Below are 72,089 nucleotides of genomic sequence, written 5' to 3' on the forward strand. Positions count from 1 at the left end.
CACACTAACACAATTCTCACATGAAAACAGTGCGCTTGTAACATGAATGGTATTCTTTTGAAACATACATGCGGTTCTTCAACAAAGCTGGCTAGGCATTTTTGGAACAAGGTGAGCCTCTTCTACTTTGAAAATTGAGATTGGCAGGGTGTATTCCTTTCACAAACAAACTGAATTCTCACAGGGACACACTGTGCATGATGTGGCAGCTTCAGTAATTGATGGATTTTGTTGGAGAGATACATGTGAAATTTCAACTCAGCTGAATAGGCCTATTTCGAGTAAGCACAGGCTGTCTACAGCTTGAAACATCTAAGTTGCAGGAAATGTTCCTTTCAAAAAATAACTCAAGACTCACAAGGAAACAATGTGCTAAATGCACCTGCTTTCAAAGCAGATCGATTCCTTTTGAGAGATACATGTGTTACATCAACTTAGGGGAATAGTCCTATATGAAATCAATTGATCCCTTCTCCACCTTGAAAACTATGATATGCCAGAAGTATTCCTTTCAAAAAGTGAATCAAGTCTCACAGGGAAACAAAGTGCTTGAACCCCTGCTTCTCACACGATGGTTTTCTTTCAAGCAATGCATGTGTTTCTTCAATTTAGGTGAATAGGCCTATTTTTAACAAAAGGAGCCTATCTCCAGCTTGAAAACTATGCTAGGCAGGAAGTATTCCTTCCAAAAACCAGCTGAGGTCTCAAAGCGAAACAATGGGCTAGAAGGTGCAACTTGCAACACACATGATTTCTTTGCAGTGGTACATGGATTTTTTCAACTCGCCTGAATAGGCCTATGTTGTGCAAACGGAGTCTATCTGCACCTTGAGACACCTAAGGTGCAGGAAAAAATCCTTTCAAAAATTCACTCAACTGTCACAAGAAGCAAGGTGCTAAATGCTGCAGCTTGTAGCACACATGGTTTTTTTTTGGGAGGAACATGTGGTAACTCAACGGAGCTGAATGGGTGTATTTGGAGCAAACACAGCCTACCTCCACCTTGAAACACCAAGGTTGCAGGAAGCATACTTTTCCAACATGGATAGAATTCAACCTGGAATAAAGTGTGCTAGATGGCAGTGCTTCTAACACCGATGGTTTAGTTTCAACACATGCATGTGTTTCTTCAACTTAGCTGAGTAGGCCGATTGGGAACAAAATGAGCCTTTTTCTGTCTTGAAATTGTGACTGGCAAGAAGTATTCCTTTCAAAAACTAACTCATTTGTCACAGGGCCAAAGGTTATAGATGCTGAAGCATCTCACATAGATTCTTTAGTTTGCAGAGATCCATATGTTCTCCAACTTAGCTCAATAGCCCTATTTAGAGAAAAGACCACCTATCTCCACCTTGGAAAGCCTCAGTTGCAGGAAGTACTTCTTTCCAAAACTAACGAAATTCTCACAGGGAAACAATGTGCAAGATTCTGCAGCTTTTAACATAGATTGTTTACTTTGGAGAGACACATGTGTTTTTCAACACTGCTGCAAAGGCGTATTTGGAGCAAAGAGAGACAAAGTCCATCTTGAAAGACCTTAGTTGCAGGAAGCATTGCATTCAGAAACTAACTCAATACTCACAGGGAATGAATATTCTAGATGCTCCTGCATATAATATCGGTGGATTTCTTTGAGAGACACACGTGTTTCTTCCACTTGGATGAATGGGCCTATTTGGAACAAAATGAGCCTTTCTCCACTGTGAAAACAATGGTTTTCAGGAAGCATTCCTTTCAAAAACTAACTCAATTCTCACAGGAAAGAAGATGCTAAATGCTGCAGCTTCTAACATGGACGGTTTTCTTTGGAGCGATAGATGGGTTTCTTCTACTCAGCTGAAGGTACATGAAGGGAGCAAGCAGAGTCTATGCCCACTTTGAACCACCTAAGTCGCAGAAAGTAATGTCTTTCAAAACTAAGGCAATTGTACAGGGAAACAATGTTTTGGAAGCTCTTGGTTCTAAGCAGATGCTTTTCTTTTGAGGGATACATGCTTTTCTTCAACTTAGCTGAAGAGACCTTTGGAACAAAATCAGACTTTCTCCACCTAGAAAATTCTGATTCGCAGGAAGGATTCCCTTCAAACACAAACTCAATTCTCACAGGGAAAAATTGTGCTAGATGCTGCATGTTGCGACATCAATGGTTTCTGGTGGAGAGATACATGTGTTTCTTTATGTGAGCCGAAAATGCCTAGTAGGAGCCAACAGGGTTTTATACAGCTCGGAACACCTGAGTTGCAGTCAGTATTCCTTTCAAAACTACCTCAATTCTCACAGTAAAAGAATGTGCAAGATGCTCCTGCATGTAACAATGAAGGATTTCCTTGGCAGATACATGTGTTTCATCACCTCCCCTGAATAGTCCGATTTGGAGCACAATGAGCCTTTCTCCACTTTGAAACCATTGGTTTGCAGGATATATTCCTTTCAAAACATAACGCAAGTCTCACATGGAAAAAAAGTGTTAGATGCTCCTCCTTCTAACAGAATAGTTTTCTTTTGAAGGCTATATGTGTTCCCTCAAGTTACCTGAGTAGGCCTAATTGCAAACAAATGAACTTTTCTCCACCTGGAAAACTGTGGTTTGCAGGAAGTATTCCTTTCAAAACTAAGTCAACTCTCTGAGGGAGAAAAAGCACTAGATGCTGCACCTTCTATCATAGCCGGTTTTCTTTGGAATGATACATGTGTTCCCTCCCCTCAGTAGAATAGCCATATTTGGATCTAAAAGTGCCCATCTCTACCTTCATTCACCTAATTATCAGGAAGCATTTCTTTCAAAAACTACCTCAATTCTCCCAGAGAAACAATGTGTTAATTGCTTCTGCTTCGGCCACAGATGTATTTACGTCGAGAGATACAAGTGTTTCTTCAACTTAGCTGAATAGGCCTATTTGGAGCAAACAGAGCCTATTTCCACCTTGAAAATCCGTGGTTGCAGGAAGTATTCCTTTCTAAAACTCATACAATTCTGCCAGGAAAACCATCTGCTAGATGCTCCTGGTTCAAACACGGATGGTTTTCTTTTGAGAAACAGCTGTGTATCATGATCTGAGCCTCGTAGGGTTATTTGGAATAAAAGGAGCCTGTCCAACCTTGAAAACTGTCATTGGCAGGAAGTACTCATTTCAAAAATTATTTCAACTGTTAGAGAAGAACAATGTCCTCGATGCTACACCTTTTAACATACATGCTTTTCTTTGTAGAGGTACATGTATTTCTTCAACTCATCTGAACAGCCCTAATGGAGCAAACGCAGCCTACCTACCCCTTGAAACAGCTGAGACTCAGGAGGTAGTCCTTTCCACACTAACACAATTCTCACATGAAAACAGTGCGCTTGTAACATGAATGGTATTCTTTTGAAACATACATGCGGTTCTTCAACAAAGCTGGCTAGGCATTTTTGGAACAAGGTGAGCCTCTTCTACTTTGAAAATTGAGATTGGCAGGGTGTATTCCTTTCACAAACAAACTGAATTCTCACAGGGACACACTGTGCATGATGTGGCAGCTTCAGTAATTGATGGATTTTGTTGGAGAGATACATGTGAAATTTCAACTCAGCTGAATAGGCCTATTTCGAGTAAGCACAGGCTGTCTACAGCTTGAAACATCTAAGTTGCAGGAAATGTTCCTTTCAAAAAATAACTCAAGACTCACAAGGAAACAATGTGCTAAATGCACCTGCTTTCAAAGCAGATCGATTCCTTTTGAGAGATACATGTGTTACATCAACTTAGGGGAATAGTCCTATATGAAATCAATTGATCCCTTCTCCACCTTGAAAACTATGATATGCCAGAAGTATTCCTTTCAAAAAGTGAATCAAGTCTCACAGGGAAACAAAGTGCTTGAACCCCTGCTTCTCACACGATGGTTTTCTTTCAAGCAATGCATGTGTTTCTTCAATTTAGGTGAATAGGCCTATTTTTAACAAAAGGAGCCTATCTCCAGCTTGAAAACTATGCTAGGCAGGAAGTATTCCTTCCAAAAACCAGCTGAGGTCTCAAAGCGAAACAATGGGCTAGAAGGTGCAACTTGCAACACACATGATTTCTTTGCAGTGGTACATGGATTTTTTCAACTCGCCTGAATAGGCCTATGTTGTGCAAACGGAGTCTATCTGCACCTTGAGACACCTAAGGTGCAGGAAAAAATCCTTTCAAAAATTCACTCAACTGTCACAAGAAGCAAGGTGCTAAATGCTGCAGCTTGTAGCACACATGGTTTTTTTTGGGAGGAACATGTGGTAACTCAACGGAGCTGAATGGGTGTATTTGGAGCAAACACAGCCTACCTCCACCTTGAAACACCAAGGTTGCAGGAAGCATACTTTTCCAACATGGATAGAATTCAACCTGGAATAAAGTGTGCTAGATGGCAGTGCTTCTAACACCGATGGTTTAGTTTCAACACATGCATGTGTTTCTTCAACTTAGCTGAGTAGGCCGATTGGGAACAAAATGAGCCTTTTTCTGTCTTGAAATTGTGACTGGCAAGAAGTATTCCTTTCAAAAACTAACTCATTTGTCACAGGGCCAAAGGTTATAGATGCTGAAGCATCTCACATAGATTCTTTAGTTTGCAGAGATCCATATGTTCTCCAACTTAGCTCAATAGCCCTATTTAGAGAAAAGACCACCTATCTCCACCTTGGAAAGCCTCAGTTGCAGGAAGTACTTCTTTCCAAAACTAACGAAATTCTCACAGGGAAACAATGTGCAAGATTCTGCAGCTTTTAACATAGATTGTTTACTTTGGAGAGACACATGTGTTTTTCAACACTGCTGCAAAGGCGTATTTGGAGCAAAGAGAGACAAAGTCCATCTTGAAAGACCTTAGTTGCAGGAAGCATTGCATTCAGAAACTAACTCAATACTCACAGGGAATGAATATTCTAGATGCTCCTGCATATAATATCGGTGGATTTCTTTGAGAGACACACGTGTTTCTTCCACTTGGATGAATGGGCCTATTTGGAACAAAATGAGCCTTTCTCCACTGTGAAAACAATGGTTTTCAGGAAGCATTCCTTTCAAAAACTAACTCAATTCTCACAGGAAAGAAGATGCTAAATGCTGCAGCTTCTAACATGGACGGTTTTCTTTGGAGCGATAGATGGGTTTCTTCTACTCAGCTGAAGGTACATGAAGGGAGCAAGCAGAGTCTATGCCCACTTTGAACCACCTAAGTCGCAGAAAGTAATGTCTTTCAAAACTAAGCCAATTGTACAGGGAAACAATGTTTTGGAAGCTCTTGGTTCTAAGCAGATGCTTTTCTTTTGAGGGATACATGCTTTTCTTCAACTTAGCTGAAGAGACCTTTGGAACAAAATCAGACTTTCTCCACCTAGAAAATTCTGATTCGCAGGAAGGATTCCCTTCAAACACAAACTCAATTCTCACAGGGAAAAATTGTGCTAGATGCTGCATGTTGCGACATCAATGGTTTCTGGTGGAGAGATACATGTGTTTCTTTATGTGAGCCGAAAATGCCTAGTAGGAGCCAACAGGGTTTTATACAGCTCGGAACACCTGAGTTGCAGTCAGTATTCCTTTCAAAACTACCTCAATTCTCACAGTAAAAGAATGTGCAAGATGCTCCTGCATGTAACAATGAAGGATTTCCTTGGCAGATACATGTGTTTCATCACCTCCCCTGAATAGTCCGATTTGGAGCACAATGAGCCTTTCTCCACTTTGAAACCATTGGTTTGCAGGATATATTCCTTTCAAAACATAACGCAAGTCTCACATGGAAAAAAAGTGTTAGATGCTCCTCCTTCTAACAGAATAGTTTTCTTTTGAAGGCTATATGTGTTCCCTCAAGTTACCTGAGTAGGCCTAATTGCAAACAAATGAACTTTTCTCCACCTGGAAAACTGTGGTTTGCAGGAAGTATTCCTTTCAAAACTAAGTCAACTCTCTGAGGGAGAAAAAGCACTAGATGCTGCACCTTCTATCATAGCCGGTTTTCTTTGGAATGATACATGTGTTCCCTCCCCTCAGTAGAATAGCCATATTTGGATCTAAAAGTGCCCATCTCTACCTTCATTCACCTAATTATCAGGAAGCATTTCTTTCAAAAACTACCTCAATTCTCCCAGAGAAACAATGTGTTAATTGCTTCTGCTTCGGCCACAGATGTATTTACGTCGAGAGATACAAGTGTTTCTTCAACTTAGCTGAATAGGCCTATTTGGAGCAAACAGAGCCTATTTCCACCTTGAAAATCCGTGGTTGCAGGAAGTATTCCTTTCTAAAACTCATACAATTCTGCCAGGAAAACCATCTGCTAGATGCTCCTGGTTCAAACACGGATGGTTTTCTTTTGAGAAACAGCTGTGTATCATGATCTGAGCCTCGTAGGGTTATTTGGAATAAAAGGAGCCTGTCCAACCTTGAAAACTGTCATTGGCAGGAAGTACTCATTTCAAAAATTATTTCAACTGTTAGAGAAGAACAATGTCCTCGATGCTACACCTTTTAACATACATGCTTTTCTTTGTAGAGGTACATGTATTTCTTCAACTCATCTGAACAGCCCTAATGGAGCAAACGCAGCCTACCTACCCCTTGAAACAGCTGAGACTCAGGAGGTAGTCCTTTCCACACTAACACAATTCTCACATGAAAACAGTGCGCTTGTAACATGAATGGTATTCTTTTGAAACATACATGCGGTTCTTCAACAAAGCTGGCTAGGCATTTTTGGAACAAGGTGAGCCTCTTCTACTTTGAAAATTGAGATTGGCAGGGTGTATTCCTTTCACAAACAAACTGAATTCTCACAGGGACACACTGTGCATGATGTGGCAGCTTCAGTAATTGATGGATTTTGTTGGAGAGATACATGTGAAATTTCAACTCAGCTGAATAGGCCTATTTCGAGTAAGCACAGGCTGTCTACAGCTTGAAACATCTAAGTTGCAGGAAATGTTCCTTTCAAAAAATAACTCAAGACTCACAAGGAAACAATGTGCTAAATGCACCTGCTTTCAAAGCAGATCGATTCCTTTTGAGAGATACATGTGTTACATCAACTTAGGGGAATAGTCCTATATGAAATCAATTGATCCCTTCTCCACCTTGAAAACTATGATATGCCAGAAGTATTCCTTTCAAAAAGTGAATCAAGTCTCACAGGGAAACAAAGTGCTTGAACCCCTGCTTCTCACACGATGGTTTTCTTTCAAGCAATGCATGTGTTTCTTCAATTTAGGTGAATAGGCCTATTTTTAACAAAAGGAGCCTATCTCCAGCTTGAAAACTATGCTAGGCAGGAAGTATTCCTTCCAAAAACCAGCTGAGGTCTCAAAGCGAAACAATGGGCTAGAAGGTGCAACTTGCAACACACATGATTTCTTTGCAGTGGTACATGGATTTTTTCAACTCGCCTGAATAGGCCTATGTTGTGCAAACGGAGTCTATCTGCACCTTGAGACACCTAAGGTGCAGGAAAAAATCCTTTCAAAAATTCACTCAACTGTCACAAGAAGCAAGGTGCTAAATGCTGCAGCTTGTAGCACACATGGTTTTTTTTTGGGAGGAACATGTGGTAACTCAACGGAGCTGAATGGGTGTATTTGGAGCAAACACAGCCTACCTCCACCTTGAAACACCAAGGTTGCAGGAAGCATACTTTTCCAAAATGGATAGAATTCAACCTGGAATAAAGTGTGCTAGATGGCAGTGCTTCTAACACCGATGGTTTAGTTTCAACACATGCATGTGTTTCTTCAACTTAGCTGAGTAGGCCGATTGGGAACAAAATGAGCCTTTTTCTGTCTTGAAATTGTGACTGGCAAGAAGTATTCCTTTCAAAAACTAACTCATTTGTCACAGGGCCAAAGGTTATAGATGCTGAAGCATGTCACATAGATTCTTTAGTTTGCAGAGATCCATATGTTCTCCAACTTAGCTCAATAGCCCTATTTAGAGAAAAGACCACCTATCTCCACCTTGGAAAGCCTCAGTTGCAGGAAGTACTTCTTTCCAAAACTAACGAAATTCTCACAGGGAAACAATGTGCAAGATTCTGCAGCTTTTAACATAGATTGTTTACTTTGGAGAGACACATGTGTTTTTCAACACTGCTGCAAAGGCGTATTTGGAGCAAAGAGAGACAAAGTCCATCTTGAAAGACCTTAGTTGCAGGAAGCATTGCATTCAGAAACTAACTCAATACTCACAGGGAATGAATATTCTAGATGCTCCTGCATATAATATCGGTGGATTTCTTTGAGAGACACACGTGTTTCTTCCACTTGGATGAATGGGCCTATTTGGAACAAAATGAGCCTTTCTCCACTGTGAAAACAATGGTTTTCAGGAAGCATTCCTTTCAAAAACTAACTCAATTCTCACAGGAAAGAAGATGCTAAATGCTGCAGCTTCTAACATGGACGGTTTTCTTTGGAGCGATAGATCGGTTTCTTCTACTCAGCTGAAGGTACATGAAGGGAGCAAGCAGAGTCTATGCCCACTTTGAACCACCTAAGTCGCAGAAAGTAATGTCTTTCAAAACTAAGCCAATTGTACAGGGAAACAATGTTTTGGAAGCTCTTGGTTCTAAGCAGATGCTTTTCTTTTGAGGGATACATGCTTTTCTTCAACTTAGCTGAAGAGACCTTTGGAACAAAATCAGACTTTCTCCACCTAGAAAATTCTGATTCGCAGGAAGGATTCCCTTCAAACACAAACTCAATTCTCACAGGGAAAAATTGTGCTAGATGCTGCATGTTGCGACATCAATGGTTTCTGGTGGAGAGATACATGTGTTTCTTTATGTGAGCCGAAAATGCCTAGTAGGAGCCAACAGGGTTTTATACAGCTCGGAACACCTGAGTTGCAGTCAGTATTCCTTTCAAAACTACCTCAATTCTCACAGTAAAAGAATGTGCAAGATGCTCCTGCATGTAACAATGAAGGATTTCCTTGGCAGATACATGTGTTTCATCACCTCCCCTGAATAGTCCGATTTGGAGCACAATGAGCCTTTCTCCACTTTGAAACCATTGGTTTGCAGGATATACTCCTTTCAAAACATAACGCAAGTCTCACATGGAAAAAAAGTGTTAGATGCTCCTCCTTCTAACACAATAGTTTTCTTACGAAGGCTATATGTGTTCCCTCAAGTTACCTGAGTAGGCCTAATTGCAAACAAATGAACTTTTCTCCACCTGGAAAACTGTGGTTTGCAGGAAGTATTCCTTTCAAAACTAAGTCAACTCTCTGAGGGAGAAAAAGCACTAGATGCTGCACCTTCTATCATAGCCGGTTTTCTTTGGAATGATACATGTGTTCCCTCCCCTCAGTAGAATAGCCATATTTGGATCTAAAAGTGCCCATCTCTACCTTCATTCACCTAATTATCAGGAAGCATTTCTTTCAAAAACTACCTCAATTCTCCCAGAGAAACAATGTGTTAATTGCTTCTGCTTCGGCCACAGATGTATTTACGTCGAGAGATACAAGTGTTTCTTCAACTTAGCTGAATAGGCCTATTTGGAGCAAACAGAGCCTATTTCCACCTTGAAAATCCGTGGTTGCAGGAAGTATTCCTTTCTAAAACTCATACAATTCTGCCAGGAAAACCATCTGCTAGATGCTCCTGGTTCAAACACGGATGGTTTTCTTTTGAGAAACAGCTGTGTATCATGATCTGAGCCTCGTAGGGTTATTTGGAATAAAAGGAGCCTGTCCAACCTTGAAAACTGTCATTGGCAGGAAGTACTCATTTCAAAAATTATTTCAACTGTTAGAGAAGAACAATGTCCTTGATGCTACACCTTTTAACATACATGCTTTTCTTTGTAGAGGTACATGTATTTCTTCAACTCATCTGAACAGCCCTAATGGAGCAAACGCAGCCTACCTGCCCCTTGAAACAGCTGAGACTCAGGAGGTAGTCCTTTCCACACTAACACAATTCTCACATGAAAACAGTGCGCTTGTAACATGAATGGTATTCTTTTGAAACATACATGCGGTTCTTCAACAAAGCTGGCTAGGCATTTTTGGAACAAGGTGAGCCTCTTCTACTTTGAAAATTGAGATTGGCAGGGTGTATTCCTTTCACAAACAAACTGAATTCTCACAGGGACACACTGTGCATGATGTGGCAGCTTCAGTAATTGATGGATTTTGTTGGAGAGATACATGTGAAATTTCAACTCAGCTGAATAGGCCTATTTCGAGTAAGCACAGGCTGTCTACAGCTTGAAACATCTAAGTTGCAGGAAATGTTCCTTTCAAAAAATAACTCAAGACTCACAAGGAAACAATGTGCTAAATGCACCTGCTTTCAAAGCAGATCGATTCCTTTTGAGAGATACATGTGTTACATCAACTTAGGGGAATAGTCCTATATGAAATCAATTGATCCCTTCTCCACCTTGAAAACTATGATATGCCAGAAGTATTCCTTTCAAAAAGTGAATCAAGTCTCACAGGGAAACAAAGTGCTTGAACCCCTGCTTCTCACACGATGGTTTTCTTTCAAGCAATGCATGTGTTTCTTCAATTTAGGTGAATAGGCCTATTTTTAACAAAAGGAGCCTATCTCCAGCTTGAAAACTATGCTAGGCAGGAAGTATTCCTTCCAAAAACCAGCTGAGGTCTCAAAGCGAAACAATGGGCTAGAAGGTGCAACTTGCAACACACATGATTTCTTTGCAGTGGTACATGGATTTTTTCAACTCGCCTGAATAGGCCTATGTTGTGCAAACGGAGTCTATCTGCACCTTGAGACACCTAAGGTGCAGGAAAAAATCCTTTCAAAAATTCACTCAACTGTCACAAGAAGCAAGGTGCTAAATGCTGCAGCTTGTAGCACACATGGTTTTTTTTTTGGGAGGAACATGTGGTAACTCAACGGAGCTGAATGGGTGTATTTGGAGCAAACACAGCCTACCTCCACCTTGAAACACCAAGGTTGCAGGAAGCATACTTTTCCAAAATGGATAGAATTCAACCTGGAATAAAGTGTGCTAGATGGCAGTGCTTCTAACACCGATGGTTTAGTTTCAACACATGCATGTGTTTCTTCAACTTAGCTGAGTAGGCCGATTGGGAACAAAATGAGCCTTTTTCTGTCTTGAAATTGTGACTGGCAAGAAGTATTCCTTTCAAAAACTAACTCATTTGTCACAGGGCCAAAGGTTATAGATGCTGAAGCATCTCACATAGATTCTTTAGTTTGCAGAGATCCATATGTTCTCCAACTTAGCTCAATAGCCCTATTTAGAGAAAAGACCACCTATCTCCACCTTGGAAAGCCTCAGTTGCAGGAAGTACTTCTTTCCAAAACTAACGAAATTCTCACAGGGAAACAATGTGCAAGATTCTGCAGCTTTTAACATAGATTGTTTACTTTGGAGAGACACATGTGTTTTTCAACACTGCTGCAAAGGCGTATTTGGAGCAAAGAGAGACAAAGTCCATCTTGAAAGACCTTAGTTGCAGGAAGCATTGCATTCAGAAACTAACTCAATACTCACAGGGAATGAATATTCTAGATGCTCCTGCATATAATATCGGTGGATTTCTTTGAGAGACACACGTGTTTCTTCCACTTGGATGAATGGGCCTATTTGGAACAAAATGAGCCTTTCTCCACTGTGAAAACAATGGTTTTCAGGAAGCATTCCTTTCAAAAACTAACTCAATTCTCACAGGAAAGAAGATGCTAAATGCTGCAGCTTCTAACATGGACGGTTTTCTTTGGAGCGATAGATGGGTTTCTTCTACTCAGCTGAAGGTACATGAAGGGAGCAAGCAGAGTCTATGCCCACTTTGAACCACCTAAGTCGCAGAAAGTAATGTCTTTCAAAACTAAGCCAATTGTACAGGGAAACAATGTTTTGGAAGCTCTTGGTTCTAAGCAGATGCTTTTCTTTTGAGGGATACATGCTTTTCTTCAACTTAGCTGAAGAGACCTTTGGAACAAAATCAGACTTTCTCCACCTAGAAAATTCTGATTCGCAGGAAGGATTCCCTTCAAACACAAACTCAATTCTCACAGGGAAAAATTGTGCTAGATGCTGCATGTTGCGACATCAATGGTTTCTGGTGGAGAGATACATGTGTTTCTTTATGTGAGCCGAAAATGCCTAGTAGGAGCCAACAGGGTTTTATACAGCTCGGAACACCTGAGTTGCAGTCAGTATTCCTTTCAAAACTACCTCAATTCTCACAGTAAAAGAATGTGCAAGATGCTCCTGCATGTAACAATGAAGGATTTCCTTGGCAGATACATGTGTTTCATCACCTCCCCTGAATAGTCCGATTTGGAGCACAATGAGCCTTTCTCCACTTTGAAACCATTGGTTTGCAGGATATATTCCTTTCAAAACATAACGCAAGTCTCACATGGAAAAAAAGTGTTAGATGCTCCTCCTTCTAACACAATAGTTTTCTTACGAAGGCTATATGTGTTCCCTCAAGTTACCTGAGTAGGCCTAATTGCAAACAAATGAACTTTTCTCCACCTGGAAAACTGTGGTTTGCAGGAAGTATTCCTTTCAAAACTAAGTCAACTCTCTGAGGGAGAAAAAGCACTAGATGCTGCACCTTCTATCATAGCCGGTTTTCTTTGGAATGATACATGTGTTCCCTCCCCTCAGTAGAATAGCCATATTTGGATCTAAAAGTGCCCATCTCTACCTTCATTCACCTAATTATCAGGAAGCATTTCTTTCAAAAACTACCTCAATTCTCCCAGAGAAACAATGTGTTAATTGCTTCTGCTTCGGCCACAGATGTATTTACGTCGAGAGATACAAGTGTTTCTTCAACTTAGCTGAATAGGCCTATTTGGAGCAAACAGAGCCTATTTCCACCTTGAAAATCCGTGGTTGCAGGAAGTATTCCTTTCTAAAACTCATACAATTCTGCCAGGAAAACCATCTGCTAGATGCTCCTGGTTCAAACACGGATGGTTTTCTTTTGAGAAACAGCTGTGTATCATGATCTGAGCCTCGTAGGGTTATTTGGAATAAAAGGAGCCTGTCCAACCTTGAAAACTGTCATTGGCAGGAAGTACTCATTTCAAAAATTATTTCAACTGTTAGAGAAGAACAATGTCCTTGATGCTACACCTTTTAACATACATGCTTTTCTTTGTAGAGGTACATGTATTTCTTCAACTCATCTGAACAGCCCTAATGGAGCAAACGCAGCCTACCTGCCCCTTGAAACAGCTGAGACTCAGGAGGTAGTCCTTTCCACACTAACACAATTCTCACATGAAAACAGTGCGCTTGTAACATGAATGGTATTCTTTTGAAACATACATGCGGTTCTTCAACAAAGCTGGCTAGGCATTTTTGGAACAAGGTGAGCCTCTTCTACTTTGAAAATTGAGATTGGCAGGGTGTATTCCTTTCACAAACAAACTGAATTCTCACAGGGACACACTGTGCATGATGTGGCAGCTTCAGTAATTGATGGATTTTGTTGGAGAGATACATGTGAAATTTCAACTCAGCTGAATAGGCCTATTTCGAGTAAGCACAGGCTGTCTACAGCTTGAAACATCTAAGTTGCAGGAAATGTTCCTTTCAAAAAATAACTCAAGACTCACAAGGAAACAATGTGCTAAATGCACCTGCTTTCAAAGCAGATCGATTCCTTTTGAGAGATACATGTGTTACATCAACTTAGGGGAATAGTCCTATATGAAATCAATTGATCCCTTCTCCACCTTGAAAACTATGATATGCCAGAAGTATTCCTTTCAAAAAGTGAATCAAGTCTCACAGGGAAACAAAGTGCTTGAACCCCTGCTTCTCACACGATGGTTTTCTTTCAAGCAATGCATGTGTTTCTTCAATTTAGGTGAATAGGCCTATTTTTAACAAAAGGAGCCTATCTCCAGCTTGAAAACTATGCTAGGCAGGAAGTATTCCTTCCAAAAACCAGCTGAGGTCTCAAAGCGAAACAATGGGCTAGAAGGTGCAACTTGCAACACACATGATTTCTTTGCAGTGGTACATGGATTTTTTCAACTCGCCTGAATAGGCCTATGTTGTGCAAACGGAGTCTATCTGCACCTTGAGACACCTAAGGTGCAGGAAAAAATCCTTTCAAAAATTCACTCAACTGTCACAAGAAGCAAGGTGCTAAATGCTGCAGCTTGTAGCACACATGGTTTTTTTTTTGGGAGGAACATGTGGTAACTCAACGGAGCTGAATGGGTGTATTTGGAGCAAACACAGCCTACCTCCACCTTGAAACACCAAGGTTGTAGGAAGCATACTTTTCCAAAATGGATAGAATTCAACCTGGAATAAAGTGTGCTAGATGGCAGTGCTTCTAACACCGATGGTTTAGTTTCAACACATGCATGTGTTTCTTCAACTTAGCTGAGTAGGCCGATTGGGAACAAAATGAGCCTTTTTCTGTCTTGAAATTGTGACTGGCAAGAAGTATTCCTTTCAAAAACTAACTCATTTGTCACAGGGCCAAAGGTTATAGATGCTGAAGCATCTCACATAGATTCTTTAGTTTGCAGAGATCCATATGTTCTCCAACTTAGCTCAATAGCCCTATTTAGAGAAAAGACCACCTATCTCCACCTTGGAAAGCCTCAGTTGCAGGAAGTACTTCTTTCCAAAACTAACGAAATTCTCACAGGGAAACAATGTGCAAGATTCTGCAGCTTTTAACATAGATTGTTTACTTTGGAGAGACACATGTGTTTTTCAACACTGCTGCAAAGGCGTATTTGGAGCAAAGAGAGACAAAGTCCATCTTGAAAGACCTTAGTTGCAGGAAGCATTGCATTCAGAAACTAACTCAATACTCACAGGGAATGAATATTCTAGATGCTCCTGCATATAATATCGGTGGATTTCTTTGAGAGACACACGTGTTTCTTCCACTTGGATGAATGGGCCTATTTGGAACAAAATGAGCCTTTCTCCACTGTGAAAACAATGGTTTTCAGGAAGCATTCCTTTCAAAAACTAACTCAATTCTCACAGGAAAGAAGATGCTAAATGCTGCAGCTTCTAACATGGACGGTTTTCTTTGGAGCGATAGATGGGTTTCTTCTACTCAGCTGAAGGTACATGAAGGGAGCAAGCAGAGTCTATGCCCACTTTGAACCACCTAAGTCGCAGAAAGTAATGTCTTTCAAAACTAAGCCAATTGTACAGGGAAACAATGTTTTGGAAGCTCTTGGTTCTAAGCAGATGCTTTTCTTTTGAGGGATACATGCTTTTCTTCAACTTAGCTGAAGAGACCTTTGGAACAAAATCAGACTTTCTCCACCTAGAAAATTCTGATTCGCAGGAAGGATTCCCTTCAAACACAAACTCAATTCTCACAGGGAAAAATTGTGCTAGATGCTGCATGTTGCGACATCAATGGTTTCTGGTGGAGAGATACATGTGTTTCTTTATGTGAGCCGAAAATGCCTAGTAGGAGCCAACAGGGTTTTATACAGCTCGGAACACCTGAGTTGCAGTCAGTATTCCTTTCAAAACTACCTCAATTCTCACAGTAAAAGAATGTGCAAGATGCTCCTGCATGTAACAATGAAGGATTTCCTTGGCAGATACATGTGTTTCATCACCTCCCCTGAATAGTCCGATTTGGAGCACAATGAGCCTTTCTCCACTTTGAAACCATTGGTTTGCAGGATATATTCCTTTCAAAACATAACGCAAGTCTCACATGGAAAAAAAGTGTTAGATGCTCCTCCTTCTAACACAATAGTTTTCTTACGAAGGCTATATGTGTTCCCTCAAGTTACCTGAGTAGGCCTAATTGCAAACAAATGAACTTTTCTCCACCTGGAAAACTGTGGTTTGCAGGAAGTATTCCTTTCAAAACTAAGTCAACTCTCTGAGGGAGAAAAAGCACTAGATGCTGCACCTTCTATCATAGCCGGTTTTCTTTGGAATGATACATGTGTTCCCTCCCCTCAGTAGAATAGCCATATTTGGATCTAAAAGTGCCCATCTCTACCTTCATTCACCTAATTATCAGGAAGCATTTCTTTCAAAAACTACCTCAATTCTCCCAGAGAAACAATGTGTTAATTGCTTCTGCTTCGGCCACAGATGTATTTACGTCGAGAGATACAAGTGTTTCTTCAACTTAGCTGAATAGGCCTATTTGGAGCAAACAGAGCCTATTTCCACCTTGAAAATCCGTGGTTGCAGGAAGTATTCCTTTCTAAAACTCATACAATTCTGCCAGGAAAACCATCTGCTAGATGCTCCTGGTTCAAACACGGATGGTTTTCTTTTGAGAAACAGCTGTGTATCATGATCTGAGCCTCGTAGGTTTATTTGGAATAAAAGGAGCCTGTCCAACCTTGAAAACTGTCATTGGCAGGAAGTACTCATTTCAAAAATTATTTCAACTGTTAGAGAAGAACAATGTCCTCGATGCTACACCTTTTAACATACATGCTTTTCTTTGTAGAGGTACATGTATTTCTTCAACTCATCTGAACAGCCCTAATGGAGCAAACGCAGCCTACCTACCCCTTGAAACAGCTGAGACTCAGGAGGTAGTCCTTTCCACACTAACACAATTCTCACATGAAAACAGTGCGCTTGTAACATGAATGGTATTCTTTTGAAACATACATGCGGTTCTTCAACAAAGCTGGCTAGGCATTTTTGGAACAAGGTGAGCCTCTTCTACTTTGAAAATTGAGATTGGCAGGGTGTATTCCTTTCACAAACAAACTGAATTCTCACAGGGACACACTGTGCATGATGTGGCAGCTTCAGTAATTGATGGATTTTGTTGGAGAGATACATGTGAAATTTCAACTCAGCTGAATAGGCCTATTTCGAGTAAGCACAGGCTGTCTACAGCTTGAAACATCTAAGTTGCAGGAAATGTTCCTTTCAAAAAATAACTCAAGACTCACAAGGAAACAATGTGCTAAATGCACCTGCTTTCAAAGCAGATCGATTCCTTTTGAGAGATACATGTGTTACATCAACTTAGGGGAATAGTCCTATATGAAATCAATTGATCCCTTCTCCACCTTGAAAACTATGATATGCCAGAAGTATTCCTTTCAAAAAGTGAATCAAGTCTCACAGGGAAACAAAGTGCTTGAACCCCTGCTTCTCACACGATGGTTTTCTTTCAAGCAATGCATGTGTTTCTTCAATTTAGGTGAATAGGCCTATTTTTAACAAAAGGAGCCTATCTCCAGCTTGAAAACTATGCTAGGCAGGAAGTATTCCTTCCAAAAACCAGCTGAGGTCTCAAAGCGAAACAATGGGCTAGAAGGTGCAACTTGCAACACACATGATTTCTTTGCAGTGGTACATGGATTTTTTCAACTCGCCTGAATAGGCCTATGTTGTGCAAACGGAGTCTATCTGCACCTTGAGACACCTAAGGTGCAGGAAAAAATCCTTTCAAAAATTCACTCAACTGTCACAAGAAGCAAGGTGCTAAATGCTGCAGCTTGTAGCACACATGGTTTTTTTTTGGGAGGAACATGTGGTAACTCAACGGAGCTGAATGGGTGTATTTGGAGCAAACACAGCCTACCTCCACCTTGAAACACCAAGGTTGCAGGAAGCATACTTTTCCAACATGGATAGAATTCAACCTGGAATAAAGTGTGCTAGATGGCAGTGCTTCTAACACCGATGGTTTAGTTTCAACACATGCATGTGTTTCTTCAACTTAGCTGAGTAGGCCGATTGGGAACAAAATGAGCCTTTTTCTGTCTTGAAATTGTGACTGGCAAGAAGTATTCCTTTCAAAAACTAACTCATTTGTCACAGGGCCAAAGGTTATAGATGCTGAAGCATCTCACATAGATTCTTTAGTTTGCAGAGATCCATATGTTCTCCAACTTAGCTCAATAGCCCTATTTAGAGAAAAGACCACCTATCTCCACCTTGGAAAGCCTCAGTTGCAGGAAGTACTTCTTTCCAAAACTAACGAAATTCTCACAGGGAAACAATGTGCAAGATTCTGCAGCTTTTAACATAGATTGTTTACTTTGGAGAGACACATGTGTTTTTCAACACTGCTGCAAAGGCGTATTTGGAGCAAAGAGAGACAAAGTCCATCTTGAAAGACCTTAGTTGCAGGAAGCATTGCATTCAGAAACTAACTCAATACTCACAGGGAATGAATATTCTAGATGCTCCTGCATATAATATCGGTGGATTTCTTTGAGAGACACACGTGTTTCTTCCACTTGGATGAATGGGCCTATTTGGAACAAAATGAGCCTTTCTCCACTGTGAAAACAATGGTTTTCAGGAAGCATTCCTTTCAAAAACTAACTCAATTCTCACAGGAAAGAAGATGCTAAATGCTGCAGCTTCTAACATGGACGGTTTTCTTTGGAGCGATAGATGGGTTTCTTCTACTCAGCTGAAGGTACATGAAGGGAGCAAGCAGAGTCTATGCCCACTTTGAACCACCTAAGTCGCAGAAAGTAATGTCTTTCAAAACTAAGCCAATTGTACAGGGAAACAATGTTTTGGAAGCTCTTGGTTCTAAGCAGATGCTTTTCTTTTGAGGGATACATGCTTTTCTTCAACTTAGCTGAAGAGACCTTTGGAACAAAATCAGACTTTCTCCACCTAGAAAATTCTGATTCGCAGGAAGGATTCCCTTCAAACACAAACTCAATTTTCACAGGGAAAAATTGTGCTAGATGCTGCATGTTGCGACATCAATGGTTTCTGGTGGAGAGATACATGTGTTTCTTTATGTGAGCCGAAAATGCCTAGTAGGAGCCAACAGGGTTTTATACAGCTCGGAACACCTGAGTTGCAGTCAGTATTCCTTTCAAAACTACCTCAATTCTCACAGTAAAAGAATGTGCAAGATGCTCCTGCATGTAACAATGAAGGATTTCCTTGGCAGATACATGTGTTTCATCACCTCCCCTGAATAGTCCGATTTGGAGCACAATGAGCCTTTCTCCACTTTGAAACCATTGGTTTGCAGGATATATTCCTTTCAAAACATAACGCAAGTCTCACATGGAAAAAAAGTGTTAGATGCTCCTCCTTCTAACACAATAGTTTTCTTACGAAGGCTATATGTGTTCCCTCAAGTTACCTGAGTAGGCCTAATTGCAAACAAATGAACTTTTCTCCACCTGGAAAACTGTGGTTTGCAGGAAGTATTCCTTTCAAAACTAAGTCAACTCTCTGAGGGAGAAAAAGCACTAGATGCTGCACCTTCTATCATAGCCGGTTTTCTTTGGAATGATACATGTGTTCCCTCCCCTCAGTAGAATAGCCATATTTGGATCTAAAAGTGCCCATCTCTACCTTCATTCACCTAATTATCAGGAAGCATTTCTTTCAAAAACTACCTCAATTCTCCCAGAGAAACAATGTGTTAATTGCTTCTGCTTCGGCCACAGATGTATTTACGTCGAGAGATACAAGTGTTTCTTCAACTTAGCTGAATAGGCCTATTTGGAGCAAACAGAGCCTATTTCCACCTTGAAAATCCGTGGTTGCAGGAAGTATTCCTTTCTAAAACTCATACAATTCTGCCAGGAAAACCATCTGCTAGATGCTCCTGGTTCAAACACGGATGGTTTTCTTTTGAGAAACAGCTGTGTATCATGATCTGAGCCTCGTAGGGTTATTTGGAATAAAAGGAGCCTGTCCAACCTTGAAAACTGTCACTGGCAGGAAGTACTCATTTCAAAAATTATTTCAACTGTTAGAGAAGAACAATGTCCTTGATGCTACACCTTTTAACATACATGCTTTTCTTTGTAGAGGTACATGTATTTCTTCAACTCATCTGAACAGCCCTAATGGAGCAAACGCAGCCTACCTGCCCCTTGAAACAGCTGAGACTCAGGAGGTAGTCCTTTCCACACTAACACAATTCTCACATGAAAACAGTGCGCTTGTAACATGAATGGTATTCTTTTGAAACATACATGCGGTTCTTCAACAAAGCTGGCTAGGCATTTTTGGAACAAGGTGAGCCTCTTCTACTTTGAAAATTGAGATTGGCAGGGTGTATTCCTTTCACAAACAAACTGAATTCTCACAGGGACACACTGTGCATGATGTGGCAGCTTCAGTAATTGATGGATTTTGTTGGAGAGATACATGTGAAATTTCAACTCAGCTGAATAGGCCTATTTCGAGTAAGCACAGGCTGTCTACAGCTTGAAACATCTAAGTTGCAGGAAATGTTCCTTTCAAAAAATAACTCAAGACTCACAAGGAAACAATGTGCTAAATGCACCTGCTTTCAAAGCAGATCGATTCCTTTTGAGAGATACATGTGTTACATCAACTTAGGGGAATAGTCCTATATGAAATCAATTGATCCCTTCTCCACCTTGAAAACTATGATATGCCAGAAGTATTCCTTTCAAAAAGTGAATCAAGTCTCACAGGGAAACAAAGTGCTTGAACCCCTGCTTCTCACACGATGGTTTTCTTTCAAGCAATGCATGTGTTTCTTCAATTTAGGTGAATAGGCCTATTTTTAACAAAAGGAGCCTATCTCCAGCTTGAAAACTATGCTAGGCAGGAAGTATTCCTTCCAAAAACCAGCTGAGGTCTCAAAGCGAAACAATGGGCTAGAAGGTGCAACTTGCAACACACATGATTTCTTTGCAGTGGTACATGGATTTTTTCAACTCGCCTGAATAGGCCTATGTTGTGCAAACGGAGTCTATCTGCACCTTGAGACACCTAAGGTGCAGGAAAAAATCCTTTCAAAAATTCACTCAACTGTCACAAGAAGCAAGGTGCTAAATGCTGCAGCTTGTAGCACACATGGTTTTTTTTTGGGAGGAACATGTGGTAACTCAACGGAGCTGAATGGGTGTATTTGGAGCAAACACAGCCTACCTCCACCTTGAAACACCAAGGTTGCAGGAAGCATACTTTTCCAAAATGGATAGAATTCAACCTGGAATAAAGTGTGCTAGATGGCAGTGCTTCTAACACCGATGGTTTAGTTTCAACACATGCATGTGTTTCTTCAACTTAGCTGAGTAGGCCGATTGGGAACAAAATGAGCCTTTTTCTGTCTTGAAATTGTGACTGGCAAGAAGTATTCCTTTCAAAAACTAACTCATTTGTCACAGGGCCAAAGGTTATAGATGCTGAAGCATCTCACATAGATTCTTTAGTTTGCAGAGATCCATATGTTCTCCAACTTAGCTCAATAGCCCTATTTAGAGAAAAGACCACCTATCTCCACCTTGGAAAGCCTCAGTTGCAGGAAGTACTTCTTTACAAAACTAACGAAATTCTCACAGGGAAACAATGTGCAAGATTCTGCAGCTTTTAACATAGATTGTTTACTTTGGAGAGACACATGTGTTTTTCAACACTGCTGCAAAGGCGTATTTGGAGCAAAGAGAGACAAAGTCCATCTTGAAAGACCTTAGTTGCAGGAAGCATTGCATTCAGAAACTAACTCAATACTCACAGGGAATGAATATTCTAGATGCTCCTGCATATAATATCGGTGGATTTCTTTGAGAGACACACGTGTTTCTTCCACTTGGATGAATGGGCCTATTTGGAACAAAATGAGCCTTTCTCCACTGTGAAAACAATGGTTTTCAGGAAGCATTCCTTTCAAAAACTAACTCAATTCTCACAGGAAAGAAGATGCTAAATGCTGCAGCTTCTAACATGGACGGTTTTCTTTGGAGCGATAGATGGGTTTCTTCTACTCAGCTGAAGGTACATGAAGGGAGCAAGCAGAGTCTATGCCCACTTTGAACCACCTAAGTCGCAGAAAGTAATGTCTTTCAAAACTAAGCCAATTGTACAGGGAAACAATGTTTTGGAAGCTCTTGGTTCTAAGCAGATGCTTTTCTTTTGAGGGATACATGCTTTTCTTCAACTTAGCTGAAGAGACCTTTGGAACAAAATCAGACTTTCTCCACCTAGAAAATTCTGATTCGCAGGAAGGATTCCCTTCAAACACAAACTCAATTCTCACAGGGAAAAATTGTGCTAGATGCTGCATGTTGCGACATCAATGGTTTCTGGTGGAGAGATACATGTGTTTCTTTATGTGAGCCGAAAATGCCTAGTAGGAGCCAACAGGGTTTTATACAGCTCGGAACACCTGAGTTGCAGTCAGTATTCCTTTCAAAACTACCTCAATTCTCACAGTAAAAGAATGTGCAAGATGCTCCTGCATGTAACAATGAAGGATTTCCTTGGGAGATACATGTGTTTCATCACCTCCCCTGAATAGTCCGATTTGGAGCACAATGAGCCTTTCTCCACTTTGAAACCATTGGTTTGCAGGATATATTCCTTTCAAAACATAACGCAAGTCTCACATGGAAAAAAAGTGTTAGATGCTCCTCCTTCTAACAGAATAGTTTTCTTTTGAAGGCTATATGTGTTCCCTCAAGTTACCTGAGTAGGCCTAATTGCAAACAAATGAACTTTTCTCCACCTGGAAAACTGTGGTTTGCAGGAAGTATTCCTTTCAAAACTAAGTCAACTCTCTGAGGGAGAAAAAGCACTAGATGCTGCACCTTCTATCATAGCCGGTTTTCTTTGGAATGATACATGTGTTCCCTCCCCTCAGTAGAATAGCCATATTTGGATCTAAAAGTGCCCATCTCTACCTTCATTCACCTAATTATCAGGAAGCATTTCTTTCAAAAACTACCTCAATTCTCCCAGAGAAACAATGTGTTAATTGCTTCTGCTTCGGCCACAGATGTATTTACGTCGAGAGATACAAGTGTTTCTTCAACTTAGCTGAATAGGCCTATTTGGAGCAAACAGAGCCTATTTCCACCTTGAAAATCCGTGGTTGCAGGAAGTATTCCTTTCTAAAACTCATACAATTCTGCCAGGAAAACCATCTGCTAGATGCTCCTGGTTCAAACACGGATGGTTTTCTTTTGAGAAACAGCTGTGTATCATGATCTGAGCCTCGTAGGTTTATTTGGAATAAAAGGAGCCTGTCCAACCTTGAAAACTGTCATTGGCAGGAAGTACTCATTTCAAAAATTATTTCAACTGTTAGAGAAGAACAATGTCCTCGATGCTACACCTTTTAACATACATGCTTTTCTTTGTAGAGGTACATGTATTTCTTCAACTCATCTGAACAGCCCTAATGGAGCAAACGCAGCCTACCTACCCCTTGAAACAGCTGAGACTCAGGAGGTAGTCCTTTCCACACTAACACAATTCTCACATGAAAACAGTGCGCTTGTAACATGAATGGTATTCTTTTGAAACATACATGCGGTTCTTCAACAAAGCTGGCTAGGCATTTTTGGAACAAGGTGAGCCTCTTCTACTTTGAAAATTGAGATTGGCAGGGTGTATTCCTTTCACAAACAAACTGAATTCTCACAGGGACACACTGTGCATGATGTGGCAGCTTCAGTAATTGATGGATTTTGTTGGAGAGATACATGTGAAATTTCAACTCAGCTGAATAGGCCTATTTCGAGTAAGCACAGGCTGTCTACAGCTTGAAACATCTAAGTTGCAGGAAATGTTCCTTTCAAAAAATAACTCAAGACTCACAAGGAAACAATGTGCTAAATGCACCTGCTTTCAAAGCAGATCGATTCCTTTTGAGAGATACATGTGTTACATCAACTTAGGGGAATAGTCCTATATGAAATCAATTGATCCCTTCTCCACCTTGAAAACTATGATATGCCAGAAGTATTCCTTTCAAAAAGTGAATCAAGTCTCACAGGGAAACAAAGTGCTTGAACCCCTGCTTCTCACACGATGGTTTTCTTTCAAGCAATGCATGTGTTTCTTCAATTTAGGTGAATAGGCCTATTTTTAACAAAAGGAGCCTATCTCCAGCTTGAAAACTATGCTAGGCAGGAAGTATTCCTTCCAAAAACCAGCTGAGGTCTCAAAGCGAAACAATGGGCTAGAAGGTGCAACTTGCAACACACATGATTTCTTTGCAGTGGTACATGGATTTTTTCAACTCGCCTGAATAGGCCTATGTTGTGCAAACGGAGTCTATCTGCACCTTGAGACACCTAAGGTGCAGGAAAAAATCCTTTCAAAAATTCACTCAACTGTCACAAGAAGCAAGGTGCTAAATGCTGCAGCTTGTAGCACACATGGTTTTTTTTTGGGAGGAACATGTGGTAACTCAACGGAGCTGAATGGGTGTATTTGGAGCAAACACAGCCTACCTCCACCTTGAAACACCAAGGTTGCAGGAAGCATACTTTTCCAAAATGGATAGAATTCAACCTGGAATAAAGTGTGCTAGATGGCAGTGCTTCTAACACCGATGGTTTAGTTTCAACACATGCATGTGTTTCTTCAACTTAGCTGAGTAGGCCGATTGGGAACAAAATGAGCCTTTTTCTGTCTTGAAATTGTGACTGGCAAGAAGTATTCCTTTCAAAAACTAACTCATTTGTCACAGGGCCAAAGGTTATAGATGCTGAAGCATCTCACATAGATTCTTTAGTTTGCAGAGATCCATATGTTCTCCAACTTAGCTCAATAGCCCTATTTAGAGAAAAGACCACCTATCTCCACCTTGGAAAGCCTCAGTTGCAGGAAGTACTTCTTTCCAAAACTAACGAAATTCTCACAGGGAAACAATGTGCAAGATTCTGCAGCTTTTAACATAGATTGTTTACTTTGGAGAGACACATGTGTTTTTCAACACTGCTGCAAAGGCGTATTTGGAGCAAAGAGAGACAAAGTCCATCTTGAAAGACCTTAGTTGCAGGAAGCATTGCATTCAGAAACTAACTCAATACTCACAGGGAATGAATATTCTAGATGCTCCTGCATATAATATCGGTGGATTTCTTTGAGAGACACACGTGTTTCTTCCACTTGGATGAATGGGCCTATTTGGAACAAAATGAGCCTTTCTCCACTGTGAAAACAATGGTTTTCAGGAAGCATTCCTTTGAAAAACTAACTCAATTCTCACAGGAAAGAAGATGCTAAATGCTGCAGCTTCTAACATGGACGGTTTTCTTTGGAGCGATAGATCGGTTTCTTCTACTCAGCTGAAGGTACATGAAGGGAGCAAGCAGAGTCTATGCCCACTTTGAACCACCTAAGTCGCAGAAAGTAATGTCTTTCAAAACTAAGCCAATTGTACAGGGAAACAATGTTTTGGAAGCTCTTGGTTCTAAGCAGATGCTTTTCTTTTGAGGGATACATGCTTTTCTTCAACTTAGCTGAAGAGACCTTTGGAACAAAATCAGACTTTCTCCACCTAGAAAATTCTGATTCGCAGGAAGGATTCCCTTCAAACACAAACTCAATTCTCACAGGGAAAAATTGTGCTAGATGCTGCATGTTGCGACATCAATGGTTTCTGGTGGAGAGATACATGTGTTTCTTTATGTGAGCCGAAAATGCCTAGTAGGAGCCAACAGGGTTTTATACAGCTCGGAACACCTGAGTTGCAGTCAGTATTCCTTTCAAAACTACCTCAATTCTCACAGTAAAAGAATGTGCAAGATGCTCCTGCATGTAACAATGAAGGATTTCCTTGGCAGATACATGTGTTTCATCACCTCCCCTGAATAGTCCGATTTGGAGCACAATGAGCCTTTCTCCACTTTGAAACCATTGGTTTGCAGGATATATTCCTTTCAAAACATAACGCAAGTCTCACATGGAAAAAAAGTGTTAGATGCTCCTCCTTCTAACAGAATAGTTTTCTTTTGAAGGCTATATGTGTTCCCTCAAGTTACCTGAGTAGGCCTAATTGCAAACAAATGAACTTTTCTCCACCTGGAAAACTGTGGTTTGCAGGAAGTATTCTTTCAAAACTAAGTCAACTCTCTGAGGGAGAAAAAGCACTAGATGCTGCACCTTCTATCATAGCCGGTTTTCTTTGGAATGATACATGTGTTCCCTCCCCTCAGTAGAATAGCCATATTTGGATCTAAAAGTGCCCATCTCTACCTTCATTCACCTAATTATCAGGAAGCATTTCTTTCAAAAACTACCTCAATTCTCCCAGAGAAACAATGTGTTAATTGCTTCTGCTTCGGCCACAGATGTATTTACGTCGAGAGATACAAGTGTTTCTTCAACTTAGCTGAATAGGCCTATTTGGAGCAAACAGAGCCTATTTCCACCTTGAAAATCCGTGGTTGCAGGAAGTATTCCTTTCTAAAACTCATACAATTCTGCCAGGAAAACCATCTGCTAGATGCTCCTGGTTCAAACACGGATGGTTTTCTTTTGAGAAACAGCTGTGTATCATGATCTGAGCCTCGTAGGGTTATTTGGAATAAAAGGAGCCTGTCCAACCTTGAAAACTGTCATTGGCTGGAAGTACTCATTTCAAAAATTATTTCAACTGTTAGAGAAGAACAATGTCCTCGATGCTACACCTTTTAACATACATGCTTTTCTTTGTAGAGGTACATGTATTTCTTCAACTCATCTGAACAGCCCTAATGGAGCAAACGCAGCCTACCTACCCCTTGAAACAGCTGAGACTCAGGAGGTAGTCCTTTCCACACTAACACAATTCTCACATGAAAACAGTGCGCTTGTAACATGAATGGTATTCTTTTGAAACATACATGTGGTTCTTCAACAAAGCTGGCTAGGCATTTTTGGAACAAGGTGAGCCTCTTCTACTTTGAAAATTGAGATTGGCAGGGTGTATTCCTTTCACAAACAAACTGAATTCTCACAGGGACACACTGTGCATGATGTGGCAGCTTCAGTAATTGATGGATTTTGTTGGAGAGATACATGTGAAATTTCAACTCAGCTGAATAGGCCTATTTCGAGTAAGCACAGGCTGTCTACAGCTTGAAACATCTAAGTTGCAGGAAATGTTCCTTTCAAAAAATAACTCAAGACTCACAAGGAAACAATGTGCTAAATGCACCTGCTTTCAAAGCAGATCGATTCCTTTTGAGAGATACATGTGTTACATCAACTTAGGGGAATAGTCCTATATGAAATCAATTGATCCCTTCTCCACCTTGAAAACTATGATATGCCAGAAGTATTCCTTTCAAAAAGTGAATCAAGTCTCACAGGGAAACAAAGTGCTTGAACCCCTGCTTCTCACACGATGGTTTTCTTTCAAGCAATGCATGTGTTTCTTCAATTTAGGTGAATAGGCCTATTTTTAACAAAAGGAGCCTATCTCCAGCTTGAAAACTATGCTAGGCAGGAAGTATTCCTTCCAAAAACCAGCTGAGGTCTCAAAGCGAAACAATGGGCTAGAAGGTGCAACTTGCAACACACATGATTTCTTTGCAGTGGTACATGGATTTTTTCAACTCGCCTGAATAGGCCTATGTTGTGCAAACGGAGTCTATCTGCACCTTGAGACACCTAAGGTGCAGGAAAAAATCCTTTCAAAAATTCACTCAACTGTCACAAGAAGCAAGGTGCTAAATGCTGCAGCTTGTAGCACACATGGTTTTTTTTTGGGAGGAACATGTGGTAACTCAACGGAGCTGAATGGGTGTATTTGGAGCAAACACAGCCTACCTCCACCTTGAAACACCAAGGTTGCAGGAAGCATACTTTTCCAAAATGGATAGAATTCAACCTGGAATAAAGTGTGCTAGATGGCAGTGCTTCTAACACCGATGGTTTAGTTTCAACACATGCATGTGTTTCTTCAACTTAGCTGAGTAGGCCGATTGGGAACAAAATGAGCCTTTTTCTGTCTTGAAATTGTGACTGGCAAGAAGTATTCCTTTCAAAAACTAACTCATTTGTCACAGGGCCAAAGGTTATAGATGCTGAAGCATCTCACATAGATTCTTTAGTTTGCAGAGATCCATATGTTCTCCAACTTAGCTCAATAGCCCTATTTAGAGAAAAGACCACCTATCTCCACCTTGGAAAGCCTCAGTTGCAGGAAGTACTTCTTTCCAAAACTAACGAAATTCTCACAGGGAAACAATGTGCAAGATTCTGCAGCTTTTAACATAGATTGTTTACTTTGGAGAGACACATGTGTTTTTCAACACTGCTGCAAAGGCGTATTTGGAGCAAAGAGAGACAAAGTCCATCTTGAAAGACCTTAGTTGCAGGAAGCATTGCATTCAGAAACTAACTCAATACTCACAGGGAATGAATATTCTAGATGCTCCTGCATATAATATCGGTGGATTTCTTTGAGAGACACACGTGTTTCTTCCACTTGGATGAATGGGCCTATTTGGAACAAAATGAGCCTTTCTCCACTGTGAAAACAATGGTTTTCAGGAAGCATTCCTTTCAAAAACTAACTCAATTCTCACAGGAAAGAAGATGCTAAATGCTGCAGCTTCTAACATGGACGGTTTTCTTTGGAGCGATAGATCGGTTTCTTCTACTCAGCTGAAGGTACATGAAGGGAGCAAGCAGAGTCTATGCCCACTTTGAACCACCTAAGTCGCAGAAAGTAATGTCTTTCAAAACTAAGCCAATTGTACAGGGAAACAATGTTTTGGAAGCTCTTGGTTCTAAGCAGATGCTTTTCTTTTGAGGGATACATGCTTTTCTTCAACTTAGCTGAAGAGACCTTTGGAACAAAATCAGACTTTCTCCACCTAGAAAATTCTGATTCGCAGGAAGGATTCCCTTCAAACACAAACTCAATTCTCACAGGGAAAAATTGTGCTAGATGCTGCATGTTGCGACATCAATGGTTTCTGGTGGAGAGATACATGTGTTTCTTTATGTGAGCCGAAAATGCCTAGTAGGAGCCAACAGGGTTTTATACAGCTCGGAACACCTGAGTTGCAGTCAGTATTCCTTTCAAAACTACCTCAATTCTCACAGTAAAAGAATGTGCAAGATGCTCCTGCATGTAACAATGAAGGATTTCCTTGGCAGATACATGTGTTTCATCACCTCCCCTGAATAGTCCGATTTGGAGCACAATGAGCCTTTCTCCACTTTGAAACCATTGGTTTGCAGGATATATTCCTTTCAAAACATAACGCAAGTCTCACATGGAAAAAAAGTGTTAGATGCTCCTCCTTCTAACAGAATAGTTTTCTTTTGAAGGCTATATGTGTTCCCTCAAGTTACCTGAGTAGGCCTAATTGCAAACAAATGAACTTTTCTCCACCTGGAAAACTGTGGTTTGCAGGAAGTATTCCTTTCAAAACTAAGTCAACTCTCTGAGGGAGAAAAAGCACTAGATGCTGCACCTTCTATCATAGCCGGTTTTCTTTGGAATGATACATGTGTTCCCTCCCCTCAGTAGAATAGCCATATTTGGATCTAAAAGTGCCCATCTCTACCTTCATTCACCTAATTATCAGGAAGCATTTCTTTCAAAAACTACCTCAATTCTCCCAGAGAAACAATGTGTTAATTGCTTCTGCTTCGGCCACAGATGTATTTACGTCGAGAGATACAAGTGTTTCTTCAACTTAGCTGAATAGGCCTATTTGGAGCAAACAGAGCCTATTTCCACCTTGAAAATCCGTGGTTGCAGGAAGTATTCCTTTCTAAAACTCATACAATTCTGCCAGGAAAACCATCTGCTAGATGCTCCTGGTTCAAACACGGATGGTTTTCTTTTGAGAAACAGCTGTGTATCATGATCTGAGCCTCGTAGGGTTATTTGGAATAAAAGGAGCCTGTCCAACCTTGAAAACTGTCATTGGCAGGAAGTACTCATTTCAAAAATTATTTCAACTGTTAGAGAAGAACAATGTCCTCGATGCTACACCTTTTAACATACATGCTTTTCTTTGTAGAGGTACATGTATTTCTTCAACTCATCTGAACAGCCCTAATGGAGCAAACGCAGCCTACCTACCCCTTGAAACAGCTGAGACTCAGGAGGTAGTCCTTTCCACACTAACACAATTCTCACATGAAAACAGTGCGCTTGTAACATGAATGGTATTCTTTTGAAACATACATGCGGTTCTTCAACAAAGCTGGCTAGGCATTTTTGGAACAAGGTGAGCCTCTTCTACTTTGAAAATTGAGATTGGCAGGGTGTATTCCTTTCACAAACAAACTGAATTCTCACAGGGACACACTGTGCATGATGTGGCAGCTTCAGTAATTGATGGATTTTGTTGGAGAGATACATGTGAAATTTCAACTCAGCTGAATAGGCCTATTTCGAGTAAGCACAGGCTGTCTACAGCTTGAAACATCTAAGTTGCAGGAAATGTTCCTTTCAAAAAATAACTCAAGACTCACAAGGAAACAATGTGCTAAATGCACCTGCTTCCAAAGCAGATCGATTCCTTTTGAGAGATACATTTGTTACATCAACTTAGGGGAATAGTCCTATATGAAATCAATTGATCCCTTCTCCACCTTGAAAACTATGATATGCCAGAAGTATTCCTTTCAAAAAGTGAATCAAGTCTCACAGGGAAACAAAGTGCTTGAACCCCTGCTTCTCACACGATGGTTTTCTTTCAAGCAATGCATGTGTTTCTTCAATTTAGGTGAATAGGCCTATTTTTAACAAAAGGAGCCTATCTCCAGCTTGAAAACTATGCTAGGCAGGAAGTATTCCTTCCAAAAACCAGCTGAGGTCTCAAAGCGAAACAATGGGCTAGAAGGTGCAACTTGCAACACACATGATTTCTTTGCAGTGGTACATGGATTTTTTCAACTCGCCTGAATAGGCCTATGTTGTGCAAACGGAGTCTATCTGCACCTTGAGACACCTAAGGTGCAGGAAAAAATCCTTTCAAAAATTCACTCAACTGTCACAAGAAGCAAGGTGCTAAATGCTGCAGCTTGTAGCACACATGGTTTTTTTTTGGGAGGAACATGTGGTAACTCAACGGAGCTGAATGGGTGTATTTGGAGCAAACACAGCCTACCTCCACCTTGAAACACCAAGGTTGCAGGAAGCATACTTTTCCAAAATGGATAGAATTCAACCTGGAATAAAGTGTGCTAGATGGCAGTGCTTCTAACACCGATGGTTTAGTTTCAACACATGCATGTGTTTCTTCAACTTAGCTGAGTAGGCCGATTGGGAACAAAATGAGCCTTTTTCTGTCTTGAAATTGTGACTGGCAAGAAGTATTCCTTTCAAAAACTAACTCATTTGTCACAGGGCCAAAGGTTATAGATGCTGAAGCATCTCACATAGATTCTTTAGTTTGCAGAGATCCATATGTTCTCCAACTTAGCTCAATAGCCCTATTTAGAGAAAAGACCACCTATCTCCACCTTGGAAAGCCTCAGTTGCAGGAAGTACTTCTTTCCAAAACTAACGAAATTCTCACAGGGAAACAATGTGCAAGATTCTGCAGCTTTTAACATAGATTGTTTACTTTGGAGAGACACATGTGTTTTTCAACACTGCTGCAAAGGCGTATTTGGAGCAAAGAGAGACAAAGTCCATCTTGAAAGACCTTAGTTGCAGGAAGCATTGCATTCAGAAACTAACTCAATACTCACAGGGAATGAATATTCTAGATGCTCCTGCATATAATATCGGTGGATTTCTTTGAGAGACACACGTGTTTCTTCCACTTGGATGAATGGGCCTATTTGGAACAAAATGAGCCTTTCTCCACTGTGAAAACAATGGTTTTCAGGAAGCATTCCTTTCAAAAACTAACTCAATTCTCACAGGAAAGAAGATGCTAAATGCTGCAGCTTCTAACATGGACGGTTTTCTTTGGAGCGATAGATGGGTTTCTTCTACTCAGCTGAAGGTACATGAAGGGAGCAAGCAGAGTCTATGCCCACTTTGAACCACCTAAGTCGCAGAAAGTAATGTCTTTCAAAACTAAGCCAATTGTACAGGGAAACAATGTTTTGGAAGCTCTTGGTTCTAAGCAGATGCTTTTCTTTTGAGGGATACATGCTTTTCTTCAACTTAGCTGAAGAGACCTTTGGAACAAAATCAGACTTTCTCCACCTAGAAAATTCTGATTCGCAGGAAGGATTCCCTTCAAACACAAACTCAATTCTCACAGGGAAAAATTGTGCTAGATGCTGCATGTTGCGACATCAATGGTTTCTGGTGGAGAGATACATGTGTTTCTTTATGTGAGCCGAAAATGCCTAGTAGGAGCCAACAGGGTTTTATACAGCTCGGAACACCTGAGTTGCAGTCAGTATTCCTTTCAAAACTACCTCAATTCTCACAGTAAAAGAATGTGCAAGATGCTCCTGCATGTAACAATGAAGGATTTCCTTGGCAGATACATGTGTTTCATCACCTCCCCTGAATAGTCCGATTTGGAGCACAATGAGCCTTTCTCCACTTTGAAACCATTGGTTTGCAGGATATATTCCTTTCAAAACATAACGCAAGTCTCACATGGAAAAAAAGTGTTAGATGCTCCTCCTTCTAACAGAATAGTTTTCTTTTGAAGGCTATATGTGTTCCCTCAAGTTACCTGAGTAGGCCTAATTGCAAACAAATGAACTTTTCTCCACCTGGAAAACTGTGGTTTGCAGGAAGTATTCCTTTCAAAACTAAGTCAACTCTCTGAGGGAGAAAAAGCACTAGATGCTGCACCTTCTATCATAGCCGGTTTTCTTTGGAATGATACATGTGTTCCCTCCCCTCAGTAGAATAGCCATATTTGGATCTAAAAGTGCCCATCTCTACCTTCATTCACCTAATTATCAGGAAGCATTTCTTTCAAAAACTACCTCAATTCTCCCAGAGAAACAATGTGTTAATTGCTTCTGCTTCGGCCACAGATGTATTTACGTCGAGAGATACAAGTGTTTCTTCAACTTAGCTGAATAGGCCTATTTGGAGCAAACAGAGCCTATTTCCACCTTGAAAATCCGTGGTTGCAGGAAGTATTCCTTTCTAAAACTCATACAATTCTGCCAGGAAAACCATCTGCTAGATGCTCCTGGTTCAAACACGGATGGTTTTCTTTTGAGAAACAGCTGTGTATCATGATCTGAGCCTCGTAGGTTTATTTGGAATAAAAGGAGCCTGTCCAACCTTGAAAACTGTCATTGGCTGGAAGTACTCATTTCAAAAATTATTTCAACTGTTAGAGAAGAACAATGTCCTCGATGCTACACCTTTTAACATACATGCTTTTCTTTGTAGAGGTACATGTATTTCTTCAACTCATCTGAACAGCCCTAATGGAGCAAACGCAGCCTACCTACCCCTTGAAACAGCTGAGACTCAGGAGGTAGTCCTTTCCACACTAACACAATTCTCACATGAAAACAGTGTGCTTGTAACATGAATGGTATTCTTTTGAAACATACATGCGGTTCTTCAACAAAGCTGGCTAGGCATTTTTGGAACAAGGTGAGCCTCTTCTACTTTGAAAATTGAGATTGGCAGGGTGTATTCCTTTCACAAACAAACTGAATTCTCACAGGGACACACTGTGCATGATGTGGCAGCTTCAGTAATTGATGGATTTTGTTGGAGAGATACATGTGAAATTTCAACTCAGCTGAATAGGCCTATTTCGAGTAAGCACAGGCTGTCTACAGCTTGAAACATCTAAGTTGCAGGAAATGTTCCTTTCAAAAAATAACTCAAGACTCACAAGGAAACAATGTGCTAAATGCACCTGCTTTCAAAGCAGATCGATTCCTTTTGAGAGATACATGTGTTACATCAACTTAGGGGAATAGTCCTATATGAAATCAATTGATCCCTTCTCCACCTTGAAAACTATGATATGCCAGAAGTATTCCTTTCAAAAAGTGAATCAAGTCTCACAGGGAAACAAAGTGCTTGAACCCCTGCTTCTCACACGATGGTTTTCTTTCAAGCAATGCATGTGTTTCTTCAATTTAGGTGAATAGGCCTATTTTTAACAAAAGGAGCCTATCTCCAGCTTGAAAACTATGCTAGGCAGGAAGTATTCCTTCCAAAAACCAGCTGAGGTCTCAAAGCGAAACAATGGGCTAGAAGGTGCAACTTGCAACACACATGATTTCTTTGCAGTGGTACATGGATTTTTTCAACTCGCCTGAATAGGCCTATGTTGTGCAAACGGAGTCTATCTGCACCTTGAGACACCTAAGGTGCAGGACAAAATCCTTTCAAAAATTCACTCAACTGTCACAAGAAGCAAGGTGCTAAATGCTGCAGCTTGTAGCACACATGGTTTTTTTTTGGGAGGAACATGTGGTAACTCAACGGAGCTGAATGGGTGTATTTGGAGCAAACACAGCCTACCTCCACCTTGAAACACCAAGGTTGCAGGAAGCATACTTTTCCAAAATGGATAGAATTCAACCTGGAATAAAGTGTGCTAGATGGCAGTGCTTCTAACACCGATGGTTTAGTTTCAACACATGCATGTGTTTCTTCAACTTAGCTGAGTAGGCCGATTGGGAACAAAATGAGCCTTTTTCTGTCTTGAAATTGTGACTGGCAAGAAGTATTCCTTTCAAAAACTAACTCATTTGTCACAGGGCCAAAGGTTATAGATGCTGAAGCATCTCACATAGATTCTTTAGTTTGCAGAGATCCATATGTTCTCCAACTTAGCTCAATAGCCCTATTTAGAGAAAAGACCACCTATCTCCACCTTGGAAAGCCTCAGTTGCAGGAAGTACTTCTTTCCAAAACTAACGAAATTCTCACAGGGAAACAATGTGCAAGATTCTGCAGCTTTTAACATAGATTGTTTACTTTGGAGAGACACATGTGTTTTTCAACACTGCTGCAAAGGCGTATTTGGAGCAAAGAGAGACAAAGTCCATCTTGAAAGACCTTAGTTGCAGGAAGCATTGCATTCAGAAACTAACTCAATACTCACAGGGAATGAATATTCTAGATGCTCCTGCATATAATATCGGTGGATTTCTTTGAGAGACACACGTGTTTCTTCCACTTGGATGAATGGGCCTATTTGGAACAAAATGAGCCTTTCTCCACTGTGAAAACAATGGTTTTCAGGAAGCATTCCTTTCAAAAACTAACTCAATTCTCACAGGAAAGAAGATGCTAAATGCTGCAGCTTCTAACATGGACGGTTTTCTTTGGAGCGATAGATGGGTTTCTTCTACTCAGCTGAAGGTACATGAAGGGAGCAAGCAGAGTCTATGCCCACTTTGAACCACCTAAGTCGCAGAAAGTAATGTCTTTCAAAACTAAGCCAATTGTACAGGGAAACAATGTTTTGGAAGCTCTTGGTTCTAAGCAGATGCTTTTCTTTTGAGGGATACATGCTTTTCTTCAACTTAGCTGAAGAGACCTTTGGAACAAAATCAGACTTTCTCCACCTAGAAAATTCTGATTCGCAGGAAGGATTCCCTTCAAACACAAACTCAATTCTCACAGGGAAAAATTGTGCTAGATGCTGCATGTTGCGACATCAATGGTTTCTGGTGGAGAGATACATGTGTTTCTTTATGTGAGCCGAAAATGCCTAGTAGGAGCCAACAGGGTTTTATACAGCTCGGAACACCTGAGTTGCAGTCAGTATTCCTTTCAAAACTACCTCAATTCTCACAGTAAAAGAATGTGCAAGATGCTCCTGCATGTAACAATGAAGGATTTCCTTGGCAGATACATGTGTTTCATCACCTCCCCTGAATAGTCCGATTTGGAGCACAATGAGCCTTTCTCCACTTTGAAACCATTGGTTTGCAGGATATATTCCTTTCAAAACATAACGCAAGTCTCACATGGAAAAAAAGTGTTAGATGCTCCTCCTTCTAACAGAATAGTTTTCTTTTGAAGGCTATATGTGTTCCCTCAAGTTACCTGAGTAGGCCTAATTGCAAACAAATGAACTTTTCTCCACCTGGAAAACTGTGGTTTGCAGGAAGTATTCCTTTCAAAACTAAGTCAACTCTCTGAGGGAGAAAAAGCACTAGATGCTGCACCTTCTATCATAGCCGGTTTTCTTTGGAATGATACATGTGTTCCCTCCCCTCAGTAGAATAGCCATATTTGGATCTAAAAGTGCCCATCTCTACCTTCATTCACCTAATTATCAGGAAGCATTTCTTTCAAAAACTACCTCAATTCTCCCAGAGAAACAATGTGTTAATTGCTTCTGCTTCGGCCACAGATGTATTTACGTCGAGAGATACAAGTGTTTCTTCAACTTAGCTGAATAGGCCTATTTGGAGCAAACAGAGCCTATTTCCACCTTGAAAATCCGTGGTTGCAGGAAGTATTCCTTTCTAAAACTCATACAATTCTGCCAGGAAAACCATCTGCTAGATGATCCTGGTTCAAACACGGATGGTTTTCTTTTGAGAAACAGCTGTGTATCATGATCTGAGCCTCGTAGGTTTATTTGGAATAAAAGGAGCCTGTCCAACCTTGAAAACTGTCATTGGCTGGAAGTACTCATTTCAAAAATTATTTCAACTGTTAGAGAAGAACAATGTCCTCGATGCTACACCTTTTAACATACATGCTTTTCTTTGTAGAGGTACATGTATTTCTTCAACTCATCTGAACAGCCCTAATGGAGCAAACGCAGCCTACCTACCCCTTGAAACAGCTGAGACTCAGGAGGTAGTCCTTTCCACACTAACACAATTCTCACATGAAAACAGTGTGCTTGTAACATGAATGGTATTCTTTTGAAACATACATGCGGTTCTTCAACAAAGCTGGCTAGGCATTTTTGGAACAAGGTGAGCCTCTTCTACTTTGAAAATTGAGATTGGCAGGGTGTATTCCTTTCACAAACAAACTGAATTCTCACAGGGACACACTGTGCATGATGTGGCAGCTTCAGTAATTGATGGATTTTGTTGGAGAGATACATGTGAAATTTCAACTCAGCTGAATAGGCCTATTTCGAGTAAGCACAGGCTGTCTACAGCTTGAAACATCTAAGTTGCAGGAAATGTTCCTTTCAAAAAATAACTCAAGACTCACAAGGAAACAATGTGCTAAATGCACCTGCTTTCAAAGCAGATCGATTCCTTTTGAGAGATACATGTGTTACATCAACTTAGGGGAATAGTCCTATATGAAATCAATTGATCCCTTCTCCACCTTGAAAACTATGATATGCCAGAAGTATTCCTTTCAAAAAGTGAATCAAGTCTCACAGGGAAACAAAGTGCTTGAACCCCTGCTTCTCACACGATGGTTTTCTTTCAAGCAATGCATGTGTTTCTTCAATTTAGGTGAATAGGCCTATTTTTAACAAAAGGAGCCTATCTCCAGCTTGAAAACTATGCTAGGCAGGAAGTATTCCTTCCAAAAACCAGCTGAGGTCTCAAAGCGAAACAATGGGCTAGAAGGTGCAACTTGCAACACACATGATTTCTTTGCAGTGGTACATGGATTTTTTCAACTCGCCTGAATAGGCCTATGTTGTGCAAACGGAGTCTATCTGCACCTTGAGACACCTAAGGTGCAGGACAAAATCCTTTCAAAAATTCACTCAACTGTCACAAGAAGCAAGGTGCTAAATGCTGCAGCTTGTAGCACACATGGTTTTTTTTTGGGAGGAACATGTGGTAACTCAACGGAGCTGAATGGGTGTATTTGGAGCAAACACAGCCTACCTCCACCTTGAAACACCAAGGTTGCAGGAAGCATACTTTTCCAAAATGGATAGAATTCAACCTGGAATAAAGTGTGCTAGATGGCAGTGCTTCTAACACCGATGGTTTAGTTTCAACACATGCATGTGTTTCTTCAACTTAGCTGAGTAGGCCGATTGGGAACAAAATGAGCCTTTTTCTGTCTTGAAATTGTGACTGGCAAGAAGTATTCCTTTCAAAAACTAACTCATTTGTCACAGGGCCAAAGGTTATAGATGCTGAAGCATCTCACATAGATTCTTTAGTTTGCAGAGATCCATATGTTCTCCAACTTAGCTCAATAGCCCTATTTAGAGAAAAGACCACCTATCTCCACCTTGGAAAGCCTCAGTTGCAGGAAGTACTTCTTTCCAAAACTAACGAAATTCTCACAGGGAAACAATGTGCAAGATTCTGCAGCTTTTAACATAGATTGTTTACTTTGGAGAGACACATGTGTTTTTCAACACTGCTGCAAAGGCGTATTTGGAGCAAAGAGAGACAAAGTCCATCTTGAAAGACCTTAGTTGCAGGAAGCATTGCATTCAGAAACTAACTCAATACTCACAGGGAATGAATATTCTAGATGCTCCTGCATATAATATCGGTGGATTTCTTTGAGAGACACACGTGTTTCTTCCACTTGGATGAATGGGCCTATTTGGAACAAAATGAGCCTTTCTCCACTGTGAAAACAATGGTTTTCAGGAAGCATTCCTTTTAAAAACTAACTCAATTCTCACAGGAAAGAAGATGCTAAATGCTGCAGCTTCTAACATGGACGGTTTTCTTTGGAGCGATAGATGGGTTTCTTCTACTCAGCTGAAGGTACATGAAGGGAGCAAGCAGAGTCTATGCCCACTTTGAACCACCTAAGTCGCAGAAAGTAATGTCTTTCAAAACTAAGCCAATTGTACAGGGAAACAATGTTTTGGAAGCTCTTGGTTCTAAGCAGATGCTTTTCTTTTGAGGGATACATGCTTTTCTTCAACTTAGCTGAAGAGACCTTTGGAACAAAATCAGACTTTCTCCACCTAGAAAATTCTGATTCGCAGGAAGGATTCCCTTCAAACACAAACTCAATTCTCACAGGGAAAAATTGTGCTAGATGCTGCATGTTGCGACATCAATGGTTTCTGGTGGAGAGATACATGTGTTTCTTTATGTGAGCCGAAAATGCCTAGTAGGAGCCAACAGGGTTTTATACAGCTCGGAACACCTGAGTTGCAGTCAGTATTCCTTTCAAAACTACCTCAATTCTCACAGTAAAAGAATGTGCAAGATGCTCCTGCATGTAACAATGAAGGATTTCCTTGGCAGATACATGTGTTTCATCACCTCCCCTGAATAGTCCGATTTGGAGCACAATGAGCCTTTCTCCACTTTGAAACCATTGGTTTGCAGGATATATTCCTTTCAAAACATAACGCAAGTCTCACATGGAAAAAAAGTGTTAGATGCTCCTCCTTCTAACAGAATAGTTTTCTTTTGAAGGCTATATGTGTTCCCTCAAGTTACCTGAGTAGGCCTAATTGCAAACAAATGAACTTTTCTCCACCTGGAAAACTGTGGTTTGCAGGAAGTATTCCTTTCAAAACTAAGTCAACTCTCTGAGGGAGAAAAAGCACTAGATGCTGCACCTTCTATCATAGCCGGTTTTCTTTGGAATGATACATGTGTTCCCTCCCCTCAGTAGAATAGCCATATTTGGATCTAAAAGTGCCCATCTCTACCTTCATTCACCTAATTATCAGGAAGCATTTCTTTCAAAAACTACCTCAATTCTCCCAGAGAAACAATGTGTTAATTGCTTCTGCTTCGGCCACAGATGTATTTACGTCGAGAGATACAAGTGTTTCTTCAACTTAGCTGAATAGGCCTATTTGGAGCAAACAGAGCCTATTTCCACCTTGAAAATCCGTGGTTGCAGGAAGTATTCCTTTCTAAAACTCATACAATTCTGCCAGGAAAACCATCTGCTAGATGCTCCTGGTTCAAACACGGATGGTTTTCTTTTGAGAAACAGCTGTGTATCATGATCTGAGCCTCGTAGGGTTATTTGGAATAAAAGGAGCCTGTCCAACCTTGAAAACTGTCATTGGCAGGAAGTACTCATTTCAAAAATTATTTCAACTGTTAGAGAAGAACAATGTCCTCGATGCTACACCTTTTAACATACATGCTTTTCTTTGTAGAGGTACATGTATTTCTTCAACTCATCTGAACAGCCCTAATGGAGCAAACGCAGCCTACCTACCCCTTGAAACAGCTGAGACTCAGGAGGTAGTCCTTTCCACACTAACACAATTCTCACATGAAAACAGTGCGCTTGTAACATGAATGGTATTCTTTTGAAACATACATGCGGTTCTTCAACAAAGCTGGCTAGGCATTTTTGGAACAAGGTGAGCCTCTTCTACTTTGAAAATTGAGATTGGCAGGGTGTATTCCTTTCACAAACAAACTGAATTCTCACAGGGACACACTGTGCATGATGTGGCAGCTTCAGTAATTGATGGATTTTGTTGGAGAGATACATGTGAAATTTCAACTCAGCTGAATAGGCCTATTTCGAGTAAGCACAGGCTGTCTACAGCTTGAAACATCTAAGTTGCAGGAAATGTTCCTTTCAAAAAATAACTCAAGACTCACAAGGAAACAATGTGCTAAATGCACCTGCTTTCAAAGCAGATCGATTCCTTTTGAGAGATACATGTGTTACATCAACTTAGGGGAATAGTCCTATATGAAATCAATTGATCCCTTCTCCACCTTGAAAACTATGATATGCCAGAAGTATTCCTTTCAAAAAGTGAATCAAGTCTCACAGGGAAACAAAGTGCTTGAACCCCTGCTTCTCACACGATGGTTTTCTTTCAAGCAATGCATGTGTTTCTTCAATTTAGGTGAATAGGCCTATTTTTAACAAAAGGAGCCTATCTCCAGCTTGAAAACTATGCTAGGCAGGAAGTATTCCTTCCAAAAACCAGCTGAGGTCTCAAAGCGAAACAATGGGCTAGAAGGTGCAACTTGCAACACACATGATTTCTTTGCAGTGGTACATGGATTTTTTCAACTCGCCTGAATAGGCCTATGTTGTGCAAACGGAGTCTATCTGCACCTTGAGACACCTAAGGTGCAGGAAAAAATCCTTTCAAAAATTCACTCAACTGTCACAAGAAGCAAGGTGCTAAATGCTGCAGCTTGTAGCACACATGGTTTTTTTTTGGGAGGAACATGTGGTAACTCAACGGAGCTGAATGGGTGTATTTGGAGCAAACACAGCCTACCTCCACCTTGAAACACCAAGGTTGCAGGAAGCATACTTTTCCAAAATGGATAGAATTCAACCTGGAATAAAGTGTGCTAGATGGCAGTGCTTCTAACACCGATGGTTTAGTTTCAACACATGCATGTGTTTCTTCAACTTAGCTGAGTAGGCCGATTGGGAACAAAATGAGCCTTTTTCTGTCTTGAAATTGTGACTGGCAAGAAGTATTCCTTTCAAAAACTAACTCATTTGTCACAGGGCCAAAGGTTATAGATGCTGAAGCATCTCACATAGATTCTTTAGTTTGCAGAGATCCATATGTTCTCCAACTTAGCTCAATAGCCCTATTTAGAGAAAAGACCACCTATCTCCACCTTGGAAAGCCTCAGTTGCAGGAAGTACTTCTTTACAAAACTAACGAAATTCTCACAGGGAAACAATGTGCAAGATTCTGCAGCTTTTAACATAGATTGTTTACTTTGGAGAGACACATGTGTTTTTCAACACTGCTGCAAAGGCGTATTTGGAGCAAAGAGAGACAAAGTCCATCTTGAAAGACCTTAGTTGCAGGAAGCATTGCATTCAGAAACTAACTCAATACTCACAGGGAATGAATATTCTAGATGCTCCTGCATATAATATCGGTGGATTTCTTTGAGAGACACACGTGTTTCTTCCACTTGGATGAATGGGCCTATTTGGAACAAAATGAGCCTTTCTCCACTGTGAAAACAATGGTTTTCAGGAAGCATTCCTTTCAAAAACTAACTCAATTCTCACAGGAAAGAAGATGCTAAATGCTGCAGCTTCTAACATGGACGGTTTTCTTTGGAGCGATAGATGGGTTTCTTCTACTCAGCTGAAGGTACATGAAGGGAGCAAGCAGAGTCTATGCCCACTTTGAACCACCTAAGTCGCAGAAAGTAATGTCTTTCAAAACTAAGCCAATTGTACAGGGAAACAATGTTTTGGAAGCTCTTGGTTCTAAGCAGATGCTTTTCTTTTGAGGGATACATGCTTTTCTTCAACTTAGCTGAAGAGACCTTTGGAACAAAATCAGACTTTCTCCACCTAGAAAATTCTGATTCGCAGGAAGGATTCCCTTCAAACACAAACTCAATTCTCACAGGGAAAAATTGTGCTAGATGCTGCATGTTGCGACATCAATGGTTTCTGGTGGAGAGATACATGTGTTTCTTTATGTGAGCCGAAAATGCCTAGTAGGAGCCAACAGGGTTTTATACAGCTCGGAACACCTGAGTTGCAGTCAGTATTCCTTTCAAAACTACCTCAATTCTCACAGTAAAAGAATGTGCAAGATGCTCCTGCATGTAACAATGAAGGATTTCCTTGGCAGATACATGTGTTTCATCACCTCCCCTGAATAGTCCGATTTGGAGCACAATGAGCCTTTCTCCACTTTGAAACCATTGGTTTGCAGGATATATTCCTTTCAAAACATAACGCAAGTCTCACATGGAAAAAAAGTGTTAGATGCTCCTCCTTCTAACAGAATAGTTTTCTTTTGAAGGCTATATGTGTTCCCTCAAGTTACCTGAGTAGGCCTAATTGCAAACAAATGAACTTTTCTCCACCTGGAAAACTGTGGTTTGCAGGAAGTATTCCTTTCAAAACTAAGTCAACTCTCTGAGGGAGAAAAAGCACTAGATGCTGCACCTTCTATCATAGCCGGTTTTCTTTGGAATGATACATGTGTTCCCTCCCCTCAGTAGAATAGCCATATTTGGATCTAAAAGTGCCCATCTCTACCTTCATTCACCTAATTATCAGGAAGCATTTCTTTCAAAAACTACCTCAATTCTCCCAGAGAAACAATGTGTTAATTGCTTCTGCTTCGGCCACAGATGTATTTACGTCGAGAGATACAAGTGTTTCTTCAACTTAGCTGAATAGGCCTATTTGGAGCAAACAGAGCCTATTTCCACCTTGAAAATCCGTGGTTGCAGGAAGTATTCCTTTCTAAAACTCATACAATTCTGCCAGGAAAACCATCTGCTAGATGCTCCTGGTTCAAACACGGATGGTTTTCTTTTGAGAAACAGCTGTGTATCATGATCTGAGCCTCGTAGGGTTATTTGGAATAAAAGGAGCCTGTCCAACCTTGAAAACTGTCATTGGCTGGAAGTACTCATTTCAAAAATTATTTCAACTGTTAGAGAAGAACAATGTCCTCGATGCTACACCTTTTAACATACATGCTTTTCTTTGTAGAGGTACATGTATTTCTTCAACTCATCTGAACAGCCCTAATGGAGCAAACGCAGCCTACCTACCCCTTGAAACAGCTGAGACTCAGGAGGTAGTCCTTTCCACACTAACACAATTCTCACATGAAAACAGTGCGCTTGTAACATGAATGGTATTCTTTTGAAACATACATGCGGTTCTTCAACAAAGCTGGCTAGGCATTTTTGGAACAAGGTGAGCCTCTTCTACTTTGAAAATTGAGATTGGCAGGGTGTATTCCTTTCACAAACAAACTGAATTCTCACAGGGACACACTGTGCATGATGTGGCAGCTTCAGTAATTGATGGATTTTGTTGGAGAGATACATGTGAAATTTCAACTCAGCTGAATAGGCCTATTTCGAGTAAGCACAGGCTGTCTACAGCTTGAAACATCTAAGTTGCAGGAAATGTCCCTTTCAAAAAATAACTCAAGACTCACAAGGAAACAATGTGCTAAATGCACCTGCTTTCAAAGCAGATCGATTCCTTTTGAGAGATACATGTGTTACATCAACTTAGGGGAATAGTCCTATATGAAATCAATTGATCCCTTCTCCACCTTGAAAACTATGATATGCCAGAAGTATTCCTTTCAAAAAGTGAATCAAGTCTCACAGGGAAACAAAGTGCTTGAACCCCTGCTTCTCACACGATGGTTTTCTTTCAAGCAATGCATGTGTTTCTTCAATTTAGGTGAATAGGCCTATTTTTAACAAAAGGAGCCTATCTCCAGCTTGAAAACTATGCTAGGCAGGAAGTATTCCTTCCAAAAACCAGCTGAGGTCTCAAAGCGAAACAATGGGCTAGAAGGTGCAACTTGCAACACACATGATTTCTTTGCAGTGGTACATGGATTTTTTCAACTCGCCTGAATAGGCCTATGTTGTGCAAACGGAGTCTATCTGCACCTTGAGACACCTAAGGTGCAGGAAAAAATCCTTTCAAAAATTCACTCAACTGTCACAAGAAGCAAGGTGCTAAATGCTGCAGCTTGTAGCACACATGGTTTTTTTTTGGGAGGAACATGTGGTAACTCAACGGAGCTGAATGGGTGTATTTGGAGCAAACACAGCCTACCTCCACCTTGAAACACCAAGGTTGCAGGAAGCATACTTTTCCAAAATGGATAGAATTCAACCTGGAATAAAGTGTGCTAGATGGCAGTGCTTCTAACACCGATGGTTTAGTTTCAACACATGCATGTGTTTCTTCAACTTAGCTGAGTAGGCCGATTGGGAACAAAATGAGCCTTTTTCTGTCTTGAAATTGTGACTGGCAAGAAGTATTCCTTTCAAAAACTAACTCATTTGTCACAGGGCCAAAGGTTATAGATGCTGAAGCATCTCACATAGATTCTTTAGTTTGCAGAGATCCATATGTTCTCCAACTTAGCTCAATAGCCCTATTTAGAGAAAAGACCACCTATCTCCACCTTGGAAAGCCTCAGTTGCAGGAAGTACTTCTTTACAAAACTAACGAAATTCTCACAGGGAAACAATGTGCAAGATTCTGCAGCTTTTAACATAGATTGTTTACTTTGGAGAGACACATGTGTTTTTCAACACTGCTGCAAAGGCGTATTTGGAGCAAAGAGAGACAAAGACCATCTTGAAAGACCTTAGTTGAAGGAAGCATTGCATTCAGAAACTAACTCAATACTCACAGGGAATGAATATTCTAGATGCTCCTGCATATAATATCGGTGGATTTCTTTGAGAGACACACGTGTTTCTTCCACTTGGATGAATGGGCCTATTTGGAACAAAATGAGCCTTTCTCCACTGTGAAAACAATGGTTTTCAGGAAGCATTCCTTTCAAAAACTAACTCAATTCTCACAGGAAAGAAGATGCTAAATGCTGCAGCTTCTAACATGGACGGTTTTCTTTGGAGCGATAGATGGGTTTCTTCTACTCAGCTGAAGGTACATGAAGGGAGCAAGCAGAGTCTATGCCCACTTTGAACCACCTAAGTCGCAGAAAGTAATGTCTTTCAAAACTAAGCCAATTGTACAGGGAAACAATGTTTTGGAAGCTCTTGGTTCTAAGCAGATGCTTTTCTTTTGAGGGATACATGCTTTTCTTCAACTTAGCTGAAGAGACCTTTGGAACAAAATCAGACTTTCTCCACCTAGAAAATTCTGATTCGCAGGAAGGATTCCCTTCAAACACAAACTCAATTCTCACAGGGAAAAATTGTGCTAGATGCTGCATGTTGCGACATCAATGGTTTCTGGTGGAGAGATACATGTGTTTCTTTATGTGAGCCGAAAATGCCTAGTAGGAGCCAACAGGGTTTTATACAGCTCGGAACACCTGAGTTGCAGTCAGTATTCCTTTCAAAACTACCTCAATTCTCACAGTAAAAGAATGTGCAAGATGCTCCTGCATGTAACAATGAAGGATTTCCTTGGCAGATACATGTGTTTCATCACCTCCCCTGAATAGTCCGATTTGGAGCACAATGAGCCTTTCTCCACTTTGAAACCATTGGTTTGCAGGATATATTCCTTTCAAAACATAACGCAAGTCTCACATGGAAAAAAAGTGTTAGATGCTCCTCCTTCTAACAGAATAGTTTTCTTTTGAAGGCTATATGTGTTCCCTCAAGTTACCTGAGTAGGCCTAATTGCAAACAAATGAACTTTTCTCCACCTGGAAAACTGTGGTTTGCAGGAAGTATTCCTTTCAAAACTAAGTCAACTCTCTGAGGGAGAAAAAGCACTAGATGCTGCACCTTCTATCATAGCCGGTTTTCTTTGGAATGATACATGTGTTCCCTCCCCTCAGTAGAATAGCCATATTTGGATCTAAAAGTGCCCATCTCTACCTTCATTCACCTAATTATCAGGAAGCATTTCTTTCAAAAACTACCTCAATTCTCCCAGAGAAACAATGTGTTAATTGCTTCTGCTTCGGCCACAGATGTATTTACGTCGAGAGATACAAGTGTTTCTTCAACTTAGCTGAATAGGCCTATTTGGAGCAAACAGAGCCTATTTCCACCTTGAAAATCCGTGGTTGCAGGAAGTATTCCTTTCTAAAACTCATACAATTCTGCCAGGAAAACCATCTGCTAGATGCTCCTGGTTCAAACACGGATGGTTTTCTTTTGAGAAACAGCTGTGTATCATGATCTGAGCCTCGTAGGGTTATTTGGAATAAAAGGAGCCTGTCCAACCTTGAAAACTGTCATTGGCTGGAAGTACTCATTTCAAAAATTATTTCAACTGTTAGAGAAGAACAATGTCCTCGATGCTACACCTTTTAACATACATGCTTTTCTTTGTAGAGGTACATGTATTTCTTCAACTCATCTGAACAGCCCTAATGGAGCAAACGCAGCCTACCTACCCCTTGAAACAGCTGAGACTCAGGAGGTAGTCCTTTCCACACTAACACAATTCTCACATGAAAACAGTGCGCTTGTAACATGAATGGTATTCTTTTGAAACATACATGCGGTTCTTCAACAAAGCTGGCTAGGCATTTTTGGAACAAGGTGAGCCTCTTCTACTTTGAAAATTGAGATTGGCAGGGTGTATTCCTTTCACAAACAAACTGAATTCTCACAGGGACACACTGTGCATGATGTGGCAGCTTCAGTAATTGATGGATTTTGTTGGAGAGATACATGTGAAATTTCAACTCAGCTGAATAGGCCTATTTCGAGTAAGCACAGGCTGTCTACAGCTTGAAACATCTAAGTTGCAGGAAATGTCCCTTTCAAAAAATAACTCAAGACTCACAAGGAAACAATGTGCTAAATGCACCTGCTTTCAAAGCAGATCGATTCCTTTTGAGAGATACATGTGTTACATCAACTTAGGGGAATAGTCCTATATGAAATCAATTGATCCCTTCTCCACCTTGAAAACTATGATATGCCAGAAGTATTCCTTTCAAAAAGTGAATCAAGTCTCACAGGGAAACAAAGTGCTTGAACCCCTGCTTCTCACACGATGGTTTTCTTTCAAGCAATGCATGTGTTTCTTCAATTTAGGTGAATAGGCCTATTTTTAACAAAAGGAGCCTATCTCCAGCTTGAAAACTATGCTAGGCAGGAAGTATTCCTTCCAAAAACCAGCTGAGGTCTCAAAGCGAAACAATGGGCTAGAAGGTGCAACTTGCAACACACATGATTTCTTTGCAGTGGTACATGGATTTTTTCAACTCGCCTGAATAGGCCTATGTTGTGCAAACGGAGTCTATCTGCACCTTGAGACACCTAAGGTGCAGGACAAAATCCTTTCAAAAATTCACTCAACTGTCACAAGAAGCAAGGTGCTAAATGCTGCAGCTTGTAGCACACATGGTTTTTTTTTGGGAGGAACATGTGGTAACTCAACGGAGCTGAATGGGTGTATTTGGAGCAAACACAGCCTACCTCCACCTTGAAACACCAAGGTTGCAGGAAGCATACTTTTCCAAAATGGATAGAATTCAACCTGGAATAAAGTGTGCTAGATGGCAGTGCTTCTAACACCGATGGTTTAGTTTCAACACATGCATGTGTTTCTTCAACTTAGCTGAGTAGGCCGATTGGGAACAAAATGAGCCTTTTTCTGTCTTGAAATTGTGACTGGCAAGAAGTATTCCTTTCAAAAACTAACTCATTTGTCACAGGGCCAAAGGTTATAGATGCTGAAGCATCTCACATAGATTCTTTAGTTTGCAGAGATCCATATGTTCTCCAACTTAGCTCAATAGCCCTATTTAGAGAAAAGACCACCTATCTCCACCTTGGAAAGCCTCAGTTGCAGGAAGTACTTCTTTCCAAAACTAACGAAATTCTCACAGGGAAACAATGTGCAAGATTCTGCAGCTTTTAACATAGATTGTTTACTTTGGAGAGACACATGTGTTTTTCAACACTGCTGCAAAGGCGTATTTGGAGCAAAGAGAGACAAAGTCCATCTTGAAAGACCTTAGTTGCAGGAAGCATTGCATTCAGAAACTAACTCAATACTCACAGGGAATGAATATTCTAGATGCTCCTGCATATAATATCGGTGGATTTCTTTGAGAGACACACGTGTTTCTTCCACTTGGATGAATGGGCCTATTTGGAACAAAATGAGCCTTTCTCCACTGTGAAAACAATGGTTTTCAGGAAGCATTCCTTTTAAAAACTAACTCAATTCTCACAGGAAAGAAGATGCTAAATGCTGCAGCTTCTAACATGGACGGTTTTCTTTGGAGCGATAGATGGGTTTCTTCTACTCAGCTGAAGGTACATGAAGGGAGCAAGCAGAGTCTATGCCCACTTTGAACCACCTAAGTCGCAGAAAGTAATGTCTTTCAAAACTAAGCCAATTGTACAGGGAAACAATGTTTTGGAAGCTCTTGGTTCTAAGCAGATGCTTTTCTTTTGAGGGATACATGCTTTTCTTCAACTTAGCTGAAGAGACCTTTGGAACAAAATCAGACTTTCTCCACCTAGAAAATTCTGATTCGCAGGAAGGATTCCCTTCAAACACAAACTCAATTCTCACAGGGAAAAATTGTGCTAGATGCTGCATGTTGCGACATCAATGGTTTCTGGTGGAGAGATACATGTGTTTCTTTATGTGAGCCGAAAATGCCTAGTAGGAGCCAACAGGGTTTTATACAGCTCGGAACACCTGAGTTGCAGTCAGTATTCCTTTCAAAACTACCTCAATTCTCACAGTAAAAGAATGTGCAAGATGCTCCTGCATGTAACAATGAAGGATTTCCTTGGCAGATACATGTGTTTCATCACCTCCCCTGAATAGTCCGATTTGGAGCACAATGAGCCTTTCTCCACTTTGAAACCATTGGTTTGCAGGATATATTCCTTTCAAAACATAACGCAAGTCTCACATGGAAAAAAAGTGTTAGATGCTCCTCCTTCTAACAGAATAGTTTTCTTTTGAAGGCTATATGTGTTCCCTCAAGTTACCTGAGTAGGCCTAATTGCAAACAAATGAACTTTTCTCCACCTGGAAAACTGTGGTTTGCAGGAAGTATTCCTTTCAAAACTAAGTCAACTCTCTGAGGGAGAAAAAGCACTAGATGCTGCACCTTCTATCATAGCCGGTTTTCTTTGGAATGATACATGTGTTCCCTCCCCTCAGTAGAATAGCCATATTTGGATCTAAAAGTGCCCATCTCTACCTTCATTCACCTAATTATCAGGAAGCATTTCTTTCAAAAACTACCTCAATTCTCCCAGAGAAACAATGTGTTAATTGCTTCTGCTTCGGCCACAGATGTATTTACGTCGAGAGATACAAGTGTTTCTTCAACTTAGCTGAATAGGCCTATTTGGAGCAAACAGAGCCTATTTCCACCTTGAAAATCCGTGGTTGCAGGAAGTATTCCTTTCTAAAACTCATACAATTCTGCCAGGAAAACCATCTGCTAGATGCTCCTGGTTCAAACACGGATGGTTTTCTTTTGAGAAACAGCTGTGTATCATGATCTGAGCCTCGTAGGGTTATTTGGAATAAAAGGAGCCTGTCCAACCTTGAAAACTGTCATTGGCAGGAAGTACTCATTTCAAAAATTATTTCAACTGTTAGAGAAGAACAATGTCCTCGATGCTACACCTTTTAACATACATGCTTTTCTTTGTAGAGGTACATGTATTTCTTCAACTCATCTGAACAGCCCTAATGGAGCAAACGCAGCCTACCTACCCCTTGAAACAGCTGAGACTCAGGAGGTAGTCCTTTCCACACTAACACAATTCTCACATGAAAACAGTGCGCTTGTAACATGAATGGTATTCTTTTGAAACATACATGCGGTTCTTCAACAAAGCTGGCTAGGCATTTTTGGAACAAGGTGAGCCTCTTCTACTTTGAAAATTGAGATTGGCAGGGTGTATTCCTTTCACAAACAAACTGAATTCTCACAGGGACACACTGTGCATGATGTGGCAGCTTCAGTAATTGATGGATTTTGTTGGAGAGATACATGTGAAATTTCAACTCAGCTGAATAGGCCTATTTCGAGTAAGCACAGGCTGTCTACAGCTTGAAACATCTAAGTTGCAGGAAATGTTCCTTTCAAAAAATAACTCAAGACTCACAAGGAAACAATGTGCTAAATGCACCTGCTTTCAAAGCAGATCGATTCCTTTTGAGAGATACATGTGTTACATCAACTTAGGGGAATAGTCCTATATGAAATCAATTGATCCCTTCTCCACCTTGAAAACTGTGATATGCCAGAAGTATTCCTTTCAAAAAGTGAATCAAGTCTCACAGGGAAACAAAGTGCTTGAACCCCTGCTTCTCACACGATGGTTTTCTTTCAAGCAATGCATGTGTTTCTTCAATTTAGGTGAATAGGCCTATTTTTAACAAAAGGAGCCTATCTCCAGCTTGAAAACTATGCTAGGCAGGAAGTATTCCTTCCAAAAACCAGCTGAGGTCTCAAAGCGAAACAATGGGCTAGAAGGTGCAACTTGCAACACACATGATTTCTTTGCAGTGGTACATGGATTTTTTCAACTCGCCTGAATAGGCCTATGTTGTGCAAACGGAGTCTATCTGCACCTTGAGACACCTAAGGTGCAGGAAAAAATCCTTTCAAAAATTCACTCAACTGTCACAAGAAGCAAGGTGCTAAATGCTGCAGCTTGTAGCACACATGGTTTTTTTTTTGGGAGGAACATGTGGTAACTCAACGGAGCTGAATGGGTGTATTTGGAGCAAACACAGCCTACCTCCACCTTGAAACACCAAGGTTGCAGGAAGCATACTTTTCCAAAATGGATAGAATTCAACCTGGAATAAAGTGTGCTAGATGGCAGTGCTTCTAACACCGATGGTTTAGTTTCAACACATGCATGTGTTTCTTCAACTTAGCTGAGTAGGCCGATTGGGAACAAAATGAGCCTTTTTCTGTCTTGAAATTGTGACTGGCAAGAAGTATTCCTTTCAAAAACTAACTCATTTGTCACAGGGCCAAAGGTTATAGATGCTGAAGCATCTCACATAGATTCTTTAGTTTGCAGAGATCCATATGTTCTCCAACTTAGCTCAATAGCCCTATTTAGAGAAAAGACCACCTATCTCCACCTTGGAAAGCCTCAGTTGCAGGAAGTACTTCTTTCCAAAACTAACGAAATTCTCACAGGGAAACAATGTGCAAGATTCTGCAGCTTTTAACATAGATTGTTTACTTTGGAGAGACACATGTGTTTTTCAACACTGCTGCAAAGGCGTATTTGGAGCAAAGAGAGACAAAGTCCATCTTGAAAGACCTTAGTTGCAGGAAGCATTGCATTCAGAAACTAACTCAATACTCACAGGGAATGAATATTCTAGATGCTCCTGCATATAATATCGGTGGATTTCTTTGAGAGACACACGTGTTTCTTCCACTTGGATGAATGGGCCTATTTGGAACAAAATGAGCCTTTCTCCACTGTGAAAACAATGGTTTTCAGGAAGCATTCCTTTCAAAAACTAACTCAATTCTCACAGGAAAGAAGATGCTAAATGCTGCAGCTTCTAACATGGACGGTTTTCTTTGGAGCGATAGATGGGTTTCTTCTACTCAGCTGAAGGTACATGAAGGGAGCAAGCAGAGTCTATGCCCACTTTGAACCACCTAAGTCGCAGAAAGTAATGTCTTTCAAAACTAAGCCAATTGTACAGGGAAACAATGTTTTGGAAGCTCTTGGTTCTAAGCAGATGCTTTTCTTTTGAGGGATACATGCTTTTCTTCAACTTAGCTGAAGAGACCTTTGGAACAAAATCAGACTTTCTCCACCTAGAAAATTCTGATTCGCAGGAAGGATTCCCTTCAAACACAAACTCAATTCTCACAGGGAAAAATTGTGCTAGATGCTGCATGTTGCGACATCAATGGTTTCTGGTGGAGAGATACATGTGTTTCTTTATGTGAGCCGAAAATGCCTAGTAGGAGCCAACAGGGTTTTATACAGCTCGGAACACCTGAGTTGCAGTCAGTATTCCTTTCAAAACTACCTCAATTCTCACAGTAAAAGAATGTGCAAGATGCTCCTGCATGTAACAATGAAGGATTTCCTTGGCAGATACATGTGTTTCATCACCTCCCCTGAATAGTCCGATTTGGAGCACAATGAGCCTTTCTCCACTTTGAAACCATTGGTTTGCAGGATATATTCCTTTCAAAACATAACGCAAGTCTCACATGGAAAAAAAGTGTTAGATGCTCCTCCTTCTAACAGAATAGTTTTCTTTTGAAGGCTATATGTGTTCCCTCAAGTTACCTGAGTAGGCCTAATTGCAAACAAATGAACTTTTCTCCACCTGGAAAACTGTGGTTTGCAGGAAGTATTCCTTTCAAAACTAAGTCAACTCTCTGAGGGAGAAAAAGCACTAGATGCTGCACCTTCTATCATAGCCGGTTTTCTTTGGAATGATACATGTGTTCCCTCCCCTCAGTAGAATAGCCATATTTGGATCTAAAAGTGCCCATCTCTACCTTCATTCACCTAATTATCAGGAAGCATTTCTTTCAAAAACTACCTCAATTCTCCCAGAGAAACAATGTGTTAATTGCTTCTGCTTCGGCCACAGATGTATTTACGTCGAGAGATACAAGTGTTTCTTCAACTTAGCTGAATAGGCCTATTTGGAGCAAACAGAGCCTATTTCCACCTTGAAAATCCGTGGTTGCAGGAAGTATTCCTTTCTAAAACTCATACAATTCTGCCAGGAAAACCATCTGCTAGATGCTCCTGGTTCAAACACAGATGGTTTTCTTTTGAGAAACAGCTGTGTATCATGATCTGAGCCTCGTAGGGTTATTTGGAATAAAAGGAGCCTGTCCAACCTTGAAAACTGTCATTGGCTGGAAGTACTCATTTCAAAAATTATTTCAACTGTTAGAGAAGAACAATGTCCTCGATGCTACACCTTTTAACATACATGCTTTTCTTTGTAGAGGTACATGTATTTCTTCAACTCATCTGAACAGCCCTAATGGAGCAAACGCAGCCTACCTACCCCTTGAAACAGCTGAGACTCAGGAGGTAGTCCTTTCCACACTAACACAATTCTCACATGAAAACAGTGCGCTTGTAACATGAATGGTATTCTTTTGAAACATACATGCGGTTCTTCAACAAAGCTGGCTAGGCATTTTTGGAACAAGGTGAGCCTCTTCTACTTTGAAAATTGAGATTGGCAGGGTGTATTCCTTTCACAAACAAACTGAATTCTCACAGGGACACACTGTGCATGATGTGGCAGCTTCAGTAATTGATGGATTTTGTTGGAGAGATACATGTGAAATTTCAACTCAGCTGAATAGGCCTATTTCGAGTAAGCACAGGCTGTCTACAGCTTGAAACATCTAAGTTGCAGGAAATGTTCCTTTCAAAAAATAACTCAAGACTCACAAGGAAACAATGTGCTAAATGCACCTGCTTTCAAAGCAGATCGATTCCTTTTGAGAGATACATGTGTTACATCAACTTAGGGGAATAGTCCTATATGAAATCAATTGATCCCTTCTCCACCTTGAAAACTATGATATGCCAGAAGTATTCCTTTCAAAAAGTGAATCAAGTCTCACAGGGAAACAAAGTGCTTGAACCCCTGCTTCTCACACGATGGTTTTCTTTCAAGCAATGCATGTGTTTCTTCAATTTAGGTGAATAGGCCTATTTTTAACAAAAGGAGCCTATCTCCAGCTTGAAAACTATGCTAGGCAGGAAGTATTCCTTCCAAAAACCAGCTGAGGTCTCAAAGCGAAACAATGGGCTAGAAGGTGCAACTTGCAACACACATGATTTCTTTGCAGTGGTACATGGATTTTTTCAACTCGCCTGAATAGGCCTATGTTGTGCAAACGGAGTCTATCTGCACCTTGAGACACCTAAGGTGCAGGAAAAAATCCTTTCAAAAATTCACTCAACTGTCACAAGAAGCAAGGTGCTAAATGCTGCAGCTTGTAGCACACATGGTTTTTTTTTGGGAGGAACATGTGGTAACTCAACGGAGCTGAATGGGTGTATTTGGAGCAAACACAGCCTACCTCCACCTTGAAACACCAAGGTTGCAGGAAGCATACTTTTCCAAAATGGATAGAATTCAACCTGGAATAAAGTGTGCTAGATGGCAGTGCTTCTAACACCGATGGTTTAGTTTCAACACATGCATGTGTTTCTTCAACTTAGCTGAGTAGGCCGATTGGGAACAAAATGAGCCTTTTTCTGTCTTGAAATTGTGACTGGCAAGAAGTATTCCTTTCAAAAACTAACTCATTTGTCACAGGGCCAAAGGTTATAGATGCTGAAGCATCTCACATAGATTCTTTAGTTTGCAGAGATCCATATGTTCTCCAACTTAGCTCAATAGCCCTATTTAGAGAAAAGACCACCTATCTCCACCTTGGAAAGCCTCAGTTGCAGGAAGTACTTCTTTCCAAAACTAACGAAATTCTCACAGGGAAACAATGTGCAAGATTCTGCAGCTTTTAACATAGATTGTTTACTTTGGAGAGACACATGTGTTTTTCAACACTGCTGCAAAGGCGTATTTGGAGCAAAGAGAGACAAAGTCCATCTTGAAAGACCTTAGTTGCAGGAAGCATTGCATTCAGAAACTAACTCAATACTCACAGGGAATGAATATTCTAGATGCTCCTGCATATAATATCGGTGGATTTCTTTGAGAGACACACGTGTTTCTTCCACTTGGATGAATGGGCCTATTTGGAACAAAATGAGCCTTTCTCCACTGTGAAAACAATGGTTTTCAGGAAGCATTCCTTTCAAAAACTAACTCAATTCTCACAGGAAAGAAGATGCTAAATGCTGCAGCTTCTAACATGGACGGTTTTCTTTGGAGCGATAGATGGGTTTCTTCTACTCAGCTGAAGGTACATGAAGGGAGCAAGCAGAGTCTATGCCCACTTTGAACCACCTAAGTCGCAGAAAGTAATGTCTTTCAAAACTAAGCCAATTGTACAGGGAAACAATGTTTTGGAAGCTCTTGGTTCTAAGCAGATGCTTTTCTTTTGAGGGATACATGCTTTTCTTCAACTTAGCTGAAGAGACCTTTGGAACAAAATCAGACTTTCTCCACCTAGAAAATTCTGATTCGCAGGAAGGATTCCCTTCAAACACAAACTCAATTCTCACAGGGAAAAATTGTGCTAGATGCTGCATGTTGCGACATCAATGGTTTCTGGTGGAGAGATACATGTGTTTCTTTATGTGAGCCGAAAATGCCTAGTAGGAGCCAACAGGGTTTTATACAGCTCGGAAAACCTGAGTTGCAGTCAGTATTCCTTTCAAAACTACCTCAATTCTCACAGTAAAAGAATGTGCAAGATGCTCCTGCATGTAACAATGAAGGATTTCCTTGGCAGATACATGTGTTTCATCACCTCCCCTGAATAGTCCGATTTGGAGCACAATGAGCCTTTCTCCACTTTGAAACCATTGGTTTGCAGGATATATTCCTTTCAAAACATAACGCAAGTCTCACATGGAAAAAAAGTGTTAGATGCTCCTCCTTCTAACAGAATAGTTTTCTTTTGAAGGCTATATGTGTTCCCTCAAGTTACCTGAGTAGGCCTAATTGCAAACAAATGAACTTTTCTCCACCTGGAAAACTGTGGTTTGCAGGAAGTATTCCTTTCAAAACTAAGTCAACTCTCTGAGGGAGAAAAAGCACTAGATGCTGCACCTTCTATCATAGCCGGTTTTCTTTGGAATGATACATGTGTTCCCTCCCCTCAGTAGAATAGCCATATTTGGATCTAAAAGTGCCCATCTCTACCTTCATTCACCTAATTATCAGGAAGCATTTCTTTCAAAAACTACCTCAATTCTCCCAGAGAAACAATGTGTTAATTGCTTCTGCTTCGGCCACAGATGTATTTACGTCGAGAGATACAAGTGTTTCTTCAACTTAGCTGAATAGGCCTATTTGGAGCAAACAGAGCCTATTTCCACCTTGAAAATCCGTGGTTGCAGGAAGTATTCCTTTCTAAAACTCATACAATTCTGCCAGGAAAACCATCTGCTAGATGCTCCTGGTTCAAACACAGATGGTTTTCTTTTGAGAAACAGCTGTGTATCATGATCTGAGCCTCGTAGGGTTATTTGGAATAAAAGGAGCCTGTCCAACCTTGAAAACTGTCATTGGCTGGAAGTACTCATTTCAAAAATTATTTCAACTGTTAGAGAAGAACAATGTCCTCGATGCTACACCTTTTAACATACATGCTTTTCTTTGTAGAGGTACATGTATTTCTTCAACTCATCTGAACAGCCCTAATGGAGCAAACGCAGCCTACCTACCCCTTGAAACAGCTGAGACTCAGGAGGTAGTCCTTTCCACACTAACACAATTCTCACATGAAAACAGTGCGCTTGTAACATGAATGGTATTCTTTTGAAACATACATGCGGTTCTTCAACAAAGCTGGCTAGGCATTTTTGGAACAAGGTGAGCCTCTTCTACTTTGAAAATTGAGATTGGCAGGGTGTATTCCTTTCACAAACAAACTGAATTCTCACAGGGACACACTGTGCATGATGTGGCAGCTTCAGTAATTGATGGATTTTGTTGGAGAGATACATGTGAAATTTCAACTCAGCTGAATAGGCCTATTTCGAGTAAGCACAGGCTGTCTACAGCTTGAAACATCTAAGTTGCAGGAAATGTTCCTTTCAAAAAATAACTCAAGACTCACAAGGAAACAATGTGCTAAATGCACCTGCTTTCAAAGCAGATCGATTCCTTTTGAGAGATACATGTGTTACATCAACTTAGGGGAATAGTCCTATATGAAATCAATTGATCCCTTCTCCACCTTGAAAACTATGATATGCCAGAAGTATTCCTTTCAAAAAGTGAATCAAGTCTCACAGGGAAACAAAGTGCTTGAACCCCTGCTTCTCACACGATGGTTTTCTTTCAAGCAATGCATGTGTTTCTTCAATTTAGGTGAATAGGCCTATTTTTAACAAAAGGAGCCTATCTCCAGCTTGAAAACTATGCTAGGCAGGAAGTATTCCTTCCAAAAACCAGCTGAGGTCTCAAAGCGAAACAATGGGCTAGAAGGTGCAACTTGCAACACACATGATTTCTTTGCAGTGGTACATGGATTTTTTCAACTCGCCTGAATAGGCCTATGTTGTGCAAACGGAGTCTATCTGCACCTTGAGACACCTAAGGTGCAGGAAAAAATCCTTTCAAAAATTCACTCAACTGTCACAAGAAGCAAGGTGCTAAATGCTGCAGCTTGTAGCACACATGGTTTTTTTTTTGGGAGGAACATGTGGTAACTCAACGGAGCTGAATGGGTGTATTTGGAGCAAACACAGCCTACCTCCACCTTGAAACACCAAGGTTGCAGGAAGCATACTTTTCCAAAATGGATAGAATTCAACCTGGAATAAAGTGTGCTAGATGGCAGTGCTTCTAACACCGATGGTTTAGTTTCAACACATGCATGTGTTTCTTCAACTTAGCTGAGTAGGCCGATTGGGAACAAAATGAGCCTTTTTCTGTCTTGAAATTGTGACTGGCAAGAAGTATTCCTTTCAAAAACTAACTCATTTGTCACAGGGCCAAAGGTTATAGATGCTGAAGCATCTCACATAGATTCTTTAGTTTGCAGAGATCCATATGTTCTCCAACTTAGCTCAATAGCCCTATTTAGAGAAAAGACCATCTATCTCCACCTTGGAAAGCCTCAGTTGCAGGAAGTACTTCTTTCCAAAACTAACGAAATTCTCACAGGGAAACAATGTGCAAGATTCTGCAGCTTTTAACATAGATTGTTTACTTTGGAGAGACACATGTGTTTTTCAACACTGCTGCAAAGGCGTATTTGGAGCAAAGAGAGACAAAGTCCATCTTGAAAGACCTTAGTTGCAGGAAGCATTGCATTCAGAAACTAACTCAATACTCACAGGGAATGAATATTCTAGATGCTCCTGCATATAATATCGGTGGATTTCTTTGAGAGACACACGTGTTTCTTCCACTTGGATGAATGGGCCTATTTGGAACAAAATGAGCCTTTCTCCACTGTGAAAACAATGGTTTTCAGGAAGCATTCCTTTCAAAAACTAACTCAATTCTCACAGGAAAGAAGATGCTAAATGCTGCAGCTTCTAACATGGACGGTTTTCTTTGGAGCGATAGATGGGTTTCTTCTACTCAGCTGAAGGTACATGAAGGGAGCAAGCAGAGTCTATGCCCACTTTGAACCACCTAAGTCGCAGAAAGTAATGTCTTTCAAAACTAAGCCAATTGTACAGGGAAACAATGTTTTGGAAGCTCTTGGTTCTAAGCAGATGCTTTTCTTTTGAGGGATACATGCTTTTCTTCAACTTAGCTGAAGAGACCTTTGGAACAAAATCAGACTTTCTCCACCTAGAAAATTCTGATTCGCAGGAAGGATTCCCTTCAAACACAAACTCAATTCTCACAGGGAAAAATTGTGCTAGATGCTGCATGTTGCGACATCAATGGTTTCTGGTGGAGAGATACATGTGTTTCTTTATGTGAGCCGAAAATGCCTAGTAGGAGCCAACAGGGTTTTATACAGCTCGGAACACCTGAGTTGCAGTCAGTATTCCTTTCAAAACTACCTCAATTCTCACAGTAAAAGAATGTGCAAGATGCTCCTGCATGTAACAATGAAGGATTTCCTTGGCAGATACATGTGTTTCATCACCTCCCCTGAATAGTCCGATTTGGAGCACAATGAGCCTTTCTCCACTTTGAAACCATTGGTTTGCAGGATATATTCCTTTCAAAACATAACGCAAGTCTCACATGGAAAAAAAGTGTTAGATGCTCCTCCTTCTAACAGAATAGTTTTCTTTTGAAGGCTATATGTGTTCCCTCAAGTTACCTGAGTAGGCCTAATTGCAAACAAATGAACTTTTCTCCACCTGGAAAACTGTGGTTTGCAGGAAGTATTCCTTTCAAAACTAAGTCAACTCTCTGAGGGAGAAAAAGCACTAGATGCTGCACCTTCTATCATAGCCGGTTTTCTTTGGAATGATACATGTGTTCCCTCCCCTCAGTAGAATAGCCATATTTGGATCTAAAAGTGCCCATCTCTACCTTCATTCACCTAATTATCAGGAAGCATTTCTTTCAAAAACTACCTCAATTCTCCCAGAGAAACAATGTGTTAATTGCTTCTGCTTCGGCCACAGATGTATTTACGTCGAGAGATACAAGTGTTTCTTCAACTTAGCTGAATAGGCCTATTTGGAGCAAACAGAGCCTATTTCCACCTTGAAAATCCGTGGTTGCAGGAAGTATTCCTTTCTAAAACTCATACAATTCTGCCAGGAAAACCATCTGCTAGATGCTCCTGGTTCAAACACGGATGGTTTTCTTTTGAGAAACAGCTGTGTATCATGATCTGAGCCTCGTAGGGTTATTTGGAATAAAAGGAGCCTGTCCAACCTTGAAAACTGTCATTGGCAGGAAGTACTCATTTCAAAAATTATTTCAACTGTTAGAGAAGAACAATGTCCTCGATGCTACACCTTTTAACATACATGCTTTTCTTTGTAGAGGTACATGTATTTCTTCAACTCATCTGAACAGCCCTAATGGAGCAAACGCAGCCTACCTACCCCTTGAAACAGCTGAGACTCAGGAGGTAGTCCTTTCCACACTAACACAATTCTCACATGAAAACAGTGCGCTTGTAACATGAATGGTATTCTTTTGAAACATACATGCGGTTCTTCAACAAAGCTGGCTAGGCATTTTTGGAACAAGGTGAGCCTCTTCTACTTTGAAAATTGAGATTGGCAGGGTGTATTCCTTTCACAAACAAACTGAATTCTCACAGGGACACACTGTGCATGATGTGGCAGCTTCAGTAATTGATGGATTTTGTTGGAGAGATACATGTGAAATTTCAACTCAGCTGAATAGGCCTATTTCGAGTAAGCACAGGCTGTCTACAGCTTGAAACATCTAAGTTGCAGGAAATGTTCCTTTCAAAAAATAACTCAAGACTCACAAGGAAACAATGTGCTAAATGCACCTGCTTTCAAAGCAGATCGATTCCTTTTGAGAGATACATGTGTTACATCAACTTAGGGGAATAGTCCTATATGAAATCAATTGATCCCTTCTCCACCTTGAAAACTATGATATGCCAGAAGTATTCCTTTCAAAAAGTGAATCAAGTCTCACAGGGAAACAAAGTGCTTGAACCCCTGCTTCTCACACGATGGTTTTCTTTCAAGCAATGCATGTGTTTCTTCAATTTAGGTGAATAGGCCTATTTTTAACAAAAGGAGCCTATCTCCAGCTTGAAAACTATGCTAGGCAGGAAGTATTCCTTCCAAAAACCAGCTGAGGTCTCAAAGCGAAACAATGGGCTAGAAGGTGCAACTTGCAACACACATGATTTCTTTGCAGTGGTACATGGATTTTTTCAACTCGCCTGAATAGGCCTATGTTGTGCAAACGGAGTCTATCTGCACCTTGAGACACCTAAGGTGCAGGAAAAAATCCTTTCAAAAATTCACTCAACTGTCACAAGAAGCAAGGTGCTAAATGCTGCAGCTTGTAGCACACATGGTTTTTTTTTTGGGAGGAACATGTGGTAACTCAACGGAGCTGAATGGGTGTATTTGGAGCAAACACAGCCTACCTCCACCTTGAAACACCAAGGTTGCAGGAAGCATACTTTTCCAAAATGGATAGAATTCAACCTGGAATAAAGTGTGCTAGATGGCAGTGCTTCTAACACCGATGGTTTAGTTTCAACACATGCATGTGTTTCTTCAACTTAGCTGAGTAGGCCGATTGGGAACAAAATGAGCCTTTTTCTGTCTTGAAATTGTGACTGGCAAGAAGTATTCCTTTCAAAAACTAACTCATTTGTCACAGGGCCAAAGGTTATAGATGCTGAAGCATCTCACATAGATTCTTTAGTTTGCAGAGATCCATATGTTCTCCAACTTAGCTCAATAGCCCTATTTAGAGAAAAGACCACCTATCTCCACCTTGGAAAGCCTCAGTTGCAGGAAGTACTTCTTTACAAAACTAACGAAATTCTCACAGGGAAACAATGTGCAAGATTCTGCAGCTTTTAACATAGATTGTTTACTTTGGAGAGACACATGTGTTTTTCAACACTGCTGCAAAGGCGTATTTGGAGCAAAGAGAGACAAAGTCCATCTTGAAAGACCTTAGTTGCAGGAAGCATTGCATTCAGAAACTAACTCAATACTCACAGGGAATGAATATTCTAGATGCTCCTGCATATAATATCGGTGGATTTCTTTGAGAGACACACGTGTTTCTTCCACTTGGATGAATGGGCCTATTTGGAACAAAATGAGCCTTTCTCCACTGTGAAAACAATGGTTTTCAGGAAGCATTCCTTTCAAAAACTAACTCAATTCTCACAGGAAAGAAGATGCTAAATGCTGCAGCTTCTAACATGGACGGTTTTCTTTGGAGCGATAGATCGGTTTCTTCTACTCAGCTGAAGGTACATGAAGGGAGCAAGCAGAGTCTATGCCCACTTTGAACCACCTAAGTCGCAGAAAGTAATGTCTTTCAAAACTAAGCCAATTGTACAGGGAAACAATGTTTTGGAAGCTCTTGGTTCTAAGCAGATGCTTTTCTTTTGAGGGATACATGCTTTTCTTCAACTTAGCTGAAGAGACCTTTGGAACAAAATCAGACTTTCTCCACCTAGAAAATTCTGATTCGCAGGAAGGATTCCCTTCAAACACAAACTCAATTCTCACAGGGAAAAATTGTGCTAGATGCTGCATGTTGCGACATCAATGGTTTCTGGTGGAGAGATACATGTGTTTCTTTATGTGAGCCGAAAATGCCTAGTAGGAGCCAACAGGGTTTTATACAGCTCGGAACACCTGAGTTGCAGTCAGTATTCCTTTCAAAACTACCTCAATTCTCACAGTAAAAGAATGTGCAAGATGCTCCTGCATGTAACAATGAAGGATTTCCTTGGCAGATACATGTGTTTCATCACCTCCCCTGAATAGTCCGATTTGGAGCACAATGAGCCTTTCTCCACTTTGAAACCATTGGTTTGCAGGATATATTCCTTTCAAAACATAACGCAAGTCTCACATGGAAAAAAAGTGTTAGATGCTCCTCCTTCTAACAGAATAGTTTTCTTTTGAAGGCTATATGTGTTCCCTCAAGTTACCTGAGTAGGCCTAATTGCAAACAAATGAACTTTTCTCCACCTGGAAAACTGTGGTTTGCAGGAAGTATTCCTTTCAAAACTAAGTCAACTCTCTGAGGGAGAAAAAGCACTAGATGCTGCACCTTCTATCATAGCCGGTTTTCTTTGGAATGATACATGTGTTCCCTCCCCTCAGTAGAATAGCCATATTTGGATCTAAAAGTGCCCATCTCTACCTTCATTCACCTAATTATCAGGAAGCATTTCTTTCAAAAACTACCTCAATTCTCCCAGAGAAACAATGTGTTAATTGCTTCTGCTTCGGCCACAGATGTATTTACGTCGAGAGATACAAGTGTTTCTTCAACTTAGCTGAATAGGCCTATTTGGAGCAAACAGAGCCTATTTCCACCTTGAAAATCCGTGGTTGCAGGAAGTATTCCTTTCTAAAACTCATACAATTCTGCCAGGAAAACCATCTGCTAGATGCTCCTGGTTCAAACACGGATGGTTTTCTTTTGAGAAACAGCTGTGTATCATGATCTGAGCCTCGTAGGGTTATTTGGAATAAAAGGAGCCTGTCCAACCTTGAAAACTGTCATTGGCTGGAAGTACTCATTTCAAAAATTATTTCAACTGTTAGAGAAGAACAATGTCCTCGATGCTACACCTTTTAACATACATGCTTTTCTTTGTAGAGGTACATGTATTTCTTCAACTCATCTGAACAGCCCTAATGGAGCAAACGCAGCCTACCTACCCCTTGAAACAGCTGAGACTCAGGAGGTAGTCCTTTCCACACTAACACAATTCTCACATGAAAACAGTGCGCTCGTAACATGAATGGTATTCTTTTGAAACATACATGCGGTTCTTCAACAAAGCTGGCTAGGCATTTTTGGAACAAGGTGAGCCTCTTCTACTTTGAAAATTGAGATTGGCAGGGTGTATTCCTTTCACAAACAAACTGAATTCTCACAGGGACACACTGTGCATGATGTGGCAGCTTCAGTAATTGATGGATTTTGTTGGAGAGATACATGTGAAATTTCAACTCAGCTGAATAGGCCTATTTCGAGTAAGCACAGGCTGTCTACAGCTTGAAACATCTAAGTTGCAGGAAATGTCCCTTTCAAAAAATAACTCAAGACTCACAAGGAAACAATGTGCTAAATGCACCTGCTTTCAAAGCAGATCGATTCCTTTTGAGAGATACATGTGTTACATCAACTTAGGGGAATAGTCCTATATGAAATCAATTGATCCCTTCTCCACCTTGAAAACTATGATATGCCAGAAGTATTCCTTTCAAAAAGTGAATCAAGTCTCACAGGGAAACAAAGTGCTTGAACCCCTGCTTCTCACACGATGGTTTTCTTTCAAGCAATGCATGTGTTTCTTCAATTTAGGTGAATAGGCCTATTTTTAACAAAAGGAGCCTATCTCCAGCTTGAAAACTATGCTAGGCAGGAAGTATTCCTTCCAAAAACCAGCTGAGGTCTCAAAGCGAAACAATGGGCTAGAAGGTGCAACTTGCAACACACATGATTTCTTTGCAGTGGTACATGGATTTTTTCAACTCGCCTGAATAGGCCTATGTTGTGCAAACGGAGTCTATCTGCACCTTGAGACACCTAAGGTGCAGGAAAAAATCCTTTCAAAAATTCACTCAACTGTCACAAGAAGCAAGGTGCTAAATGCTGCAGCTTGTAGCACACATGGTTTTTTTTTGGGAGGAACATGTGGTAACTCAACGGAGCTGAATGGGTGTATTTGGAGCAAACACAGCCTACCTCCACCTTGAAACACCAAGGTTGCAGGAAGCATACTTTTCCAACATGGATAGAATTCAACCTGGAATAAAGTGTGCTAGATGGCAGTGCTTCTAACACCGATGGTTTAGTTTCAACACATGCATGTGTTTCTTCAACTTAGCTGAGTAGGCCGATTGGGAACAAAATGAGCCTTTTTCTGTCTTGAAATTGTGACTGGCAAGAAGTATTCCTTTCAAAAACTAACTCATTTGTCACAGGGCCAAAGGTTATAGATGCTGAAGCATCTCACATAGATTCTTTAGTTTGCAGAGATCCATATGTTCTCCAACTTAGCTCAATAGCCCTATTTAGAGAAAAGACCACCTATCTCCACCTTGGAAAGCCTCAGTTGCAGGAAGTACTTCTTTCCAAAACTAACGAAATTCTCACAGGGAAACAATGTGCAAGATTCTGCAGCTTTTAACATAGATTGTTTACTTTGGAGAGACACATGTGTTTTTCAACACTGCTGCAAAGGCGTATTTGGAGCAAAGAGAGACAAAGTCCATCTTGAAAGACCTTAGTTGCAGGAAGCATTGCATTCAGAAACTAACTCAATACTCACAGGGAATGAATATTCTAGATGCTCCTGCATATAATATCGGTGGATTTCTTTGAGAGACACACGTGTTTCTTCCACTTGGATGAATGGGCCTATTTGGAACAAAATGAGCCTTTCTCCACTGTGAAAACAATGGTTTTCAGGAAGCATTCCTTTCAAAAACTAACTCAATTCTCACAGGAAAGAAGATGCTAAATGCTGCAGCTTCTAACATGGACGGTTTTCTTTGGAGCGATAGATCGGTTTCTTCTACTCAGCTGAAGGTACATGAAGGGAGCAAGCAGAGTCTATGCCCACTTTGAACCACCTAAGTCGCAGAAAGTAATGTCTTTCAAAACTAAGCCAATTGTACAGGGAAACAATGTTTTGGAAGCTCTTGGTTCTAAGCAGATGCTTTTCTTTTGAGGGATACATGCTTTTCTTCAACTTAGCTGAAGAGACCTTTGGAACAAAATCAGACTTTCTCCACCTAGAAAATTCTGATTCGCAGGAAGGATTCCCTTCAAACACAAACTCAATTCTCACAGGGAAAAATTGTGCTAGATGCTGCATGTTGCGACATCAATGGTTTCTGGTGGAGAGATACATGTGTTTCTTTATGTGAGCCGAAAATGCCTAGTAGGAGCCAACAGGGTTTTATACAGCTCGGAACACCTGAGTTGCAGTCAGTATTCCTTTCAAAACTACCTCAATTCTCACAGTAAAAGAATGTGCAAGATGCTCCTGCATGTAACAATGAAGGATTTCCTTGGCAGATACATGTGTTTCATCACCTCCCCTGAATAGTCCGATTTGGAGCACAATGAGCCTTTCTCCACTTTGAAACCATTGGTTTGCAGGATATATTCCTTTCAAAACATAATGCAAGTCTCACATGGAAAAAAAGTGTTAGATGCTCCTCCTTCTAACAGAATAGTTTTCTTTTGAAGGCTATATGTGTTCCCTCAAGTTACCTGAGTAGGCCTAATTGCAAACAAATGAACTTTTCTCCACCTGGAAAACTGTGGTTTGCAGGAAGTATTCCTTTCAAAACTAAGTCAACTCTCTGAGGGAGAAAAAGCACTAGATGCTGCACCTTCTATCATAGCCGGTTTTCTTTGGAATGATACATGTGTTCCCTCCCCTCAGTAGAATAGCCATATTTGGATCTAAAAGTGCCCATCTCTACCTTCATTCACCTAATTATCAGGAAGCATTTCTTTCAAAAACTACCTCAATTCTCCCAGAGAAACAATGTGTTAATTGCTTCTGCTTCGGCCACAGATGTATTTACGTCGAGAGATACAAGTGTTTCTTCAACTTAGCTGAATAGGCCTATTTGGAGCAAACAGAGCCTATTTCCACCTTGAAAATCCGTGGTTGCAGGAAGTATTCCTTTCTAAAACTCATACAATTCTGCCAGGAAAACCATCTGCTAGATGCTCCTGGTTCAAACACGGATGGTTTTCTTTTGAGAAACAGCTGTGTATCATGATCTGAGCCTCGTAGGGTTATTTGGAATAAAAGGAGCCTGTCCAACCTTGAAAACTGTCATTGGCTGGAAGTACTCATTTCAAAAATTATTTCAACTGTTAGAGAAGAACAATGTCCTCGATGCTACACCTTTTAACATACATGCTTTTCTTTGTAGAGGTACATGTATTTCTTCAACTCATCTGAACAGCCCTAATGGAGCAAACGCAGCCTACCTACCCCTTGAAACAGCTGAGACTCAGGAGGTAGTCCTTTCCACACTAACACAATTCTCACATGAAAACAGTGCGCTTGTAACATGAATGGTATTCTTTTGAAACATACATGCGGTTCTTCAACAAAGCTGGCTAGGCATTTTTGGAACAAGGTGAGCCTCTTCTACTTTGAAAATTGAGATTGGCAGGGTGTATTCCTTTCACAAACAAACTGAATTCTCACAGGGACACACTGTGCATGATGTGGCAGCTTCAGTAATTGATGGATTTTGTTGGAGAGATACATGTGAAATTTCAACTCAGCTGAATAGGCCTATTTCGAGTAAGCACAGGCTGTCTACAGCTTGAAACATCTAAGTTGCAGGAAATGTTCCTTTCAAAAAATAACTCAAGACTCACAAGGAAACAATGTGCTAAATGCACCTGCTTTCAAAGCAGATCGATTCCTTTTGAGAGATACATGTGTTACATCAACTTAGGGGAATAGTCCTATATGAAATCAATTGATCCCTTCTCCACCTTGAAAACTATGATATGCCAGAAGTATTCCTTTCAAAAAGTGAATCAAGTCTCACAGGGAAACAAAGTGCTTGAACCCCTGCTTCTCACACGATGGTTTTCTTTCAAGCAATGCATGTGTTTCTTCAATTTAGGTGAATAGGCCTATTTTTAACAAAAGGAGCCTATCTCCAGCTTGAAAACTATGCTAGGCAGGAAGTATTCCTTCCAAAAACCAGCTGAGGTCTCAAAGCGAAACAATGGGCTAGAAGGTGCAACTTGCAACACACATGATTTCTTTGCAGTGGTACATGGATTTTTTCAACTCGCCTGAATAGGCCTATGTTGTGCAAACGGAGTCTATCTGCACCTTGAGACACCTAAGGTGCAGGAAAAAATCCTTTCAAAAATTCACTCAACTGTCACAAGAAGCAAGGTGCTAAATGCTGCAGCTTGTAGCACACATGGTTTTTTTTTCGGAGGAACATGTGGTAACTCAACGGAGCTGAATGGGTGTATTTGGAGCAAACACAGCCTACCTCCACCTTGAAACACCAAGGTTGCAGGAAGCATACTTTTCCAAAATGGATAGAATTCAACCTGGAATAAAGTGTGCTAGATGGCAGTGCTTCTAACACCGATGGTTTAGTTTCAACACATGCATGTGTTTCTTCAACTTAGCTGAGTAGGCCGATTGGGAACAAAATGAGCCTTTTTCTGTCTTGAAATTGTGACTGGCAAGAAGTATTCCTTTCAAAAACTAACTCATTTGTCACAGGGCCAAAGGTTATAGATGCTGAAGCATCTCACATAGATTCTTTAGTTTGCAGAGATCCATATGTTCTCCAACTTAGCTCAATAGCCCTATTTAGAGAAAAGACCACCTATCTCCACCTTGGAAAGCCTCAGTTGCAGGAAGTACTTCTTTACAAAACTAACGAAATTCTCACAGGGAAACAATGTGCAAGATTCTGCAGCTTTTAACATAGATTGTTTACTTTGGAGAGACACATGTGTTTTTCAACACTGCTGCAAAGGCGTATTTGGAGCAAAGAGAGACAAAGTCCATCTTGAAAGACCTTAGTTGCAGGAAGCATTGCATTCAGAAACTAACTCAATACTCACAGGGAATGAATATTCTAGATGCTCCTGCATATAATATCGGTGGATTTCTTTGAGAGACACACGTGTTTCTTCCACTTGGATGAATGGGCCTATTTGGAACAAAATGAGCCTTTCTCCACTGTGAAAACAATGGTTTTCAGGAAGCATTCCTTTCAAAAACTAACTCAATTCTCACAGGAAAGAAGATGCTAAATGCTGCAGCTTCTAACATGGACGGTTTTCTTTGGAGCGATAGATCGGTTTCTTCTACTCAGCTGAAGGTACATGAAGGGAGCAAGCAGAGTCTATGCCCACTTTGAACCACCTAAGTCGCAGAAAGTAATGTCTTTCAAAACTAAGCCAATTGTACAGGGAAACAATGTTTTGGAAGCTCTTGGTTCTAAGCAGATGCTTTTCTTTTGAGGGATACATGCTTTTCTTCAACTTAGCTGAAGAGACCTTTGGAACAAAATCAGACTTTCTCCACCTAGAAAATTCTGATTCGCAGGAAGGATTCCCTTCAAACACAAACTCAATTCTCACAGGGAAAAATTGTGCTAGATGCTGCATGTTGCGACATCAATGGTTTCTGGTGGAGAGATACATGTGTTTCTTTATGTGAGCCGAAAATGCCTAGTAGGAGCCAACAGGGTTTTATACAGCTCGGAACACCTGAGTTGCAGTCAGTATTCCTTTCAAAACTACCTCAATTCTCACAGTAAAAGAATGTGCAAGATGCTCCTGCATGTAACAATGAAGGATTTCCTTGGCAGATACATGTGTTTCATCACCTCCCCTGAATAGTCCGATTTGGAGCACAATGAGCCTTTCTCCACTTTGAAACCATTGGTTTGCAGGATATATTCCTTTCAAAACATAACGCAAGTCTCACATGGAAAAAAAGTGTTAGATGCTCCTCCTTCTAACAGAATAGTTTTCTTTTGAAGGCTATATGTGTTCCCTCAAGTTACCTGAGTAGGCCTAATTGCAAACAAATGAACTTTTCTCCACCTGGAAAACTGTGGTTTGCAGGAAGTATTCCTTTCAAAACTAAGTCAACTCTCTGAGGGAGAAAAAGCACTAGATGCTGCACCTTCTATCATAGCCGGTTTTCTTTGGAATGATACATGTGTTCCCTCCCCTCAGTAGAATAGCCATATTTGGATCTAAAAGTGCCCATCTCTACCTTCATTCACCTAATTATCAGGAAGCATTTCTTTCAAAAACTACCTCAATTCTCCCAGAGAAACAATGTGTTAATTGCTTCTGCTTCGGCCACAGATGTATTTACGTCGAGAGATACAAGTGTTTCTTCAACTTAGCTGAATAGGCCTATTTGGAGCAAACAGAGCCTATTTCCACCTTGAAAATCCGTGGTTGCAGGAAGTATTCCTTTCTAAAACTCATACAATTCTGCCAGGAAAACCATCTGCTAGATGCTCCTGGTTCAAACACGGATGGTTTTCTTTTGAGAAACAGCTGTGTATCATGATCTGAGCCTCGTAGGGTTATTTGGAATAAAAGGAGCCTGTCCAACCTTGAAAACTGTCATTGGCAGGAAGTACTCATTTCAAAAATTATTTCAACTGTTAGAGAAGAACAATGTCCTCGATGCTACACCTTTTAACATACATGCTTTTCTTTGTAGAGGTACATGTATTTCTTCAACTCATCTGAACAGCCCTAATGGAGCAAACGCAGCCTACCTACCCCTTGAAACAGCTGAGACTCAGGAGGTAGTCCTTTCCACACTAACACAATTCTCACATGAAAACAGTGCGCTTGTAACATGAATGGTATTCTTTTGAAACATACATGCGGTTCTTCAACAAAGCTGGCTAGGCATTTTTGGAACAAGGTGAGCCTCTTCTACTTTGAAAATTGAGATTGGCAGGGTGTATTCCTTTCACAAACAAACTGAATTCTCACAGGGACACACTGTGCATGATGTGGCAGCTTCAGTAATTGATGGATTTTGTTGGAGAGATACATGTGAAATTTCAACTCAGCTGAATAGGCCTATTTCGAGTAAGCACAGGCTGTCTACAGCTTGAAACATCTAAGTTGCAGGAAATGTTCCTTTCAAAAAATAACTCAAGACTCACAAGGAAACAATGTGCTAAATGCACCTGCTTTCAAAGCAGATCGATTCCTTTTGAGAGATACATGTGTTACATCAACTTAGGGGAATAGTCCTATATGAAATCAATTGATCCCTTCTCCACCTTGAAAACTATGATATGCCAGAAGTATTCCTTTCAAAAAGTGAATCAAGTCTCACAGGGAAACAAAGTGCTTGAACCCCTGCTTCTCACACGATGGTTTTCTTTCAAGCAATGCATGTGTTTCTTCAATTTAGGTGAATAGGCCTATTTTTAACAAAAGGAGCCTATCTCCAGCTTGAAAACTATGCTAGGCAGGAAGTATTCCTTCCAAAAACCAGCTGAGGTCTCAAAGCGAAACAATGGGCTAGAAGGTGCAACTTGCAACACACATGATTTCTTTGCAGTGGTACATGGATTTTTTCAACTCGCCTGAATAGGCCTATGTTGTGCAAACGGAGTCTATCTGCACCTTGAGACACCTAAGGTGCAGGAAAAAATCCTTTCAAAAATTCACTCAACTGTCACAAGAAGCAAGGTGCTAAATGCTGCAGCTTGTAGCACACATGGTTTTTTTTCCGGAGGAACATGTGGTAACTCAACGGAGCTGAATGGGTGTATTTGGAGCAAACACAGCCTACCTCCACCTTGAAACACCAAGGTTGCAGGAAGCATACTTTTCCAAAATGGATAGAATTCAACCTGGAATAAAGTGTGCTAGATGGCAGTGCTTCTAACACCGATGGTTTAGTTTCAACACATGCATGTGTTTCTTCAACTTAGCTGAGTAGGCCGATTGGGAACAAAATGAGCCTTTTTCTGTCTTGAAATTGTGACTGGCAAGAAGTATTCCTTTCAAAAACTAACTCATTTGTCACAGGGCCAAAGGTTATAGATGCTGAAGCATCTCACATAGATTCTTTAGTTTGCAGAGATCCATATGTTCTCCAACTTAGCTCAATAGCCCTATTTAGAGAAAAGACCACCTATCTCCACCTTGGAAAGCCTCAGTTGCAGGAAGTACTTCTTTACAAAACTAACGAAATTCTCACAGGGAAACAATGTGCAAGATTCTGCAGCTTTTAACATAGATTGTTTACTTTGGAGAGACACATGTGTTTTTCAACACTGCTGCAAAGGCGTATTTGGAGCAAAGAGAGACAAAGTCCATCTTGAAAGACCTTAGTTGCAGGAAGCATTGCATTCAGAAACTAACTCAATACTCACAGGGAATGAATATTCTAGATGCTCCTGCATATAATATCGGTGGATTTCTTTGAGAGACACACGTGTTTCTTCCACTTGGATGAATGGGCCTATTTGGAACAAAATGAGCCTTTCTCCACTGTGAAAACAATGGTTTTCAGGAAGCATTCCTTTCAAAAACTAACTCAATTCTCACAGGAAAGAAGATGCTAAATGCTGCAGCTTCTAACATGGACGGTTTTCTTTGGAGCGATAGATCGGTTTCTTCTACTCAGCTGAAGGTACATGAAGGGAGCAAGCAGAGTCTATGCCCACTTTGAACCACCTAAGTCGCAGAAAGTAATGTCTTTCAAAACTAAGCCAATTGTACAGGGAAACAATGTTTTGGAAGCTCTTGGTTCTAAGCAGATGCTTTTCTTTTGAGGGATACATGCTTTTCTTCAACTTAGCTGAAGAGACCTTTGGAACAAAATCAGACTTTCTCCACCTAGAAAATTCTGATTCGCAGGAAGGATTCCCTTCAAACACAAACTCAATTCTCACAGGGAAAAATTGTGCTAGATGCTGCATGTTGCGACATCAATGGTTTCTGGTGGAGAGATACATGTGTTTCTTTATGTGAGCCGAAAATGCCTAGTAGGAGCCAACAGGGTTTTATACAGCTCGGAACACCTGAGTTGCAGTCAGTATTCCTTTCAAAACTACCTCAATTCTCACAGTAAAAGAATGTGCAAGATGCTCCTGCATGTAACAATGAAGGATTTCCTTGGCAGATACATGTGTTTCATCACCTCCCCTGAATAGTCCGATTTGGAGCACAATGAGCCTTTCTCCACTTTGAAACCATTGGTTTGCAGGATATATTCCTTTCAAAACATAACGCAAGTCTCACATGGAAAAAAAGTGTTAGATGCTCCTCCTTCTAACACAATAGTTTTCTTACGAAGGCTATATGTGTTCCCTCAAGTTACCTGAGTAGGCCTAATTGCAAACAAATGAACTTTTCTCCACCTGGAAAACTGTGGTTTGCAGGAAGTATTCCTTTCAAAACTAAGTC

This window comes from Castor canadensis, chromosome 1, assembly GCF_047511655.1.
Source record: "Castor canadensis chromosome 1, mCasCan1.hap1v2, whole genome shotgun sequence".
NCBI lineage: Eukaryota > Metazoa > Chordata > Mammalia > Rodentia > Castoridae > Castor > Castor canadensis.